This window comes from Humulus lupulus, chromosome 8, assembly GCF_963169125.1.
Source record: "Humulus lupulus chromosome 8, drHumLupu1.1, whole genome shotgun sequence".
Lineage (NCBI taxonomy): Eukaryota > Viridiplantae > Streptophyta > Magnoliopsida > Rosales > Cannabaceae > Humulus > Humulus lupulus.
The window spans coordinates 25,998,818-26,070,640 of NC_084800.1; the positions used below are offsets into that span (position 1 = coordinate 25,998,818).

General features: G+C 41.0%; 4 protein-coding genes and 1 non-coding gene across 8 annotated transcripts; 2 read left to right on the forward strand and 3 right to left on the reverse strand.

The window, feature by feature from the left end:
- Positions 1 to 5,614: 5,614 nt before the first annotated feature.
- Positions 5,615 to 13,925, forward strand: LOC133795166 (uncharacterized). Its single transcript, XM_062232617.1, has 3 exons — positions 5,615 to 7,379; positions 7,424 to 7,593; positions 13,728 to 13,925. Exons 1-3 carry the CDS (start codon positions 5,615 to 5,617, stop codon positions 13,923 to 13,925), a joined length of 2,133 nt encoding a protein of 710 aa, XP_062088601.1.
- Positions 5,954 to 6,060, reverse strand: LOC133799027 (small nucleolar RNA R71). The gene has a single exon (XR_009876235.1). It is a non-coding gene; the product is annotated as a small nucleolar RNA R71 (small nucleolar RNA).
- A 9,081-nt stretch (positions 13,926 to 23,006) lies between the features above and the next one.
- On the reverse strand, positions 23,007 to 23,963 carry LOC133795167 (uncharacterized mitochondrial protein AtMg00810-like). The gene has a single exon (XM_062232619.1). It carries the CDS (start codon positions 23,961 to 23,963, stop codon positions 23,007 to 23,009), a length of 957 nt encoding a protein of 318 aa, XP_062088603.1.
- Positions 23,964 to 23,975: 12 nt separating this feature from the next.
- LOC133795168 (uncharacterized) lies at positions 23,976 to 24,546 on the reverse strand. Its single transcript, XM_062232620.1, has 3 exons — positions 24,448 to 24,546; positions 24,158 to 24,358; positions 23,976 to 24,068 (listed from the first exon to the last, which is right to left on the reverse strand). The coding sequence occupies exons 1-3, from the start codon at positions 24,544 to 24,546 to the stop codon at positions 23,976 to 23,978; spliced, it is 393 nt and encodes a 130-aa protein (XP_062088604.1).
- Positions 24,547 to 61,187: 36,641 nt separating this feature from the next.
- On the forward strand, positions 61,188 to 65,422 carry LOC133796465 (factor of DNA methylation 1-like). 4 transcript variants are annotated; one of them, XM_062233992.1, is made up of 7 exons: positions 61,188 to 61,327; positions 62,104 to 63,007; positions 63,351 to 63,532; positions 63,751 to 63,840; positions 63,929 to 64,216; positions 64,496 to 64,708; positions 64,999 to 65,422. In XM_062233992.1, exons 2-7 carry the CDS (start codon positions 62,104 to 62,106, stop codon positions 65,230 to 65,232), a joined length of 1,911 nt encoding a protein of 636 aa, XP_062089976.1. In that variant the 5' UTR covers positions 61,188 to 61,327; the 3' UTR covers positions 65,233 to 65,422. The 4 variants fall into 4 exon arrangements, with proteins under 4 accessions (XP_062089976.1, XP_062089977.1, XP_062089974.1 ...); XM_062233993.1 differs by lacking the exon at positions 64,999 to 65,422 and adding an exon at positions 64,293 to 64,379 and having other exon boundaries at positions 61,264 to 61,417; positions 62,100 to 63,007; positions 64,496 to 64,630; XM_062233990.1 differs by having other exon boundaries at positions 61,265 to 61,417; positions 62,100 to 63,007.
- The last annotated feature ends 6,401 nt before the right edge of the window (positions 65,423 to 71,823 follow it).

A 71,823-nucleotide genomic window follows, 5' to 3' on the forward strand; every position in this document is an offset into this window, starting at 1 on the left:
GGTGGCCTGGTGGCGGAGAGCCTGAGAGATGAACAGAACGTTCGGGTTGGCTATCGTGGCGTACCTCTTCAGCTGAAGGTTGGACATAGTACTCCCAACCTGATCCAGCAAATCAGCAACCATGGGGGCGATGTCCTGGCCCATCTTGGGGCGGAAGCCCGCCTCGGTAGCTAGCCGGTCCACGATCGGCTGGGGAGCGCTGAACTCGGCAGGACGGTCCGAGAACTCGACCTGACGACGGATTGTCAGGGCCTTGTAAGCGTCATCCCTCCAGCACCGGCCATTTTCCCAAGTCCGGTTGATCAGCCGGGACTGTTCGTCCCTCAGGGCGGACTCCCCCTCCTCGAGGAGAGTTGGGCGGAGGGGAAGGGCCGGCGCAGCCGGGATCTCTTTCGCGGTTAGTCGACTCTCCCCGTGAGACTCCTCAGTTGTTTCTGACCGCATCATCCGGGGCCTCTTCCCGAGGTTGCCTTCCCCGGCGTCGACTTCCGGGCCCCTCTTGCCTGAGCTCCGGCTTACGGCTTCGCCCGCTTCCAAATCAATGACCGGGGGCTGGTCCGACGGGACGCTTGCGACTGGCTCCACGGCCTGGAAGGGAACCACGGCCAGAGCCTCGCCTGGACCGGGCGCTATCCCGGGTGTTTCACTGGCGGGGAGGGGCTCCGTGCCTGCCACAACGTTTGGCCTCCTGGCCGCCTTCTTGGCCGACCTCTCCGCGATGAGCCTCCTCATCTTGTTGGTCAGGTTAGACATATCGGAATCCTCTGGAAAAGTACAGGAGAAAGGAGTAAGTATGCTAAGCCAGACAGGAAAACGCATCAGAAAAAAAGAACAGCCCGGGACGAACCCTCATCTAAGCCCCGGGCGAGACTCAATTCCCTTAAAGCGAATGAGTGTATCCGGTATCCTACGTCATTCGGGGTTAGAAACCCCCCATACTGGAGGAACCCGGACAGGAACATTAGGATCCCTGATCCTACAGGGACGGGAGATGAAGGCCTCATCTCCCATCAGCCCCAAACGCGGGGCCCGTCGGCTCTAGCCTATCCCTAGCTAAGTCCCCGACTTGAGGAGCATAAGTTAAGATTAAAAGGGAGTTACCTCGCCCCGATACACTAGCCCCGGGAGTCCCGGCGTTTGGTAGGGCGTCTTCGAAAAGCTCCTCCAGCTCTTCCGAGGTGGCCTCTTCCTCCAGAAGCTGATTCTTCTTACGCTGGGCTGCGGTGGCCCGCGCCGCTCTCACCACCTCGGCGATGTGGTCGAGGGCCAGCTGCTCCCGGACCTCGGCGTCCTTCTCGCACGGGATGCCCCGGAAGCTCGGGACGACAATGGTTTGGGTGGCCGCAAGTAACCCTATTAGCCGGAGGTTGCCATCATTGACATAGCCCCCAACGTCCAGCTCCTCCGCGGTCAGCTTGGCATAGAACCTCCTCCTTTCCAGGAGAAACTCGGTAAGGGGGGTTTGAATGAAGGGACCTGCGACCTTGAAGATACGATAAGAGGTGGAAGCAAAAGATGAATAAAAGAGAGGGTTCGGAGGAATACTTACCCACTCGCTGGAAGTCCAGCATCAGTGTGGGGTTCTTGTCAATAAGGAACCCGGATATCATGAACCAGTAATGCTGGACATCCGGGGGGTGCTTCCAGGTGCTGGTGGGAGCAGGGTAGCCACTCCGCGGCTGCAGCCTGTAAAAGCCGTCCAAGCTCTTGTCCTTAACATTGACTTCCGGAACCAACTTGTAGAAGTACAAGACTTCCGCCGGAGTAGGCTCCGCGATCTCCTTCGCGACACAGAACACCTTCCACCCAGCAAGTAGGCGGTATGCTTGCGGCAGCAGTTGGAAATGTGCGATCCCCACATATGTCAGGAATCGCACGAAGTAGTCATGAAGCGGGAGCGTAGCTCCTGCACTAATATGTCTGGCGCTCCAAGCCCCGAATCCATCCACGGACGTATGCGCCCGTTCCTCTAGCCTAGCCATGCGATTGTGGAAGAGGCCCGGAGTCGATTCGATGCCCAGCTTCGTCTCCAGGAGTAGCATCATCCGGTAGTTCTGGAATGAGTTGGCCGTTACGTCCATTTCCCACCTGTTGCCTGTGGGCGTCTTGGATCCGGGAGCGACTACAGGGGCCCTATTGACCTCTTCTTCGGAATGGAGTGTAACGCCCGTGGCCATAACTGACGATTTGGGAACAAAGAAAGAAAAAACCAAGCAGTCAGTACCTAAACCCAAAAGAGTCGGTCAAGGTACAGGGAGTATCCTAAGGACTGCTTGGAGTCCCGTCGGATCAGGCCCGGGACCCCGACGAGCCCCGAGACCCTGATCGAGAGAAAAAACTACTAAGGTCCGTCCCTTGCCTGGGAAGCATCCGAGTATGGTGCAACCCAAACTAGGCAGCCTTCCTAGCGAATTCTAACGCACAGAGCCTAGACGCATGCATCTAGAGAGCATAAATTCATAAAGTTGGTAACAGAGATAAAAAAAGAGAGACTTACTGTGTGGTGTCGACCGCTGAGGCTGGTGGCTGTCCGACCGTAAGGATGGCAGAACCTCGTTCTTGAAGTGGCACAGCCGGTGCAGTAGTTCTTCGACAGGACAAACTCGAGAAGCGCCGTCAGGTTGAAGGACGAAGGCTAAGGCTCTGGGAAACAGGCAGTGGCGCAGAACTAGCAAGCGGCAGAGTATTTCGTCAGCGAGGTCGGACATGCAAAGCTCTAACAAGCGTTCGGGTTTTCTCTTAAGCTGGTTCGAAAATTGAAAAGTGCCGAATGTTGTTCTCTGGGAGTCTTTATATCAGCCCCCAAATTCGGGCCCACGATCCAACGGTCAGGTGCCTCTTCATCCGACGATAAAGAATCACGCAAGGGGCATTTATGAGCCCTTTTGGTCTGGATCCTCGACGTCTAAAATCCGACGGCCCAGGAGTGGCGGATGCCAAAGGACGCCCCATCCTACGGTCCACCTCGTTCCAGGGACATTAATGATGACTCCCCCTGTGCGGAAGTGACGCTTCGTGACGTGCGCTGACACCCTAGTCTAGGCCTAGCGACCTTTGGGAGGCCTAGGCAACTCTTCGAGGCCCTTACAGCAATTGCATGGCGACACGTGTGTCGTTTTTCTTAAAGCGGGCCAAGGGTAAACAATTCGGGCTAAGCAACCTACCACTGCCACGCCCTTTCGGCCAAGCCTCCTAGCTCGAGCAGGAACTGGGGAGGCAACTTGGCGAACGCCGCGAGGGTGGTGCAACCCTCCTCCCTGCAAGCCCGGGTGAAAGCTTGAGGGGTAAATGTTATCCCCATTTCCTGGAAGGGCTTTGGGCCTTCGCCCTGGCCCACGGTCAGAGGACCGACACAGCATTTGGGTCTGGCCCAAGGTCCCTTGGTTTGAATATCACCCAAGGGGACTGGTACGGACAGGGACTCTAGACTGGGCCCGCTCGGAGGGGTTCGGGACGTCCCTCCGGATTCATCTTCAGCTTGAACTGTCCCGGCGATGTCCAGAGCGCCCGGACCGTCGCGGCCTACACATTTCTGTCCCGGACCCTGGTATGGTTGGGGCCCGAGGTAAATGGAGCGGGCCAAAGGTAAACAGACCTGGGTCACCTCCTCCCCAATTGAAGGGCCAGACGTCTAGGATCCTGAAACCGCCTCATTTCGCGTGGGCATTGTCCCCCACTTTTCGCCTGCAGAAAAGGTCGCCTCGGGATTGCCCACTGGTGTGTCAGGACTGCGCAGCCAAGTACTCTGACCGGTCTTGTCTCCTGAATCAGCCTCGTGACTCGAAGTGGTGATAACTCTAGGATTTAGAGTTATTTTCACATCTTTGAACTTAATTTTCAAGCCAAAGCAAAAGAGTAATGAGTTGTAAGTAGTGTAATTGTGTCCATTTAGTGTATATTTGTATCAAGGGCCTGTGTATCTGTATTATCATATTTTTCTTAGTGATTTATGTAGTTTCGTGTTTATGTTAATCAGGAAAGGAGACTAAAACAGGTGATTGGGAACTTTGGATCATGAAGAGGAAAATTCTGGAAAGAGCATGTTGCTGTACTCTTAATGCTGTAGCAAACCTACCGTAGCAATTGGCAGAGCCCAGGAAGAAAACGTGACAAATGCCAGTTGGACTTAATGAGACATAAGTGGCGCTGAGGTGGCGAGAATATTGTACAATTAAGTCAGCTGGATGGTGTGGCAAAGGACAGGGGGGCAAGATTGACTTTGACTTGCTAATTAGGGTAAACCAAGTACCCTTAAAGAGAGCCCAGCCGAAATATGGAAAGGGGGGGATCATTTTTGGAGGATTCTGAATATTTTTCACTAAGCAAAGTACAGAGAGAAGCAGAAAGAAAGAAGAAGAAGGGAGTACGAAATAGGAGAGAAAAAGAAGACAGACGCCTAAGGGGGACTAGAGCACATCACTCAATTCTCTCTAATCTCTATCTCTCTTTAATTTTGTATTATTTTCTCATCTCAATTTCTGCTCAAACTCCATGGAAATATTCTGTACTGGTTTTATGTTTATAATTTCAGCCATGAACTAACACTCTAAAGATTTGGGTGGTTATGAACCCTTATGTATGAGCTAAATTTCTAAATGCATGGTGAAGTTGTTTATGTCAAAGTTCAATTGAATGTGCTGTAATGTTAATTGAATGTTAATCACTGGCCATATTTAGCATTTATTAAGTTAGATCTAACTTGGAAAAGGGAAGTCTAGTTGAACCCATTCAATTGATGCAAGAGATTCATCTATTTTTAGGTGATTTTTAGTAGTGGAATAGGACTATTTTGCTGCCTTGCATAACCTAAAGATTTGGTGTTTGATGGATTGTTTATAGTTTGTTTTAATACAGGAATGTATTGAGGGAGGTTATAAACAACAGATAGTAAGTTTTGGGAAAAACTTACTGGGTTTTACGAAATCTGTTAACTGTGACATAAATTGCTGACCCATTGCTGAGCCATTGCTGTAGCAACTGGAACGTACCGAGGGGAAATAACCACCTAAATCTATTTTTCTCATATCTGAAATCCACCCAGAATTCTTTCATTTTAATCTCTGATTTTTAGTTGAATTAATTTGCTCATTTACATTTATTTTCAGAACTAATTACACAACCTTTCTCTTGATTTGGTTACTGTATTATAAACTGTTTTTGGTTGATTTTACATTAATTTAGTTGAAAAGTCCCTGTGGAGACGAACTTTGATACATTATCACTGTATTACTTGTTGTCGATTGTGTATACTTGCGCATATTTTAATCGTTAGAAAATTCACAACAAGTTTTTGGCGCCGTTGCCGGGGACTTTTAAAATTAAATTCTGTTTTATCAACTATTTTACAGTTTATTTTCATTGTTTTTAACCTTGTTGGTTCGGGTTGTGAAATCTCAGGTACCTACAGTGTATGAACCAGCAAGAGGACAGTGAACTTGCTCCTATTGACCCCGAGATCGAACGAACTTTCAGAAAAAGGAGAAAGGATCAAAAGGCTAAAAGCCGAGGCACTATGGCTGAGCGTGTTGATGATGAGGGGGATGGCCAGCAAGTTACTAATCCCATTGTTTTGGCGGATGACAGAGCCAGAGCAATACGGGAATACGCTGCCCCCATGTTTAATGAGCTAAATCCAGGCATTGTGAGGCCAGAAATCCAAGCAGCTCAATTCGAGCTCAAGCTAGTGATGTTTCAAATGCTCCAAACTGTGGGGCAGTTCAGCGGGATGCCAACGGAGGATCCTCATCTCCATCTTCGTTCATTCTTGGAGGTGAGTGATTCCTTTAAGCTTCAAGGAGTGAGTGAAGAAGCATTAAGGCTGAAGCTATTTCCATTCTCATTAAGAGACCGAGCTAGATCATGGCTCAACACTTTGCCTCCCGATTCCGTTACAAATTGGAATGACTTGGCTGAGAAATTTCTGAGAAAATACTTCCCTCCCACCAGAAATGCAAAGTTTAGAAGTGAGATTATGTCATTTCAGCAGCTGGAAGATGAGTCCACTAGTGACGCGTGGGAAAGATTCAAAGAGCTTTTAAGAAAATGTCCACACCACGGTATCCCACATTGTATACAGATGGAGACCTTCTATAATGGCCTCAATGCAGCTTCTAGAATGGTATTGGACGCTTCAGCCAATGGAGCCATTCTTTCCAAGTCTTACAACGAAGCATTTGAGATTTTGGAAAGGATCGCAAGTAATAACTATCAATGGTCAAACACTAGAGCTCCTACAAGTAGAAAGGTGGCGGGAGTTCTTGAGGTAGATGCACTAACGGCTCTAACAGCTCAAATGGCCTCAATGACCAACATCTTGAAGAATATGAGTTTGGGAGGAAGTATTCAGCCAGCTGCTGCCATTCAAAGTGCAGAAGTGTCATGCGTGTATTGTGGGGACGGGCATACTTTTGAGAATTGCCCTTCAAATCCAGCCTCAGTTTGTTATGTGGGAAATCAGAATTTCAACCGCAACAACAACCCATATTCGAACACTTACAATCCAGCATGGAAGAATCATCCTAATCTGTCATGGGGGGGTCAAGGAGCAAGTTCAAGCACAGCACCAGCACAAGGAAGACAAGCATATCCACCAGGTTTTTCACAACAGCCAAGACCTTCACAACATGTTCAAAACTCCCAGCCGAACTCTTTGGAGAATCTAATGAGGGAGTATATGGCTAAGAATGATGCAGTAATACAGAGCCAAGCAGCTTCTCTTCGTAATCTTGAGATGCAGCTCGGCCAGCTAGCCAATGAAATGAAAACTAGGCCGCAAGGATCTTTGCCTAGTGATACAGAAAATCCAAGGAGAGATGGGAAAGAACACTGTAAAGCTATTCAGCTGCGGAATGGTAAAAATCTGGGAAATTTTGAGGAGATACAGGGTAGTGGAGAGCCCACTTCAATCCAAAGTGAAGGAGAAACAAGTAACAAAACTGCCCAGGAAATTGCTGAAACTGGCCCAGTTGCTACAGCAAAGGGTCAGCAAACTGCTCCAGTAAATTCTGGTCCTAAACCGCCCCTTCCATTTCCGCAGCGATTTCGCAAACAACAACAGGATGGTCAGTTCAGAAAGTTTTTGGATGTACTGAAACAGCTGCATATTAATATCCCCTTGGTCGAAGCATTGGAGCAAATGCCGAATTATGTTAAGTTTTTAAAAGATATTTTGACGAAGAAAAGGCGTTTGGGGGAGTTTGAAACTGTAGCACTTACAGAAGGATGCAGCGCAATGTTGAAAAGTAAAATATCCCCTAAATTAAAAGATCCTGGCAGTTTTACAATTCCGTGCTCAATTGGGGGTAGAGATGTGGGAAGAGCATTATGCGATTTAGGCGCTAGTATCAACCTTATGCCTATGTCAATTTTCAAGAAGCTGGGTATTGGTGAGGCACGACCACTACTGTTACTTTACAACTTGCAGACAGATCTATGGCTCATCCCGAGGGCAAGATTGAAGATGTGTTAGTTCAAGTGGATAAATTTATATTCCCGGCGGATTTCATCATTTTAGACTATGAAGCGGATAGAGAGGTACCTATAATCTTGGGTAGGCCTTTTCTTGCTACAGGGCGTATGATCGACCCAAAACGGGTATGTTTTAAATATTTATATATCGCAAGCGCACGAATCGTCCATATAGAATAGTGATCGTAAGCAAGGATGTCGAACCCAAAGGAGTTGTCTAAAATCGAAAATGAAACTATTTTAAATCAAAAGTAATAAATTCTAACCTAGTTCCAAAGATTGATGGGATTTTTGTAACAATAAAAATAAAATAAAATATAATAATAAATAAATTAAAGACAATATATATAACATAAATTAATAATAGAAATGAAGATGGTAAAATAAGATTAGTAAGGATTAGAATTCACAAAATATAAGTTCAATAATATTTATAAGTACATTAATTCCCAAGTTTTAGTGATAGTTAAAATAAATCAAACTATCATTTTCTAAATAGATTTATAACTTTAAGCACAAATTATTTATAAAAAAGATAGGATTTTTCTTCACTTTTCAAAATTATAATTTCAAAGCATTTAGTGTAAATCAATCTAATGAAATAACAAATAAATCAATGAACATTATTTATAAGGCAAAACATAATATTTTTGTTCTAAGCATGGATGTGTACAATTTAATGACACATCTTACACAAAGAATATCATGTTTTAGCACTAATGAAGAACAAAGTGTAAATATGTTCTAACAATCTAAAATACAAGATATTTAAGATGAAAGAAATATATGAAGAAGAAAATTCCATAAACTTTGTTGCACAAAATGGGAAATCAAGATACAAAATAAACACTATCTAGTTACACATTGTTTCATCATCACCTTAATAATCTTAAAAAGATTAGAAACACATAACTAGAATAACAAATACAAACTAAAAATTACAAACATAAATAAGAAAATTTGGAGGAGAAACCCCCAAATTTTTCCTCTAAAAATACATAGAAAAAAAATAAAAAGAAGAAGAAGATGAAGAGAATTGAGAGGTTTTGAATGTGTAGAAACTTTGTGTAGAGTAACCTCCCCTTAAATTGGACACCAAACTCCCTTATTTATAGCCAAAAAGTGGTATTAAAATAATCAATTCAAATTAATTAAATTGATTAAATTAATTGAATTAATTATAATATGGCAAATAGGGATAAATTATAGGGTGTAATAATTATGTTTTGGGGTAAAAAGTGTAGAAAGTGGAGTAAAAATGTGGTATTTTTGGAGAAAATGAGACAAGGGAACATTGATATTTATGGGCTCAATGCAAAATAAAGAGGTTTGGAGCTGCTTTATGGCAGGCGTGGAGTCACACACGTGGCTGAATGGAGGCTGGCGTGTTGGAGGAAATGGCTGAATTGATCTTTGGCTGGAGAGAATTGGTCATATGCTGAAGAGTGTGATGTCCTCAACGTGGTGATGATGCTAGGAATTGTTGGGCTTGGGCCCAAATGAGGCTAAATGCCAACTTTTCCTATATTTTCTCCCAAAAATACTACTTTTCTCTCATTTTTCATTGTTTTTCAAGAGCATAAATTCCCTACAAAATAAATATAAAATAAATCATAATACAATATTTTCAATTATAAAATAAATCAATTTAATTCTTTGAAAATATTAATTATAACTTAATTATATTTTACATTTAAGTTCAATAATACAACATTTTTTTACCACTAACTTAACAATAATAATTCAAATAATTAACTACAATATTTTACAACAAAATAATTATAAAAACACACAAAAGTATATAAAATCATGATAAGACTAATAAATTCAAATTTACTTAAAATCTTAATAAATTATTTAAAAACTCAAGAATTAAGCAACAATTAGCACATAAAAAGTGGTAAAATAACTCTATTTTGTAGAGTTATCACACCCCCATACTTAATATTTTGCTAGTCCTCGAGCAAAAGAAAAATTAAAAACACACTTTTTTTTTTAATTGGTGATATCAAATGTTTAACTCAAAAATTACATAATGGAAATAGTTCAAAGAAAATTATAAATAAAAGTAAAGCTTATGTAATTAATTAAAAAGTTAAAATTGTTTTCAAAATAAACATTTAACAAAACACATTAAATCATCATGTGAACATTTAGACAAGCTTATGCAAACAAAAATAAATTAAATCTTAATAGATAATCAAGCAAATTCTAGGATTTTTCAAAAAAAAAAAAATTTTATTTTAGAGATTTAAAGAATTTAATGTTCAAATAAACTATATCCAAATATCATAAATTCGAATAGAATAGAAAAGTGACATATTATGAAAAATATATATTTAAATAAAACTAACTTAAAAATTAAAAGTAAAGCTTAATAATTATTTATATTTTTCTAAGAACTAAGAACAATTTCAATTATAATTCTTATGACAATCACCAATATTTTTTTTTTTCAAACAAAACAAAGAAAATAATTTTTTTTTAACATTATATAATAAATGAAAATCACATAAAAACAAAAAGAAAAACAAATAACGAATTTTTTTTTTTTGAATTTTACAACAAATAAAAAAACACATGCATAAACACATAGAAAACACTCATAAACACTAAGAAAACACACATACGCACTACCCCCAAACTTAAATGAAACATTGTCCTCAATGTTTAATAAAATAAAAATAATTAAGAACTACTCCCTTTGATGAATGCTTCCTTGATTTGGCTCATTTGTTTTCTTCTCTTCTTTTCTTTTTGGGCAAGAAGTTTCCTTCAAGCTTTTTGGAAATTGAAAAACATGAAACAAAAAACACACAACAACAAGTGAAATATAAAAGAAAACATTAAAGTATGGGCTGCCTCCCACAAAGCGCTTTAGTTTATAGTCTTTAGCTTGACTATACATTTTTTTTTTTAACCTACACCCAATCGATGGTGTAAAATTTCATTAGTAGGGTGAGTTATGATTTTGATGCAAATTCCATAAATAATAATTGATAACATCACACCTACAAGAAAATTAGAAACATGCAATTTTAAGGGAATATAACTAAAATACGAAAATTGCATATATATATGAGACTCCTTTTTATTTTGAGTAAATAAACAAATTTGTTCAATTATGGGCTCTTGAAATATAATTATATCTTTTTCATTTTCCTCATGAGCCTCGAAAATTATTTCATCCAACTCTTTTGTTTCATTAGGGGGTTGGATGCAAATTACAAGTTCTTCAACAACTTCATTCTCATTTTCATTTTGAATTTGACTATTAGGATTGGGAATGGGTTGGTTGGGGTAAACTTGTTTTTCCGACTCTATAACAGTTGCAAGTTGTCCTACTATTGTTTCAATTTTTGAGATTGAATGAGACTGGGCTATTAAGATTTGGTAGGTTGATTGCATGAACTGTTGTAGGGTATCCTCTAAAGATGGGCTCGTTTCTTGTTCAATGGGATATGATAGGTCAGATTGGGCATGACTTTGATTATGCATGTTGAATTCATGCCCTATTGGAGATTGGGTATGACTCCATGAAAAATTTGGATTATAGGTAGGGGCAAATGGGATATCAAATGATTCATGCATATCATACATGTTATTAGTTTCTCCATAATTTAAATTTGATTGCTCATAATAGTTGTACTCAGAATTCCAACTATAGTTAAAATGATCCATATGGTAAAAACTAAATGACAAACTAATTTTTTTTTTTTAAAGATGACAATTAAGGGAAAAAAAAAAGAACAAGAAAATAAAAATTAAGAGAACAAAAAACAATGTTAAGAAATGAAAACAAGAACTAGGACAAAGATTTAAGTTCTTTTTTTTTTTTCTTTTCAAGAATATAAATATATATTTTTTTTCAAGTATATATTTTTTTTTCACAATAAAATGATAAAAGGATAAAGAGAAATAAGACAAAATTAAATAAGACTATCCAAATTTAAGCAAGAGTAGGGAGGCATAGCATGCCATCAACCATAACAAAAATAAGGTAAAAATTAGGAGGCACAAGTGTCATCAACTAAAACATAAAATAAAAGACTAGGAGGCAAAATTGCCATCAACTAGTAACTTGCAAAAATAAAAAATATATAAATAACAACAAGATAAATTACAACAAAATTATAATAAAATTAGGAGGCACAAGTGCCATCAACTATAAAAATTAAAAGGATAGATAGGAGGCACAAGTGCCGTCAACTATATAAAAAAAAATCACAATAAATATAAATATATATAAGTAAGTTTTTTTTTATGGGTGGTAGAACCGTCCCAAATTTTCTTTTTATCTTTTTTGTTTTAGATTTTATAGATATATATTTTTTTAGTTTTTTTTTTTTTAGTGCAAAAATTAAAATAACTAGTAGAAGAATTTACTAACCTTGAGATAATTTTCGTTTCTTTTCTTTACAACTCCCCGGCAACGGCGCCAAAAACTTGATCGACCCAAAACGGGTATGTTTTAAATATTTATATATCGCAAGCGCACGAATCGTCCATATAGAATAGTGATCGTAAGCAAGGATGTCGAACCCAAAGGAGTTGTCTAAAATCGAAAATGAAACTATTTTAAATCAAAAGTAATAAATTCTAACCTAGTTCCAAAGATTGATGGGATTTTTGTAACAATAAAAATAAAATAAAATATAATAATAAATAAATTAAAGACAATATATATAACATAAATTAATAATAGAAATGAAGATGGTAAAATAAGATTAGTAAGGATTAGAATCCACAAAATATAAGTTCAATAATATTTATAAGTACATTAATTCCCAAGTTTTAGTGATAGTTAAAATAAATCAAACTATCATTTTCTAAATAGATTTATAACTTTAAGCACAAATTATTTATAAAAAAGATAGGATTTTTCTTCACTTTTCAAAATTATAATTTCAAAGCATTTAGTGTAAATCAATCTAATGAAATAACAAATAAATCAATGAACATTATTTATAAGGCAAAACATAATATTTTTGTTCTAAGCATGGATGTGTACAATTTAATGACACATCTTACACAAAGAATATCATGTTTTAGCACTAATGAAGAACAAAGTGTAAATATGTTCTAACAATCTAAAATACAAGATATTTAAGATGAAAGAAATATATGAAGAAGAAAATTCCATAAACTTTGTTGCACAAAATGGGAAATCAAGATACAAAATAAACACTATCTAGTTACACATTGTTTCATCATCACCTTAATAATCTTAAAAAGATTAGAAACACATAACTAGAATAACAAATACAAACTAAAAATTACAAACATAAATAAGAAAATTTGGAGGAGAAACCCCCAAATTTTTCCTCTAAAAATACATAGAAAAAAAATAAAAAGAAGAAGAAGATGAAGAGAATTGAGAGGTTTTGAATGTGTAGAAACTTTGTGTAGAGTAACCTCCCCTTAAATTGGACACCAAACTCCCTTATTTATAGCCAAAAAGTGGTATTAAAATAATCAATTCAAATTAATTAAATTGATTAAATTAATTGAATTAATTATAATATGGCAAATAGGGATAAATTATAGGGTGTAATAATTATGTTTTGGGGTAAAAAGTGTAGAAAGTGGAGTAAAAATGTGGTATTTTTGGAGAAAATGAGACAAGGGAACATTGATATTTATGGGCTCAATGCAAAATAAAGAGGTTTGGAGCTGCTTTATGGCAGGCGTGGAGTCACACACGTGGCTGAATGGAGGCTGGCGTGTTGGAGGAAATGGCTGAATTGATCTTTGGCTGGAGAGAATTGGTCATATGCTGAAGAGTGTGATGTCCTCAACGTGGTGATGATGCTAGGAATTGTTGGGCTTGGGCCCAAATGAGGCTAAATGCCAACTTTTCCTATATTTTCTCCCAAAAATACTACTTTTCTCTCATTTTTCATTGTTTTTCAAGAGCATAAATTCCCTACAAAATAAATATAAAATAAATCATAATACAATATTTTCAATTATAAAATAAATCAATTTAATTCTTTGAAAATATTAATTATAACTTAATTATATTTTACATTTAAGTTCAATAATACAACATTTTTTTACCACTAACTTAACAATAATAATTCAAATAATTAACTACAATATTTTACAACAAAATAATTATAAAAACACACAAAAGTATATAAAATCATGATAAGACTAATAAATTCAAATTTACTTAAAATCTTAATAAATTATTTAAAAACTCAAGAATTAAGCAACAATTAGCACATAAAAAGTGGTAAAATAACTCTATTTTGTAGAGTTATCAGCGTACTCTTATTGACGTGCAAAATGGTGAACTTACCATGAGGGTGAATGACCAACAAATCACCTTTAGTGTGTTTAAAGCTATGAAATTCCCGGATGAAGTGGAAGAATGCTCTAGAGTTGACGTTGTTGATACTTTGGTAGCTGAGAAGTTCAATAACAGGGTGGAAAAAGCTGCTATGGGAACCTAGATTTTTGGAGATGAGGAGGAATATAGCAGTGAAGATGAGGAGATGATTACATGGGTAGATTCTTGCCAACCAACCAAGAAATTTAGTAAGGTGTTTGAAGCTCTAAATCTGCCAGAAAAGCACTTTCAGGCCCCTAAACCATCTGTTGAAGAACTACCCCAGCTGGAGTTAAAGCCACTGCCAAGTCATTTAAAGTATGTGTACTTGGGCGACAATGATACTTTACCTGTGATAATATCTAGCTGTCTGGAGTCTGTTGCTGAAGAGGCATTGCTGAAACTGCTGAAGCAGCATAAAAGGGCGATTGGATGGACAATGGCTGATATTCAAGGGATTAGTCCAGCGCTTTGTATGCATAAAATCTTGCTGGAATCTGATTGTACTAGTTCTGTGGAGCAGCAAAGGCGTTTGAATCCAGTAATGAAAGATGTAGTTCGAAAAGAGGTCATTAAGTGGCTTGACTATGGGATTATTTATCCAATTTCTGACAGCAAGTGGGTGAGTCCTGTCCAATGTGTTCCGAAGAAAGGGGGCGTTACAGTAGTTACTAATGACAACAATGAGCTTATTCCCACTCGTACAGTCACCGGATGGCGGGTTTGCATGGATTACAGAAAACTCAACAAGGCCACTAGAAAGGATCATTTCCCTTTGCCCTTCATCGACCAAATGTTGGACCGCTTGGCGGGAAAGGAGTTCTTCTGTTTTCTTGACGGGTATTCTGGGTATAATTAGATTTCTATAGCGCCGGAGGACCAAGAGAAGACCACTTTCACCTGTCCATACGGCACATTCACTTTTAGAAGAATGCCCTTCGGTTTGTGCAATGCACCGGCCACATTTCAGCGGTGCATGATGGCGATTTTTTCAGATATGGCTGAGAGTATTTTGGAGATATTCATGGACAATTTCTCTGTCTATGGGGATTCATTTGAAGGTTGCTTGGAGAATTTAGAAAAAGTCTTAAAGAGGTGTGAAGAAACTCATCTAGTGTTGAACTGGGAAAAATGCCATTTCATGGTGCAAGAAGGCATTGTGTTGGGGCATAAAGTGTCTAGCAAGGGGATAGAGGTTGACAAGGCTAAACTGGAAGTTATTGAGAAACTACCAGCCCCTACCACAGTAAAAGGCATTAGAAGTTTCCTCGGTCATGCTGGCTTTTACAGGCGTTTTATCAAGGATTTTTCGAAGGTGTCCAAACCTTTATGCAGCTTGCTGGAGCAAAATAGGCCTTTTGATTTTACTGATGAATGTCAAGAGGCATTTCTGAGATTGAAGTCAGCCCTTGTTACAGCACCAGTGATCACAGCTCCTGACTGGTCTCTACCTTTTGAACTTATGTGCGATGCTAGCGACTTCGCTATTGGGGCTGTTCTTGGGCAGCGGAAGAACAAAATTTTTCATTCTATTTACTATGCAAGCAAAACATTGGTGGATGCCCAGATTAATTACACTACAACAGAAAAAGAGCTGCTGGCCGTGATCTTTGCCTTTGAAAAATTTCGCTCCTATCTTGTGGGGACTAAAGTTATTGTGTACACGGACCACTCCGCTATCAAGTATTTGATAGCCAAAAAGGATTCTAAACCGAGGCTTATACGTTGGGTTCTCTTGCTGCAAGAATTCGATTTAGAAATCCGAGATAGGAAAGGCACTGAAAATCAAGTAGCGGACCATTTATCAAGGCTGGAATCAAGCACTTACAGCAGCAATTCAGAGGAAAAATTGCATATTCAAGACACCTTTCCTGATGAGGAATTGCTGGCTGTGGAACAAGAGGAAGTACCATGGTATGCGGACATCGTGAACTTTTTAGTTGGGGGCATGTATCCACCAGATTTTACCAAACAGCAGCTCAAAAAGTTCCTACATGATGTCAGATTTTACTGTTGGGATGAACCTTACTTATATAAACAGTGCCCAGATCGAATAATGCGAAGATGTGTCCCAGAAAGTGAAGTTTCCAGCATCCTAGAGAGCTGCCATTCAGCCCCTTATGGTGGTCATTTTGGTGGGCAACGAACTGCTGCCAAAATATTTCAGTCAGGATACTATTGGCCTTCTATTTTCAAGGATGCCCATAATTTTGTTCAACATTGTGATCGCTGCCAGCGAGTGGGCAATATCTCCGCTAGGAATGAAATGCCTCTTAATTGCATTTTGGAGGTGGAATTGTTTGACGTGTGGGGTATCGACTTTATGGGTCCCTTCCCGCAATCTTTTGGGAATCTCTACATTCTAGTGGCGGTGGATTATGTATCGAAATGGGTAGAGGCAATTGCTAGTCCGACAAATGATGCTAGAGTGGTTATGAAGTTCCTTCATAAACATGTGTTTACAAGGTTTGGGACACCTAGAGCCTTAATTAGCGATGAGGGAACACACTTTGTGAACAAAGTATTGGCTGCTCTCTTGGCAAAGTACAGTGTTAAACATAAAATTGCCACTGCCTATCACCCACAGACCAACGGGCAAGCTGAAATATCAAATCGAGAAATTAAAGGCATTTTGGAGAAAGTTGTAAATCCAAGCAGAAAGGATTGGTCCCAGCACCTAGACGATGCACTTTGGGCTTACCGGACAGCTTATAAAACTCCACTAGGCATGTCCCCTTATCGCCTAGTTTATGGGAAGGCATGTCATCTTCCTGTAGAATTAGAGCATAAGGCGTTTTGGGCGTTGAAGAAGTTAAATTTGGATCTTGTAGTGGCTGGAGAAGCAAGAAAGTTGCAACTGAATGAATTAGATGAGATGCGGCTGTTTGCTTATGAAAACGCCAAGCTATATAAAGAGAAAACGAAGAGGTGGCATGATCAAAGAATTAAGGAGCGGGTGTTTGAAAAGAACCAGAAGGTTTTGTTGTTTAATTCCAGGTTGAAACTGTTTCCTGGCAAGCTAAAATGCCGTTGGTCGGGCCCCTTCACAGTGACTAAAGTCTACCCCTTTGGAGCTGTTTTAATTCGCGAAGATCAGTCTGGGAGGGAGTTCACAGTTAACGGACAGCGGCTGAAACATTATTTTGGTGGGGAGGTTGACAGAGAAAAGACCTCCGTCCATCTGAAGGATGCTTGAAGGAGAAAGGCTATGGGTTGCCATGCATTTCTTGTGGCACATTTGGGCAACCCATGAGTGAAAGAGACAGTTGTACATAAATAATGGATGTAATGAAGTTTGGGGTGTATTACCCTTTGAAAAAAAAAAAAAAAATAGAGCATCAAGAAGCAGGTCCGCCAGGAGTTGGTAACACTGGGACTAGGCTGAGCATAGAAATCTGGGCAGAGGAACTAAGTTTGGGGTGGAAAGTGTTGCCCAGTTGCTATAGCAACCACTCAGCAATGCTGGGCAGCAACTCAATGAGTCTGGGTCCAAAATAGAAGTATCGGGATTTCATCGAGGCTGGGTGGTCCGTAAAGTGTGAAACTGGCACGTGCTGAAAAAAGGATTAAATGATTAAGGAATTAAAGGTGCAATCATTGGGTGCATTTCAATTGTTTTTGGACCAAAGAGCTGTCAAAATTTTGGATTTTTGTGGACCCAGCAGCCCGTGGACTTTATACAAAGAAATAAAGAAAGGGTCCATTTGACCCTATAGTATATTGGGCTCCCAAGAATTAGTCAACTGGGCCCCTTGCAACAGACCCTTTTCGTATTAGTTATTTTGGATGTACTGAATATATATATATATATATTTATCTAAAAGAAACGAAAAAAAAAAAAACATATCAGTTACTTTCCCTTTTATTATATATATTCGTATTTCATTTTTTTTATATATTACTTTTCTTATATATTACTTTTATTAAATACATTAGTTTATTACCTTTAATATATATATATATATACATACTCAGTACATCCTCTCCACATTCTCAGCAACCCTCGTTGACCGCCACCCCTGAAACCCCAACCAAAGAAATCCCTCAGCCGACCACTCGCCCAAGCCACCCAGCTCCGCCTCTCACCACTCCGAGCCATCCCATCCGCCCATCTCATCACACCGCCGAACCCATAGGACCCATCCCAACAGCCACCGAGCCATCCCATCGCCTGTTCCATCTCACTTAACCACGACTCCGCCCCTTCGACCCATCTCGTCAACCTCACGAAAACCCACGACATTTACCCCACCACGACCCTACGGCGACCCCAGACCGAGAACCACCTCACAACACCAGCTACGACCCCTTCGTGAGCCTTTCCAGTGATCCCGAGAGTCCCTGCCTCCATTGTGGTCCGACGAGACCCACGCCTACGGCACCCCTGCTCCGTGAGTCCCAGTTGAGCATCATTTCTCTCCAGCCCAAGAATCTCGGCAACAACCCAGACCGTGCCTGCCTCTTCTCCGCCAAGGACATCTCGGCTCAGTGACACCATTTGGGGTAATAGTCCTGTGTTCAGAATATACACTTGTGGCTGTGTTTCTCTTATTGGGGGTTTTTAGTTGTCTCTATTGGTGTTCTGTTCTGTGCTGCCTCCCTTTTGCTGTCGTCCATTTGGGCACTCTCCCGATTTCAATCATGCCAAGAACTAAGAGAGTGGCACATAAAGTGAAGAAGAAGCCCTTCCATGAAGTAAAGAAATTCTATTGTCCAACAGCCGAAGCAAAATACAACAACCAAGTGGTTAGTCGGGATCTGTACATTGAGAGAGGTTTGGTGGCTGACAGAGCTGGAATAGAGGAGTTACCTGAGTGGTTACATACCACAATCAGTGAGAGGCGTTGGGAGAATTTTGTGGTGCCGCCCGAACCCGCCGTAACCGAGATTGTCCGAGAGTTCTATGCGAACTTTCTGTCTCAAGAGTGGCCCACTACAGTCATTGTGCGAGAAGTTGAGGTGCCTTTCAATGCTGAAGCAATTAATTATTTGTTTGAACTAGAATCAGTTCAGTGCTCTTTTACCCCATGCCGAGGGGAGGTGACAGGGGACGCACTAATAGAAGTTATGGAAACAATCGCTCAGCATGATTCTACTTGGGATGTGGATGAGCACGACAACTTACGTTTTCGGAGGACGGAATTGGAGCATGATCTTAAATGTCTGTACTCATTTGTTCAGACCACTCTCTGCCCTACTTCGCATGATTCTACGGTGAGCAAGGCTCGCACCTTCATGCTCTATTGCCTGCAAAAGGGATTCCAAGTAGATGTCGGGACAGTGTTAGCTCAAGAGATCTTCGAGTGTTCCCAACGCGGAAAAGGGAAATTGTTTCTGCCCGCCACCATCACCGCTCTTTGCCGTGAAGCTGGAGTCCCTGTTTTGCCCGAGGAAGGTTTGTTACATCCCAGAGCAGCTGTAAGTTTTGGCCCACCCCGAGCCGCCAAGAACCCCCGCAACTCTGCCTCTTCATCGGCACCTGCTGCCCCGGTCGACGATGCCCTTTTGGAGCGGTTCACTCAGTTTGAAGTGATGCAACAACAAATGCATCGCAGGCAGGAAGAGCTTTGTGGCCGTATGCACTCTTTTTGGCAATATGAGCAGCAGCGTGATGGCATCATGGAGCGGACCTTCAAAAAGCTCACTCCGCGAGTTGTTCCCCAATTCCCACCATTCCCGCAGCAGATTCTTGACCCATGGACTACACATTCAGCACCTGCGCCTACTCCGGATGCTCCTAACGAGGACTCCGAGTGAAGGGGGTTTCCTTATCCTATTCACTATTTTAATTCCTGTTCTGTGCTTGTGTTCTTATGTTAGTTTTTTTTTTTATATATGTTTTAGACTATATTTTTCGTATTCTGTGTCTGTAGTGTCTTGTACTGTTTTGTTTGTGTTAGTGTGTGTTGAGAGATTTAAAGTATTTTCCTGTGGCCTAGTGTTCCGCTCGATGATGATATTTTTCCATTCGCTCCATTTCTGTGACTGCCTGGCTTTATATGCTGTCTCTGACTATTTCATTGCTGGATATTATGAATGTGTCTTTTTAGTCTCTTTTCAATACAGTATAATTTTGTTTTCCCACCAGACTTTGCATTTTTTTTACTGATTGCTAAGTATATGCTGTAGCATCTAGAATTGATTAGTGCATTTCCTTGAGGCGAAATCCTAGCTCGACTTGTCCCTAAGATATGATTTAGGCCATCCTTGGACGCTTGTGCCTTTCTAGCCTTCCTAATAAACATATTGTTCCCTTAGTCACCCAATTTTGAGCCAATGAGCCTATTCTTTTTTTAACCCGATCATGCATCCCATCTTCCCCTATATTACATTTTCCATATGTTTCCCAACTTAATTGCTATCACTTGTCAAAAAATTGTTTCTCATATTAAGTTTGGGGTGAGTGTGGTGAGTGTAGCTTGTGGCGAGCTAATTCTTGATCATTATTTTAGCCACATTGGGGACAATGTTGGGTTGTAAGTTTGGGGTGGGGAATTAGCTCACAAGGCATATCATTATATAATATCAAGCATATTCTCTTGCTATTTATCATATAGTTTTCTCTTTTTGTTGAGAATTTGTGTAGTTCTAAAAAAAAAAAAAAGAAAAAAACAAAAATATAAATATATATATATAATGGTAGTAAATGAAATATCAGGAAAAAAAAAAACAGAAAAGAAAAGCAAAAGAAAAAAAAAAAAAGGAGATCAGAAGAAAACATAGCAAGAGAATTACAGTACAATAACATGTCCTTGTGAGTAAAAATAATTATAGGGAAGTGAATCAAGAATGATAAATCATGAGGGAGAGGCTAGATTTTTGACAAGTGAGGTGGTTAGGTTTAAGCTAGTAAAAAAATATCATTTATCATACCCTAGCCTAAGCCTTACATTACAAGCTTAGTAAAGTCCTATTGATCAAGGGGATAAGTTGAGACTACATTAGTGGAGAGGAGTGCACTAATTCAACTTATGGAGCTATTATGAATGAAAAATCAAAGGGTAATTGTAGAGAAATTCAAAGTTCGGTGGGATGCAATTTTATACATTATTGATTAGAGGACTCTAGAGAGATGTTAGTGATATCCAGTGAGAAAAATTTGAAAGGGCAGCATATACGGTTAAGGCAGAAACATTTCTTTATTCCACTTAATTCCATTTTTCTGAGAGCATCAATGTTCACTAGGCCATTTTGAATTCTTTTGAATCTCTCATCGGTTGTGCGTGTGTTGTGTGTGTTTATTGTTGTGTTTACTGTGGTGTCATCATTACTCGAGGACGAGCAATAGGCTAAGTTTGGGGTGTTGATAACTCTAGGATTTAGAGTTATTTTCACATCTTTGAACTTAATTTTCAAGCCAAAACAAAAGAGTAATGAGTTGTAAGTAGTGTAATTGTGTCCATTTAGTGTATATTTGTATCAAGGGCCTGTGTATCTGTATTATCATATTTTTCTTAGTGATTTATGTAGTTTCGTGTTTATGTTAATCAGGAAAGGAGACTAAAACAGGTGATTGGGAACTTTGGATCATGAAGAGGAAAATTCTGGAAAGAGCATGTTGCTGTACTCTTAATGCTGTAGCAAACCTACCGTAGCAATTGGCAGAGCCCAGGAAGAAAACGTGACAAATGCCAGTTGGACTTAATGAGACATAAGTGGCGCTGAGGTGGCGAGAATATTGTACAATTAAGTCAGCTGGATGGTGTGGCAAAGGACGGGGGGGCAAGATTGACTTTGACTTGCTAATTAGGGTAAACCAAGTACCCTTAAAGAGAGCCCAGCCGAAATATGGAAAGGGGGGGATCATTTTTGGAGGATTCTGAATATTTTTCACTAAGCAAAGTACAGAGAGAAGCAGAAAGAAAGAAGAAGAAGGGAGTACGAAATAGGAGAGAAAAAGAAGACAGACGCCTAAGGGGGACTAGAGCACATCACTCAATTCTCTCTAATCTCTATCTCTCTTTAATTTTGTATTATTTTCTCATCTCAATTTCTGCTCAAACTCCATGGAAATATTCTGTACTGGTTTTATGTTTATAATTTCAGCCATGAACTAACACTCTAAAGATTTGGGTGGTTATGAACCCTAATGTATGAGCTAAATTTCTAAATGCATGGTGAAGTTGTTTATGTCAAAGTTCAATTGAATGTGCTGTAATGTTAATTGAATGTTAATCACTGGCCATATTTAGCATTTATTAAGTTAGATCTAACTTGGAAAAGGGAAGTCTAGTTGAACCCATTCAATTGATGCAAGAGATTCATCTATTTTTAGGTGATTTTTAGTAGTGGAATAGGACTATTTTGCTGCCTTGCATAACCTAAAGATTTGGTGTTTGATGGATTGTTTATAGTTTGTTTTAATACAGGAATGTATTGAGGGAGGTTATAAACAACAGATAGTAAGTTTTGGGAAAAACTTACTGGGTTTTACGAAATCTGTTAACTGTGACATAAATTGCTGACCCATTGCTGAGCCATTGCTGTAGCAACTGGAACGTACCGAGGGGAAATAACCACCTAAATCTATTTTTCTCATATCTGAAATCCACCCAGAATTCTTTCATTTTAATCTCTGATTTTTAGTTGAATTAATTTGCTCATTTACATTTATTTTCAGAACTAATTACACAACCTTTCTCTTGATTTGGTTACTGTATTATAAACTGTTTTTGGTTGATTTTACATTAATTTAGTTGAAAAGTCCCTGTGGAGACGAACTTTGATACATTATCACTGTATTACTTGTTGTCGATTGTGTATACTTGCGCATATTTTAATCGTTAGAAAATTCACAACAAGTGGTCAGAGCCAAAGCGCCGTTTTGTCGAGCGTAGGCTTGTGTCTCAGGTCAACCAATTGGGCCTTAGCTGGTCTGAATTTTGTGCATTGTATACCTTTTTGTATTCGGCCTCCACTAGAAAGGCCCCTTGTACCCATTTCTCTGATGGGCCCGGGTCGGATCCGGCCCAGACCCGAGGTTCCCCTCAGCTTATAAATATAAGCTGTAGAACAACATACCAAAAGAGGGAGAAAAAAAAGGGTAGAAACTCTGTTCAGATACAGTTAGAAAACTCCATTGTAAAGGCTTCTTATAGCTCTAATATACAGACTCGTGGACTAAGGCTAGTTAACGCCCCAACCACGTAAAAGCCTCGTGTCGATCTTCAACTTTCATTATTAGTATCAGTAAGTATATTGTTCATTAATATAGTTGCCGAAAATCTCGGTTAACACCTTTGAGCCACTTCAGTTCACAAGTGATGGCCGCCATAGAACGATATTTCACCTCAGCTGAAGACTTGGAGACGGTGTGTTGCTTTTTCGTTTTCCATGAAATAGGTGATTGTCCGAGAAAGACGAGCCAACCTGTCAATGACCGACGTGTGAGAGGACATGCGGCCCAGTCCGAATCGCACCACCCTTGTAACGATAAGTCACTGTCTGCTCGCAATGAAATGCCTTGACCCGGAGTGCCTTTTAAATATCTCACAACGCGGAGAGCTGCCTCCCAGTGCTCGCATCTAGGATCTTGCATAAATTGAGATAAAATATGAACCGAATAAGCCAAGTTAGGGCGCACGAAAGACAAGTATACAAGACGGCCTACAAGATGTCGATACGGTTCCGGATCAGAAAGTTTAGCACCTGTAGCGAGGCCGAGCTTATGATTCTGCTCAATAGGAAAATCTGCCGGTTTGGCTCCTAAAAGGCCAGCCTCCGTAATGATGTCAAGAGTATACTTGCGTTGACACAGAAGAAAACCAAATGAACTGCGAGCGACCTCGATACCAAGGAAGTACTTAAGCGTACCAAGATCTTTCATACAAAACCAATCACTCAAGTAGGCCTTAAAAGCTTGTAACGCAGCGGAATTGTTGCCGGAAACAATCAAATCATCAACATACACCAACACATTAAGTTGCACTCCATCCTTGGTGTAAGTAAGCAAGGAATAATCAAAATAAGATTGAAGAAAATCATACCCTTTCAAAGTCGTAACTAGCTTTGCAAACCAACAACGAGGTGCTTGTTTCAACCCATATAAAGATTTTCTAAGTCGACAAACCAAATTAGGATCCGAACACTCGAACCCGGGGGGCAATTTCATGTAAACCTCCTCATCAAGATCACCATGAAGGAATGCATTGTGTACATCCATTTGGTGAACTTCCTAATTTTTTGAAGCAGCAACAGCGAGAAAAGCACGAACCGTTGTCATCTTTGCAACCGGAGCAAACGTCTCATTGTAATCCAAACCTTCAATCTGATGATTACCAAAAACAACGAGTCGAGCTTTTAATCGCTCAAGATCACCATTGGAGTGATATTTTCTTTTATAAAACCATTGGTTACCCAAAGCTCGTTTTCCGAACACTCGAACCCGGGGGGAAATTTCATGTAAACCTCCTCATCAAGATCACCATGAAGGAATGCATTGTGTAAATCCATTTGGTGAACTTCCCAATTTTTTGAAGCAGCAACGGCGAGAAAAGCACGAAGTGTTGCCATCTTTACAACCGGAGCAAACGTCTCATTGTAATCCAAACCTTTAATCTGATGATTACCAAAAACAACGAGTCAAGCTTTTAATCGCTCAAGATCACTATTGGAGTGATATTTTCTTTTATAAATCCATTGGTTACCCAAAGCTCATTTTTCAGGAGGAAGATGTTCAAGAGTCCAAGTGTCATTATCTTCCAATGCTTTGATCTCTTCTTGCATATCCTGCTTCCACCCTTCATCCGTCATGGCCTCTTTAAAAGACCGGGGTTCATCTCGGCAATAATAGCTGCAAGAAACTTTTGATATGTCATAGAAAAGTTGTCACAATTTATATAATGTGCTATAGGAAAAGGAGTACCTGAGGTATTCTATGGAGGGGAAGTAGCAATGGTAGATTGACTCTCTTTGACAATATTGTGAGTGACATAATCTCGTAGTAGCACCGAAGGAATTTTAGTTCTCATGCCACGACCTAGAACTTCCTCTGAACCATTGTCAACTAAATCAATAGTAGCAGGGGTATTTCTATTAGAGCCAGAGACCTCATCCGAAACAGAAGGAGTCATGTTTGCTATGGTTTCGAATGCTTCCTGATCTGCATTTGCTGGACCAGCTACAGTGGGCTCAACCACAGGGAGTTTGGTAGTGATGGGCTTAACACTAGTGGGCTTGGCAGTCGGTTGGGCTACAATAGTGTCTTCGTTGTCAGGGACTACATATTGAAATTCCACAAAATTTGAATCAACATCCACATCCAACTCGAAATTATTACGAGCCTCCGTATCACTAAAAGTAAAAGTATCTTCAAAATTTTTTACGTCTCGTGATACAAAAAAGTCATTCTTGTCAAGATCATAAAGTCTCCAACCCTTCTTGCCAATCAGATACCCAACAAAGATACACTTGCGACTATGACTTTCAAATTTATCTCCCTTAGAGTGTTGATTGTGAGCAAAACATAAGGAACCAAACACACGAATTGCATCATAAGACGGAGTGTGACCAATTTTTTTTTCAAAGGGAGTTAAGTTATCAAGAATGGCAGATGGGGTTCTATTTATTAAGTGTGCGGCTGCCAAAATACTCTCTCCCCAAAAGTAAATTGGAAATTTTGCTTGAAATCTTAAAGCACGTGCAACGTTTAAGAGGTGTTTGTGTTTTCTCTCGACTCTTCCATTTTGTTGAGGAGTTCTGACACATGAAGTTTGAAATAGAATGCCAGAAGCAGAAAAATAATCAAGCAAACAATTAAATTTCGTTTCGTTATCACTCCGTACTATTTTGACAGTTTGATAAAATTTTCGTTCAACCATGGCGACAAAGGATAAAAACATTCGAAAAACCTCTGTTTTATCAATCATCAAATAAACCTACACAGATCTAGAAAAATCATCCACAATAGTTAAAAAATATCGAGCACCACAAAAGGATTTATGTCTATAAGAACCCCACAAATCAACATGAATTAATTAAAAAATGCGACTAGCTTTATTTTCACTCAAAGGAAATATATCTCTAGGATGTTTGGCACAAAAACACACTTCACATGCTTTATTCAAACTACCCCTAAAATTACGAATGGGAGGAAGCAATTTTACTACTTTCTCAGAAGGATGCCCCATTCTATTATGCCAGAGTGCCAAAGAAGAGGTCTCTTCATCAACTGTGATTGCCTGAATTGAGCTTGGTTCCTTGAAGTAGTAGAGTCCATCATGCTTACTTCCCGTTCCAATCAACTCCCTCGTTTGGTCCTGTATAGCACACATATAAGAGTCAAATATGACAACACTGTTCAAATCGTCACACAATTACGACACGGCAATTAAGTTGCAATATAATTGAGGGGCATAAAGAACATGTTTAAGAGTTATAGCAGACGACAATCTTACTGAACCCTCCTTGGTTGCTACAACCTTCTTGCCGTCAGGAAGGCCGACGGGACACAAGATATTTTTCACATCAAACAAGAGAGAAATATTGCCAGTTATATGATTCGATGAACCGGTGTCAACAATCCACAAATCACCATAAAATTTACCACTCAAACGATCATTAGAAACAATCATATTACCGAATACACTTGCAAGTGCCTTCCATTGATTCGCAGAAAACACTTGAGAAGAAGGTGCGCCAAGAGTTTCAGTGGCTGTTGCATTAGCACGAACGCCGCTGCCCCCCCTCGACCACGACTAGCCAGAACCAAGGAAGATGACGATTTCCGTCGGCTTACCCCACCATCATTCTTCGTATGATCCTCCCACCAATCGAGATAGCCAATTTTCTCGAAGCAAGTGGTCACTTCATGACCAATTTTCTCAGATCTACCCTGTCCTCGCCCAACGAGACGAATAGAAAAACCGACTGCTTCCATCTTCTCATCAGGTACATTCGATGCCGTTCGAACCCATTCATCTTGAATCGCTAATTGGTAAGCACGATTAAGAGAAGACAGCGGATCTTGAGCAAGAATACTCGATCGCAATCTACCATAATACTCGTTGTATAATCCCATCAAAAATTAATGAAGCATATCTTTTTTACAGCAGATTTCATGGTCTCGACCAGCGGTACATCGTGTACAACAAGAGCAAGTAATCAAAGGTTCGTGGGTATGCAATTCTTCCCACAAAGCGGTCAGTTTTCCGTAATAGGTGTCAATCGTCATAGCTTTAGTTTGTCGGCAGCTACCAAGGGCAGTTTTTAATTCTTGAATACGCCGACCATTAACAAGAGCAAATCTCTCTCTGAGCATATCCCACAAACGTTTCGCATCTTTGTATTTTGAGAGAGTACTTTTTCCCTCGGGAGCAATGGTGTTCATAATCCATGAAACGAGCATAGCATGAATAGTAATCCAATCAGCTTGCGTACAAGGAGGCTCCAGTGAGGTGATTGTGCCATCAAGAAAACCAAATTTACGTCGCGCTTGAAGAGCGGTTTCGATTTCTCCTGCCCAATCGTCATAATTCTCACCGGTAAAGCGGGCGGGGGTGATGAAGTCGCCAGGACGATCTTGAGGACCAAGGAAAAAAAGGGAATTTATTTTGATTTTATTGATTTTAGGTGGTGGTGGTTGTGACGGCGTTTCAGCGGCGGCCGTTGATATGGTCTGTGAGAGTGGCATGTCATTGTCAGCCATTGTTGTGGATCAGCATGTAGCTCTGATACCATGAAAAGATTAAGCCAAAAAATGGTTGCCTTGTATTGATGATATACGTTGTATATATACAACCTACAAAAGAATCATTCAACGATTCATATCTTCTAAATAAGGAAACTCTCCTGTTTACCCAAAAATGGCTGCTTATGATGTGGCAGGTATTTCTCGCACATGGATGACACGGGGCAGAATTGAAATAAGGTGGTGCTGTCCGGTTATCGACCAGCTACAAATTGCTTCATCAAGCCTAACTATTAGGTACGACCAGGATGATCGTATGATTTGGTTTATTCCCTTATAAGATTGTGATCTTGTAATAATTACATTTATTATTACATCTTTATTACCTTGATACACGGATATTAAGGAGAGTTAAGGCCATATGGCCCATGTAACCCCCCTTGAGCCTATAAATATGCATGAAATAGCTCAAGGAGGGGACTTTTGATCTTTGAATCTTTTTCCTGAATATTGAGAGAGAGAGCCTATAGTGCGATTATCCATCATCTTGTTGTAATTCTCCCAAGGTTTGTGAAACTCAAAGAACCTTAGTTCTTTGATCACAATATTGGAACTAAATATTAATAATAGCACTAAGTGGACATAGGTCATTACCATTCATTGGGGCCGAACCACTATAAATTGTTGGTGTTTCTTCTTTACCATTAGATTAAACTCTTAATTGTCATTTCTTTTCCTGTCGTATTTTTGACTCCGTGTCGTTGGCCAAATCGATGGTCAACATTCTGGTGCTTTCATTGAGAGATTGATAAAAAAAATTGTAAGAAAATCTAATGGCGAAGACATCCAAGAGAGCTAGACAGACCGCTGGCGCTGCATCATCCCAACCTCCTCCCCCAAATGTGGCTGAGAATGAACCACATCTAGATTCTGAAGAGGAGGAGTTAGATTCAGAAACGTTGAGGGCAACACTGGGGGTGTTGCAGGACGAGTTGGCTAATCTGAGGGCCAATCAGGAGAATGCTGCAGAGACAATGGCGCTGCAGCAGAGAGAAATAGAACGCAAGCGCCAAGAGCTAAGTGAGCGGCAAGCGAACATGGACCGTCGGCAGAGGGATGCCATGGTCGCTCTCGAAGCAACCATCCAATTGGTTCGGAATCAGGCTGTGCCAGCCTCTCAGCCGCCGAGTGTGTCACCTCAGAGAGCTCCCAATTCTAGTCCTCCGCTCCAGCCAACAAGCTCGCAAAGGCCGGAGTAGCCACCTGTGGCTCAGGATGAAGTCCCAGCTAGGGATCCTGAGCAGCAGCCTCCATCTCAGGCTGGTCGAGGCAATCCCCAGCGCCCGAGGCAGAATAGGGCCGGGCAGCTGCCCCGCAGCCCTAGACGCCCAGGGGACGAAGAGCCAAATCCACCGAGCAGGGGACAGCGTCCTTCTGCCAACAGAAGGAACATCGAGTCAGGCTCTGCGGTCAGGGGCCCCCCACGACATAACAATGCACGGGGACCCAACGACCAGCGCAGGCCTCCCCTTGACGCTTGGGAAATTCCACCCCGAGGAGGAAATGGCATGAACAATCGGTCACGCCATAGGTGACCCCAATTTAGAGACAGCTACGATTATAATGAAGCTGACTCTGGCAGAGGAAATGCTGGTCGGAGGAATGAGAAAAGAGGCGGAGGATGAAGCCCCCCACCTAGAGAAAATAGGCCAGCTAGCCATAATGCTGGGGGGCAACCCAGGCAGCAGAACGTCTTTGATCGGCTTGAGTTAGCGAGCAGAGACGCAGGGATGATGATTTAAGGGACGTACTCAACGACCGTCGTGAAAGGCATGATGAGTACACTCCCCCGGCATCAGTCAGCCCGGTGATCCCAGAAGCAGTTCAGGCTCAGATTGATGCTCTGAACCAGGCAGTACAACAACTGGTCGAGGGACAAACGTCCCACATAGAGTACAATAGGAGGAGGGGCACTCCCTTTGTATAAAGGATTGCAACAGCTGAAACCCCCAGTAAATTCAAGATGCCGACACTGCCAAACTTTGATGGGTACGGAGACCCAATATCTCACGTTAACAAGTTTGAGATACAAATGGATATACAGAAAGTGTCGGAAGATGCCCGCTGCAGGATCTTCCCCGCAACACTATTTGACACCGCCCAGGAGTGGTTCTTTAAGTTCCCTCCTGCTAGTATAGTATCTTGGGAGATGTTCATGAAGGAATTTTATGGACAATTCTACGTGGGTCGCGTACACCCCATTGAGGCCAACTAGCTGGTCGAGATACGCAAGAAGGAGGGGGAGCCCTTAAAGGAATATGTCTAGCGTTTCATGAGAGTAGCAGCTGAAGCCAAGACAATGGGTGATGAAGGCAAGATGATGGCCCTAACTGCTGGGGTTAGGCGCCATTCACCCCTCTGGAGTAGCCTAAGAAAGAATAGGGTAAGAAGTACCCAAGAGTTTTTGGATCGGGCTGATCTATATATCAAGCTTGAGGACGCAATTGCCAATGAGGGGAAATCGCCAACGAAAGACAAGGGGCCAAAGGAAGAGCCCGCCAAGGCTATCAACGGGTCGGAGAAACCCAATGGCAACGATAGGAATGGTGGAAAGCAGGCAAGCAATGAGCCCTCAGCTTCTGAGAATAAACACCCCAAAGGCAATCGATACGAGCCGAGATTCACCAACTACACGGCACTTGTCGAAATTCAAGCGGAAGTCTACTAGGCGGCCAGCTCAAACGTGCCTTATAAATGACCCGCACCTATAAGGAAAGATATCTCCAAGAGAGATACAACGAAGTTCTATCGTTTTCACAACGACTACGGGCACGACACCAACGAATGCAACCAGCTGAAAGACGAAATTGAGTTCCTGATTAGGCAGGGACACTAAGAAGGTATGTGCGAGCCGCAGGAGGATCTCAGTGAGAGGCTCAAGGTGGCAACGAGCAGGCGCCTGCACGCCAATGCTCGCCACCTTTATAGCCAGCTCCTGTGGCAGGCACTCTACTCACCATCTGCGGTGGCCCACACCTTTCAGGGGACAGTGGGAAGGCAAGGGAACGATACGCTCAAAACCCACTCCACGACCAGGACATTGAGATGATGAGTGTGGAGGATCGAGCACCAAAGAAGGCTCAAACAGAGGAGGAGTTGATAACCTTCTCTGAAGACGATGCCCAGCACGTACGATTCCTATACTCTGATCCGCTAGTCGTAGACGTGCAAATTGCCAACATGATGGTGAAGAGGGGTTGACACAGGAAGTTCGGTCAACATCCTATACAAGTCTTCACTGGAGAGAATGAAGCTGTCCGTCAAGGACCTGGAGCCATGCAACCAAACCATCTATGGTTTTTCCGGAGAAGGGCTTGCCCCAACTGCGTCGATTAGGCTTCCAATTATAGCAGGTACTGCACCTGCTAACAGGACATTACTCACTACTTTCATAGTAGTTGATTGTCCTTCAACATATAATTTTGTAATTGGGAGGCCAATTCTGGTCAACCTATGAGCTATCACTTCAATATGGCACATTGCCATGAAATTCCCAACAGACGCAGGGGTAGGATGCGTATTGGGAAATCAGCGGGAAGCAAGGGAATGCTACAACGCCTCAATAACCAAAGTAAAGAAAGGTATGTTGAGAGATGTTCCCGGAAAAGGGTTGCAAATGGCAGTTGATGTTCAGGCCCAGTCAGGTGATAATGTCACCAAATAAGGCATTGCCCAAAGTGAGGAAAGAGACTTGGATCCTCGCTTTGGGGATTTTGAGGAAGAAATAGGACCCATCAAGGACCTTGAAGAGGTCCAACTCGATGAAGAAAATCCGACCAGGGTTGTGAAAGTCGGTAAAAACTTAGAGACAACAACAAAACAAGCACTGGTAGAGTTTTTGAGGAAGAACCAGGAAGTCTTTGCCTGGTCGCACAAAGATATGGTAGGAATAGACCCTACAATCATCAGCCATGTCCTGAACATCGACAAGAGTTTTCCACCGATGCAACAAAAAAGAAGGCTACTCGACAAAGATAGATCAAAGGCCCTAAAAGAATAAGTCGAGAAATTGAAGGAGAATGGGTTCATCAGGGTGGCGTTTTATCCATCATGGGTCTCTAATCCCGTACTAGTTCCCAAGCCAAATGGCAAATGGCGAACATGTGTGGATTTCACAGACCTTAATAAAGCCTGCCCTAAAGATTGTTTCTCACTCCCTATAATCGACCAATTGGTCGATGCCACCGCAGGGCACGAGATTCTCTCATTCATGGATGCATACTCCGGATATAATCAGATTAGTATGCACCCACCTGATGAGGATCACACTAGCTTTCGGACTGACATCGTGCTTTACTGTTACAAAGTAATGCCCTTCGGTTTGAAAAATGCTGGTGCGACTTACCAGCGACTGGTCAACCACATGTTTAGGGAGCTGATCAGCCCAAACATGGAGGTCTATGTCGACGATATGCTGGTTAAGTCAAAGAAGGCAGAAGGGCATATAGAGGATTTGCAAGAGTGCTTCAACGTCTTGAACAAATATCAGATGAAGCTGAATCCCCTCAAATGCTCCTTCGGGGTAGGATTAGGGAAGTTCTTGAGATTTATAGTTAACTCGAGAGGGATTGAAGCCAATCTCGAGAATATCAAAGCCCTGATCGATATGAAATCGCCAGCAAAGATTAAGGATGTTCAAAGTTTGACCGGAAGAATTGCCGCTCTCAATAGATTTATTTTGAAATCAACGAACAAGTGCGTTCCATTTTTTAATCTACTTAGAGGCAACAAGAAATTTGAATGGACGGAGGAGTGCGAGCAAGCTTTCCAAGCATTGAAGAATCACATGGCGCAACTACCCATTCTATCGAAGTCGGTCGATGAGGAAACTTTGTTTGTCTACTTGGCGATTACAGAATATGCTGCTAGTGTTGTCTTAGTAAGAGAAGAAGAAGGCGTCTAGAAGGTTGTTTATTATGTAAGCAAAAGGCTAATTGGAGCGAAGCTGCGGTACCCACCTATTGAAAAGTTAGCCTATTGCTTAATTTTGGCCTCTAGGAAGTTGCGACCTTACTTTCAAGCTCACCCAATCACGGTTTTGACCGACCAACCTCTACGACAAGTTCTGCAAAAGCCAGAGGCTGCGGGCAGATTGTTGAAATGGGCGGTCGAACTTGGGCAGTTCGATATCTCTTACTTGCCGCGAGCAGCGATAAAAGGGCAAGCCCTGGTTGACTTCATTACAGAGTTCACTGAACTTCCAGATAGCGAGCAAACTGAAGAGCCTGAGGAGCCTGAGTCTCAAAACTAACCTCCCTCATGGAAGTTATTTATAGACGACTCCTCCAATGAGCATCACGCAGGTGCGGGGGTGATCCTGATTACGCCTGAAGGGCATCAATTTCGTTGCGCAATCAGGTTTGACTTCACTGCTTCCAACAACGAGGCTGAGTATAAAGCGTTGCTCACTAGGTTACGATTAGCCAGGGACATGAATATAAAGGTACTTGACATCTACAGTGACTCTCAGCTGGTGGTAAATCAAGTCATGGGAGAGTACCAGGCCCGAGGTTTAAAGATGGTTGCTTATTTAAAAAAATAAAGGATCTATTGGCGCAATTTGACAAGTACACCCTACAGCAAGTACCTCGTGACCAGAATTCAAACGCTGATGCTTTGGCCAAATTAGCAAAAGCGAAGGATGCTGATACTCTGAACATAGTGCCAGTTGAACGGCTATCTGTGCCAAGCATCCAAGCAGAGGAGACCACTCTGGTGATCCAGGTGGCGGATACATGGATGGTACCATACATAGAGTATCTGCCGCAAGGCGTGTTACCAACGGACAGAAACAAAGCTAGGACCCTTCAGCGGCAGACTGTTAGGTATATCCTGGTCGATGGAATCTTGTACCGATGGGGATACTCAATGCCACTCCTCAGATGTATTTCAAAAGAGAAGGCCAAGGAATTGATGAAAGAGGTACACGAAGGCTTTTACGAGGACCACGCCGGGGGTAAAGCTTGTCAAAAAAGATCCTGAGGCAAAGGTATTTCTGGCCAACAATGAATGAAGACTCAATGGAATTTGTACGGAGGTGCGACAAGTGCCAGAGGTTCTCCAAAATCCCGTGAGCAACCCCTAATGAACTGAAACAGATGCAAAGTCTGTGGCCAATTGCAGTGTGGGGTATAGATTTAATCGGATCTTTGCCCACAGGAAAGGGCGGCGTCAAGTATGCTGTGGTTGTCGTTGATTACTTCACTAAATAGGCTAAAGCTGAACCATTCGCAACCATAACGACCAAGAAGGTGCTAGATTTTGTGGTTAAAAACAACGTTTGCCGCTATGGATTGCCAAGGAAAATCGTCTCAGATAACGGCACGCAGTTTGATAGTGATTTATTCACGAACTTTTGCGAACGACATGGGATTATCAAGAGCTTTTCTTCAATCACTCATCCCCAAGAAAATGGACAAGTCGAAGCAGTCAATAAAATGCTAAAGGATACTCTGAAGAAAATACTAGAAGAAGCTAAGGCAGCATGGCCAGAACAATTGCCTGAAGTCCTTTGGTCGTACAGAACTTCCCATCGAACAGCAACAGGCCATACTCCATTTTCTTTGGCTTAAGGGTATGAGGCTATGTTGCCTGTTGAGTTAGATCCACCCTCGCATCGCAGAATAACGTACGATCAAGGCTCTAACAGCCAACTATTGATGGAATCCCTGGACTTGATCGATGAGAAGCATGAGCAAGCCCAACTCCGAGTAGCTACGTACCAACAAAAAGTCGCCCGGTATTTCAATTCTAAAGTGCGTGAAATAAATTCAACTTCGGAGATCTAATACTTCGAAGAGTTTTCCTAAACACCCGCGACCAGGCTGCTGGAGTACTCGGACCTAATTGGGAAGGGCCTTGCCAGATTGAAGAAGTCCTCCATCCAGGCACCTACAAACTTGCTCGCTTAAATGGAGATCTTGTTCCTCGCTATTGGAATGGAGAGCACCTGCGCAAGTACTTTCAATGAACAATTCTTCTTAAAGAATTGGCTTGTATTAATTTTACTTTTTACAAGTTACGAAAAAGGGTTTGTTATTTTATGTGACTAATCGTTTATAAGTGTAAGATCTCATTGATCACTCGTACAGACACATTTTTTCCATTTATTACGAGAAATATAAGTGACTGTGTGCAACCAGTCATTCTTGCCAATTATTGTATTTATTACAAGTATTTGCTCATTACGTGTGTTGTTTTGCTATATTATCGTTTTAATTCCTTTACTCCGAGCAGTAATCTTCGAACAGGTTTTGGTCAAGGCAAGTGACTAAGGACCTAAAGCTTCTCAATCATTTAGGGGGCACATAAGACATCTAGTAAGCAAGGCCTATCGAAAGGTATGTAAACACATGAGCAAAATAAGTGAAAGCATGCTACGGTACTTAGAGTATTTTTCAAAAATTTGTATTTTGTTAAATCAAACCAAAGTACTATGCTAAGTTCGGTCATGCGAACATATGTTATAATAAAATGCAAATATTATAATATCTTAAGGAAACCTTTTACACCGCGAGCAGTTATGTAACGCCCTGGATAGCCAAGACTGCTACACTGTGTACTTATAAAAGTGCAGGACTTGCTAATCAAGTCATTTAGTGAAAAACGTGATATAGAAACCACTAATGAACTAGGGTCAAAAGGTTTTGGTCTCAAAATGGTACATTTCATATAACTAAACATTTTTACACATGGGATCCCAAAAAGGAACAGCGTTCAAAAGTCAGTTTACAAAATTTCCAAAGTTTAAACAACCATTAGCCACTCTAAGGCAAAAAGAACGTTTCTGGTTCTCCTGTTCCTGTCTCCCTCTCAACCGTGGCGGCTGAGTAGCTGATCATGTACATTCTGCTCTCAGAGCTCTCCGAATCAGGGTTGATCAAGTTTACCCTTGCCTTTACCTGCACCACGAAGCACCCGTGAGCCAAGGCCCAGCAAGAAAACATATCATATTACATAACAAGCAATAATAACATTTGGATAACCCTTTAAGCATGTTCATACACTTAACATACCACAGTAATCACAAAGCATGAAGATTCAACCAAAGAATCAGCTAATCATCACCCAGCTATACAGCATAACAATCCACCAATCAATAATAACAAACAAATCACATAATAATCAGGGTCGACACCTTAGGTCGCACCCTCTGTTTACCCCACTGACTCCGACCCGCTTAAACTGAGCTCAGTGCATAATAAGCTGTCCTCAGCTACCAGTGGCCGAGCCGCGCCCTGTGCACTAGTGTAAACTTCGGTACTCTTAGGCCATTGGTTTACTGTTTACATGGCATAATACCATCCTTTACAAGCATAAAAAATAGGGAACCCTTAGTCCCATTATAAATCCACAACCGGGTGCAGATTTCTTACCTTTAGTTCCCAAGTGAACTGACTACGAGCGATGCCTCTTGAGCACGATCCGATCCCCAAGCCCTAGCTTAGTACCTAGTCACAACCAAGATAAAGGATACCATCAATAATCGTAAAAGGGCTTCTAGATAAAGTTCTAGTCTCCGGAACATTGAATTCCACCAAACACGGTAGTAGACTCAATCTCGAGCACCCTAGGTAAAATTCCCATGCTTAAAGTCCCAAAATCCCTTAAGGGTCGCGGCTCAAGCTACCCATGCTGCGGCATAGCCCCCAAACAGAGCCCATCTAGGCTTAGAATCAGACACGGGCCGCGGCCCTACTCAGACCATGCCGCGACCCGCCCTCCATCTCCAGCATCCATCAGCTTCAGAGGGCCACGACTCACCAAGAACTATGCCGCGACCCGAACCCTTCGAACCTAGAAAAACCACAATTTTTTACTCCTAAACCTCACTCAAAACCACCCAAAACTATCCCAATTCCACAACTCAATTATCCAAAACTTCTCACATGACTCCAGCAACACAACCTAGCTGAAACCTAGTCTAGAAACTCATTAAAACTCACTTCAATCTCAGAAACTCACATACTAAAAAACATCAAAACCAGTCATGCAAACTCATAATTTAAACTCTAAATTACGAATTGAAGCTTACCTTATTTGATGAACCAACTTCCTTAACAATTTATGAGCTAAAGCCCAAGCTTTCAAGCCTTAATTCTGCCCTTCAACACCAAAGTTCATAAACACTTCAAGACCCAGCTATAACATAGAATTTTAATCACCATGCTTCAAGCTTATATCTTACCTTAGTTCTTGACTGAGTCCCTAGCTGAACACTGGACTAATCCTTCCAAACTCCAGCCCAATCCACTTAATTTCCCAGCTAAAATCCTCAAGTTCTACTAGTTTTCCTTTGAGAGAGAAAGGGAGGAAGAGGGAGGGTCGATTCCCTATGTTCTACGGTGTAATGAGTCTTTTTACTTAGTCTATCCTTAGATAATTAAGTTAATCCCAAGGCTTGGGGTACTGGAAATGTAATGCCCCGAAATCCCTAATGCGGTTTAATGGCTGGATTAGTAGGTCGGGAAGGCCATAACTGGTTAATTATGCCATTAAATGATAATATGCACGTTTATGTGAATTATATTATAATATGATGTTATATGCATGCATGTGGGTCCACATTTGAATATTAGGGTGCTTCGGTAATTTGGCCTGTTGAGGGAATATTTGTGTATTTTGGTGCATATTGTGATTTGTGAATGAGATCCCATTATTATGAAGATATATTCGAGCTATTCGGCATGAGATGGTCTTATATTATAAATTAGCGGTTTTGTCATAACGGGGGTCTTTTATTGGGATATTGAGTTATGAGAATGTTATTTGATGATAAATTGGGAGTTATTGAGATCAAGAGGAAATTCTAGAAGTTTTGACTATAATGCCCCCGGGAGTGTTTTTGGGACCCCAAGTATTAGGTTTTATTTGAGGTTACTTAAGCTTGAAGTAGCTTGTCAGATAGAACCGTATGTTAGAAAACCTCTCGTTCTTTCCCGTTAGTTCATTTTACCGTTCGAAGTATTTTCGAAGAAATCTCGAGTTTTAGGAGTCGGAATCAAGCGAGGATCGAGGCATAGCGATCCTAGGAAAGATTAGAAGCTTCTTGACCGAAGGATTTGACGAGAAACAACCCAATCAAAGGTAATCTAAGTTTTAAGTTTTGAGTTTTTAAGCTTAGAATTGGCTTTTGTGAATCGTTGAGTTTTTGGTTCATTTGAGCCTCGGGATTTGATGGTTTTGGATCATTGGGAAGCTTGTGAACTTTGATTTGATGATTTGGAAGTGTTTAGGTATGTTTTTGGAGGGTTAGGGATGAAGGAAAACAAGTTTGGGGGATGGTTCTAGGTTGGGGGTCGCGACCCTATTCTTGGGCGCCGTGGTCCTAGCTCGAAGAAGCTGGTGGAGCAAGTTTGGCCTTACTGGGCGCCGCGGCCCTAGGTGTAGGGCGCCACAGCCCCTGCTCCTAGAGTGGCTGGGGGCCGCGGCCCAAGGTGTTAGGGTCGCAGCCCTTGGTCAGGTTTAAGCCCGTTTGAGTGTTTTGGCCCCCGAGAACTTGGTTTTAGGCCTCGAGATTGTTCCTACTACCTGGATTAGTGGGGATTGATGTCCCGGAGGCTAGATCTTGGTTTAGGAACCTTTGTTAATCATTTTATTGATGGTGTCCCATATTTGGTTATGACTAGGTGATCGCTAAAGGACTAAAAGTCAGATTATTCTCAAGGGTCATTCTTTTATTCATTCTCGCTCGAATCAGAGGTAAGAAAGTTGCACCCTGTGTATATGACATGCATGATTGTTGTTGAGGCACGTTGATTGATAAATGTGGAAATGAATTGCATATTAAATGCTAGCGAAATTGTTTACTTGTGTATGGCGCTGATTAGTCAGGGACGGCACTGGTCGTGTATCACTGACCTAAGAGTCAGAAACGGCATAAGCGTCCTGAACGCAGGGCCGAATGAAGATTAGATCTAATCGATATCAACGTTGAATGACTCTAAGGCATTAATGCTGGACCGAGCCTAAGGTCAATGAAACTTATAAGCGCTTGGCTAGTCTAAGACTAGTTACTCAGAGCCAGGGCCTAAGTCCTAGGTGACTGCTTGTCACATGGCTAGGGAACAGTGTTCCATAGTTATGACTCTAGAGTCATGAGGAAGGTTATGTTGGTGACTAGTCATCATGCACCAATCTTGTTTAAGCTCATGAAAGATTCACTTATCTGTTAAGCCTCGGTGACCCTATCGTCATATGGCTAAAGGGAGATGTACCCACCTTAGTGACTTTTGCGACTGTGACTCCTCTATTTTGGACTGATAGTCCTGAATGATTATTATGATCGTTGTTGATATTATATCATGTTATATTGTGTTTTCTTGCTGGGCCTTGGCTCATGAGTGCTATGTGGTGCAAGTAAAGGGAAAGAAAAGCTCACCCAGCCTTGAGTGGAGAGCTTAGGTGGTGATGTGTACATATGCGGCCGCTTGACCACCACGGCCAAGGAGTTCTCAGAGGAATTAGGGGGTTTACCCTATTTTTGCTGCTTAGGTCGGCGGGTTTGTAAATTTGAAATAGTAATGACCATTTTGAGTTGTAAATAACTTGTAAAAGATTTTATGGGCCCATGAACAATTTTATGTATTTAATAAAATATATTATTTCCTTTTGATTGGTTTTCCACCTTAGCCTGTTAATAATACTTAGATGCACGTTTTCAACCAAATGACTCGGGTAGCGAGTCAAATTTCCGGTTCACCGTTCACTATAATTGTTCTGGGGTAACCAGGGCATTACAACTTGGTATCAGAGTGTGCCAAGGTTAGGGTTCCTGTGGAATGGCTGGGCATGTACACACATCACTGAAGTCAAGCTCGACTCATGGTTTGGTAACTATTTATGAAGTTATATGTATAACTGCTTAAATATAGTATATATGCTTTACCTGTATGCATGAGACACCATGTTAAACCTGTGTTCTGAAATATTATAACCTCAGCAAATGTGTAATGCCCCGAATCCCTAATGCGGTTTAGTGGCTGGATTAGTAGGTCGGGAAGGCCATAACTATTTAATTATGCCATTAAATAAATATATGCATGTTAATGTGAATTATAGTATAATATGATATTATATGCATGCATGTGGGTCCACATTTGAATATTATGATGTTTTGATAATTTGTCCCATTAAGGGTAAATTTGTGTATTTGGGTGCATAGTGTGATTTGTGAATGAGATTCCATTATTATGGAGATATATTCGAGCTATTTGGCATGAGATGGTCCTATTTAGTGGATTAGCGGTTTTGTCATAACGGGGTCAATTATTGGGCAGTAAGAATGTTTATTTGATGATAAATTGGGAGTTATTGAGATCAGGATGAAATTCTGGAAGTTTTGACTATAATACCCCCATGAGTGTTTTTGGGACCCTGAGCACTAGGTTTTATTTGAGGTTACTTAAGCTTGAAGTAGCTTGTCAGATAGAACGTACATTAGAAAACCTCTCGTTCTTTCCCGTTAGTTCATTTTCACCGTTCGAAGCGTTTTCGAAGATATCTTGAGTTCTAAGAGTCGGAATCAAGCGAGGATTGAGGCATAGCGATCCTAGGAAAGATTAGAAGCTTCTTGACTGAATGATTTGTTGAGAAACAACCCAATCTAAGGTAATCTAAGTTTAAAGTTTTGAGTTTTTAGAGTTTCTAAGCTTTGAATTGGACTTTGTGAATCGTTGAGTTTTTTGTTCGATTGAACCTTGGGTTTTGATGGTTTTTGACCATTGGGAAGCTTGGGAACTTTGATTTGATGATTTGGTAATGTTTAGGCATGATTTTTGAGGCTTTGGAATGATGAAAAACGTGTTTGGGGATGGCTCTGGGTTGGGGGCCGCGACCTTGTTCTTGGGCGCCGCGGCCCTAGCTCGAAGAAGCAGGTGGGAGGAAATTGCCTTTGCTGGGCGCCGCGGCCCTTGATGTTGGGCGTTGCGGCCCTTGCTTTAGTGGTGGCTGGGGGCCGTGGCCCAAGATGCCAAAGCCGCAGCCCTTGAGCAGGGTTGAGCCCGTTTGAGTGTTTTGGCCCCGGGAACATGGTTTTAGGCCTCGGGATCGTTCCTACTACCCGGATTAGTAGGGATTGATGTCCAGAAGGCTAGATCTTGGTTTGGGAACCCTTGATTATCATGTTATTGATGGTGTCCCATATTTGGTTATGATTAGGTGACCGCTAAAGGACTAAAAGCTAGACCGTACTCAAGGGTCATTCTTCTATTCATTCTAGCTCGAATCAGAGGTAAGAAAACTGCACCCCATATGTGACATGCATGGTTATTCTTAAGGCATGTTGATTGTGTAAATGTGGACATGGATTGATTATTGAATGCTTAGCAAATCTTGCTCACTTGTGCATGGTACTGACTCATTAGTCAGATTTGGCAAAGGTGTCAGTATCAACTGTGAAGTTGTGATTCATTAGTCAGGTTCGGCAGTGGTACTGGGCACTGGTCACACAGTGCTGACTCATAAGTCAGGACGGCCTTAGTGTGTTCAACGCAAGCCAATAAAGATTAGATCTAACTGACATTCTGCATTGGATGACTCAAAGAGCATTAATGCCGAACCGACCTCAAGTTCGATGAATATTATAAGCGCTTGTGTGACTTACCCATCAGTCACTCATCTGTTAAGTTAGAGACTTACCTATAAGTCTCTCATCTGTTTAAGGCTAGTGGCTTACCTAGCAGCCACTCTTCTGTTTAAATTAGTGACTTGCTTGTCAGTCACTCAGTATGGTTTTCTAGAACCTCAAGTGATATTCACTCATCTGTTTAAGAGCTATAAGCTCTGTGTGATTATAATGATAATCATTTGATAATGTTTATATGCAATACTGTGTTTTCTTGCTGGGCTTTGGCTCATGGGTGATATGTGGTGTAGGTAAAGGGAAAGAAAAGCTCACCCAACCTTGAGTGGAGAGCTTAGGTGGTGATGTGTACATATGCGGCCGCTTGACCACCACGACCAAGGAGTTCTCAGAGGAACTAGGGGGTTTACCCTATTTTTGCCGCTTAGGTCGGTGGGTTTGTAATTTTGAAACAGTAATGACCTTTTTGAGTTGTAAATAACTTGTAAATGTTCTTGTGGGCCCATGAACAATTTTATGTATTAAATAAAACATATCCTTTCCTTTTTGTTGTTTTACACCTTAGCTTGTTAATAACACTTAGAACACGTTTTTAACCAAAGGACTCGAGTAGTGGGTCAAATTTCTGGTTCACCATAACGGTTCTAGGGTAACCAGGGCGTTACAATAAGTATCCATTGCCAAGGATAGATGATCTGTTTGATCAATTGCAAGGTAAGAATGTATTCTCAAAGATCGACCTTTGTTCTGGTTATCATCAGTTGAGGGTCAAGAAAGTAGATATACCGAAGACTGTTTTTCGTACCAGATATGGGCATTATGAGTTTTTAGTCATGTCATTTGGATTGACTAATGCCCCTACTGCTTTTATGGATCTGATGAATAGAGTGTTCAAGGATTATCTGGACCAGTTTGTGATCGTCTTCATCGATGATATTCTGGTATATTCTCAGTCTGAGTCAGAGCATGAGCAGCATCTGAGGTTGGTTCTACAGAGACTGAAGGAACACAGACTGTTTTCTAAATTCAAGAAATGTGAGTTCTGGTTATCTTAGGTATCCTTTCTTGGGCACATTATTAGTAAGGAGGGGATTAAAGTAGATCCAGCAAAGATTGAGGCAGTCAGAGATTGGCCAAGGCCAAAGAATGCTTCTAAGGTTAGAAGTTTCCTTGGATTGGCAGGTTATTATAGGCGTTTCGTGGAAGGGTTCTCAAAGATTGCTACTGCATTGACTGAGCTGACACGCAAGAGTCAGAAATTTATGTGGTCAGATAAGTGTGAGAACAGCTTCCAGGAATTGAAGCAGAGATTGATTACAACTCCGATTCTAAGTCTTCCGACTGATCAGGAGAAGTTTGTGATTTATTGTGATGCTTCTCATCAGGGTTTGGGCTGTGTTTTGATGCAGTCAGAGAAGGTAATTGCTTATGCTTCTCGTAAGTTGAAGGAGTATGAAAAGAGATATCCCACTCATGTGGTTCTCACAATTAAAGCACATAATCACATTTATATTCATATAACCTAACTAGAATGCTTATCATATAATCATACATTAAGTTAATAAATTCATACATAAACCAATTATGCCCTCCCGGCACACTAATAAAGGCCTTTAAGCCTTATTAGTGATTTTGGGTCGTTACAACTATCCCCTCCTACTGGGAATTTCATCCTCGAAATTTACCTGAATAGCTCGGGATACTGATCCCGCATCGCTGTCTCTAACTCCCAGGTCGCTTCCTCGACCTTGTTATTTCTCCACAACACTTTAACTAACAGAATCATCTTATTTCGTAGAACTTTGTCCTTCTGATCCAAAATCTGAACTGATCACTCTTCATGGGACAAATCTGTCTGTAACTCTAAGTCTTCATACTTTAGTACATGCGTCGAGTCTGAGACATACTTCCGCAACATAGAGACATGGAATACATCATGAACTCCTGACAGCGACGGTGGCAAGGCCAATCTGTAAGCCACCTGTCTAATCCTTTCTAGAATCTCGAAAGGTCCAACAAACCGAGGGCTCAATTTGCCCTTTACTCCGAATCTTCTCATCCCTCGCAGAAACACGTGGTCCCCAACTTGGAACTCCACGTTTCTATGCTTAGGATCAGCGTAGCTTTTCTGCCTGCTCTGTGAAGCAAGCATCCTGACTCGAATCTTCTCAATAGCTTCACCTGTCTTCTGAACCATGTCTGGCCCCAAATACTTTCTTTCACCCATTTCGTCCCAATGAATGGGCGACCTACACTTTCTTCCATACAGCAACTCATAAGTAGCCATTCCAATCGTGGACTGATAACATTTGTTATACAAAAACTCAATCAACGGGAGATACTTACTCCAAGATCCCTCGAAATTAATCACACATGCCCTAAGCATATCCTCCAACACCTGAATCGTCCTCTCAAACTGTCCATCAGTCTAAGGATCAAAAGTTGTGCTGAACTTCAACTGAGTCCCCATGGCTCTCTACAGAGCTCCCCAGAACCTAGAGGTAAAGATAGGGTCTCGATCAGATACAATAGTTTTGGGAACCCCATGGAGACGAACTATCTCTCTCACATACAACTCTACATATTGTTCCACCGTATAAGTCGACTTTACTGGCAGAAAATGAGCTGATTTGGTGTATCTGTCCACTATCACCCACACCAAGTCACAAAGTCCCACTGTCCTGGAAAGACTTCCCACAAAATCCATCGTAATGTCTTCCCACTTCCACTCAGGAATACCCAAAGGCTGAAGCAATCCTGCTGGTCGTTGATGCTCAGCCTTCACCTGCTGACATGTCAAACATCTGGCCACATACTCTACCACATCCTTCTTCATCCCAGGCCACCAATATAATGTCCGTAGATCTTGATACATCTTCGTGGTACCCGGATGAAGCGAGTATGGCGTAGTGTGAGACTCATCTAGTATCTCTCGTCTGATCCCCCCATCTGTCGGAACACAAATCCGTCCCTGATATCGAAGTACACCAGCCTCATAAACAAATAGTCCTTAGCTATCCCTACTAAGACATTCTGCCTAACTTCCTGTAACTGTGCATCTACCAACTACCCCTCCTTGATCTGCTCTAGCAGGGTCGACTGCAAGGTAATATTGGCTAACTGTCCCACCACCAGCTCTATCTTTGCCCTGGCCATCTCATCAGCTAATTCTCTCGAGATCTAGGTGTAACTATACAACTGACCTGGGCCCCCCCGGCTCAACACATCCGCCACTACATTAGCTTTCCCCGGATGATAAAGAATATCACAATCATAATCTTTAACCAGCTCCAACCAATGCCTTTGCCTCATGTTCAGATCCTTCTAGGTGAAGAAATACTTCAAACTCTTATGGTCAGTGTATTTCTCGCACTTCTCCCCATAACGGTAATGCCACCAAACCTTCAGTGCGTATACCACCACCGCCAATTCCAAGTCATGAGTAGGATACCGCTGCTCATACTCCTTCACTTGCTGCGATGCATAAGCTATAACTTTCTCATTATGCATCAACACACAGCCTAAACCCATCCTCGATGCATCATAGTATACTGCAAACTTTCCTTCATCAGAAGGAAGACTCAGTACAGGTACAGTAATAAGTCGTCGCTTCAGCTCTTGGAAACTGTTCTCACACTTCTCTGACCAAACAAACTTCTGATTCTTCCATGTCAACTCTGTCATTGGTGAGGCAATCTTTGAGAACCCTTCTACAAACCGCTTGTAATAGCCTGCTAACCTGAGGGAACTCCGCACCTCCGAGGCGTTCCTTGGCCTCGGCCAATCTCTCACTGCTTCCACCTTGGATGGATCCACCTTAATCCCCTTTGCACCAACTATATACCCAAAAAAGGTCACCTCCGGCAACCAAAACTCACACTTCTTAAACTTGGCGTATAACTGATGCTCCCTTAACCTCTGTAAAATCTGTCGAAGATGCTGCTCGTGCTCTGCCTCTGAACTGGAGTATACCAAGATGTCGTTGATGAAGACAATGACAAACTGATCCAAGAAGTCCTTGAACACCCTATTCATTAGATCCAAAAAAGTTACCGGGGCGTTGGTCAAACCAAAAGACATAACCAAGAACTCATAATGCCCATACCGTGTTCGGAAGGCCGTCTTCGGTATGTCCTCGTCCTTGATCCTTAGCTGGTGATAACCAGATCGAATATCAATCTTTGAGAACACCGTCTTTCCTTGCAGCTGATCGAACAAGTAATCAATCTTTGGTAGAGGGTACTTATTCTTAATGGTCAACTTGTTCAACTCCCTGTAGTCTATACACATTCTCAGACTCCCATCTTTCTTCTTAACAAACAACACTGGAGTGCCCCATGGAGAGAAACTAGGCCTGATGAATCCCAAATCCAAAAGTCTTGTAGCTATATCTTTAATTCCTTCAACTTTGTTGGTGCCATCCTATATGGTGCTCTTGATATTGGTTCTGTCCCCGGTGCTAACTCAATAACAAATTGGATCTCCCTGGGTGGCGGCAACCCTGGTAACTCCTCAGGGAATACGTCTAAAAACTCACAAACCACCCTGGTCTCTCCTGGCCCCACTAGCAACACCCTGGTAGTGTCCACCACACTAGCCAGAAAACCTATACATCCACCCTGTAACAAGTCTCTGGCTCTCAATGCTGAAATCATGGGTATGCGGGGTCCACACACCGCACCCACGAAGACAAAAAGATCCTCACCCTCAGGCTCAAAAGTCACCATCTTCTTCCTGCAGTTAATAGTAGCCCCATACTTGACCAACCAATCCATTCCTAAGATCATATCAAAGTCCTCCATGTCTAACTCAATCAGATCATCCGAAAGCTCCCTACTATCAACCATCACTGGCAGTGCCCTAATCCACCTCTTAGAAACTATCAGTTCCCCAGTAGGCAATAAAGTCCCAAACCCTGTAGTCTGATACTCACTAGGTCTATACAGTCTATCAATCACTTTACTAGAAACAAAGGAATGTGTAGCACCAGAATTAATCAATACAGTAAAAGGGGAGCCAGCGCTAGAAAGCTGACCTGTCACAATCGAGGGAATAGCATTGGCCTCTGCCTGTGTCAAGGTGAATACTCGAGTTAGAGTCAAGCTATCCACCTTTCCTGCTTCCACTTTCTTCACTGTTAGGCATTCCTTCTTGAGATGCCCCACCGTTCCACACACGTAGCAAGCCTTGGGTCGACATTCACCCTGATGGCGTCTTCTACATCTCGGGCACTCTGGATAGGTCCGCCACGCCTCACCGCCGCCCTGACGGCCACCCTGACCACCCCGACCCCTCCTATCAGGACCAGCAGCGGTCAAAGTGTCATGAGTCTTTCTCTTGAAATCACTGGGGCCTCCACCCCTACCTGACCCAAAATAAGGAGGCACCACTCTGCGGCCCTCCTGCCTTACTGCACTTTCCCTCCAGATCTTATTCTCCACTTCCTCAGCGGTAAGAGCTTTCTCCACTGCTTGGGCATAAGTTGTCCCCCTAGGAACTGTCGTAATCCTCACATCTCAGGCTATCATAGCATTAAGCCCTCTGATAAATCTGTCCTGCCTAGCTGCATCTGTAGGCACAAGGTCTGGTGCGAATTTCATAAGTCTATCAAATTTCAGGGCATACTTAGTAACGGTCATATTGCCCTGCACCAAACCCACAAACTCATTAACTTTTTCTGCCCTGATGGCAACATTATAGTATTTCTGGCTGAACAAGTCTCTAAATCCTTCCCAACTCAAAGCAGTGACGTCCCTGGTCTGTGAAGCCACTTCCCACCAGATGCGGGCATCCTCTATCAACATATATGTGGCACAGGCCACTCTATCATGCCCCTTTACCCTCATAAAATCCAGAATAGTAGTAATCATAGTCAGCCATTGCTCGACTTTCAATGGGATGGTCCATTCTCAAAGATTGGGGGTTGCTGCTTCCTGAACCGCTCATATAACGGCTCCCACCTGTTCCCATCCCCTCCTGTTTGTACGATTGGTACCACTGTAGGTGGTACGATAGGGGCAGCACTCCCTGATGGAGCCTGCTGTCACAGAATATGGATCTGCTCATCCTGGCTCTGCAGCCGCGCTTGCATATCTGCCATGAGTTGCTGCCAGTTCTCAGGGACTGATGGAGGAGTCTGGCCCTGGTCATCACTTCCGCTCCCAGACCTAGTGCCGGCTAGTTGTGTAGATTTTCTTGGATGCATAGCTATCCAAGTCAATCTGCAATCAATGACTCGGTAATCAGACCATGATGACAGGGTAAAAGCTTCTCCACAATCCACCAAAGGAACATAACCAATCACAAAAAATCAAGATATAGGCATCTATCCACATGCACTGACATTGCTAATAAGCATGCCCCAACATTACCACACAACAGCTAAGATAAAAACATTCATCCATACACAATATGCAGTTAATCATCCAAATTTTCATTTACATGCACAGCGATGCTAATAAGCATGCCTTAATATTTTCATACAACAGTCAAGGGCCAGGCCCTATCAGTATCTCATGCTTCCTATTAATCCAATAAATAACAACATTCATAACTCATTCCAAGCATTCAAGCATATAAGCATATATACACATTACTAAACCCTAAATCGAGCTTGTCTCTGGCAGCGAATGTACATGTCCAACCGGTCTTCAGGAACCCTTAAACCTAGGATGTTTGATACCAAGTTGTAATGCCCTGAATAGCCAAGATCGTTACACTGTGTACTTATAAAGGTGCAGGACTTGCTAATCAAGTCATTTAGTGAAAAACGTGATATAGAAACCACTAATGAACTAGGGTCAAAAGGTTTTGGTCTCAAAAGGGTACATTTCATATAACTAAACGTTTTTACACATGGGATCTGTAACGCCCTGGCTACCCCAGAACAGTTACGGTGAACGGTGGACCGGAAATTTGACTCATTGCCTGAGTCCTTTGGTCAAAACGTGCTCTAGGTGTAATTAACGGGTTAAGGCATAAAACCAATGAAAAGGAAATGGAGATTTTATTACAAACTGCTCTGCAGAGCTAAACAAAACATTTACAAGTGGTTCTCAGTACAAAATGGTCATTACAGTTTTAAATTTACAATCCCGCCGACCTAAGCGGCAAAAATAGGGTAAACCCCCTAGTTCCTCTGAGAACACCATGACCGTGGCGGTCAAGCGGCTGCATATGTACACACCATCACATCAGCTCTCCACTCAAGGCTAGGTGAGCTTCTCTTTCCCTTTACCTGCACCACATAGCACCCATGAGCCAAGGCCCAGCAAGAAAACATAACACTTTACATAAACATTATCAAATGATTATCGTTATAATCACACTGAACATAAAGCTTTCAACAAGCAAATAAACATCACATGATTTTAGCGGGAGAGTGGCTGCTGAGTAAGCCACTAGCCTCCAAGCTCTGTTTGTTCATCGACCCTCAGGGTCGGTCAGGCATTAATGCTCCTTGAGTCATTCAATGCTAATAATCGATTGGATCCAATCTTACTGACTTGCGTGACACACGCCAAAGCCGTCCTGACTAATAAGTCAGCTCATCGTGACCAATGCCCAATACCACTGCCGAACCTGACTAATAAGTCACAGCTTCACAGTGATACTAGCACTCTTGTCAAACCTGACTAATAAGTCAGTGCCATGCACAAATGAGCAACATATGCTAAGCATTCCATATATAATCCATGTCCATATTCTCACATTCAACATGCCTCAGGAATATCCACGCATGTCACACTTGGGGTGCAGTTTTCTTACCTCTGGTCCGAGCAAGAACAAATAAAAGAATGACCCTGAGAACGATCAACCTTTTGGTCCTTTAGTGGTTACCTGGTCATAACCAAATCATGGGATTCCATCAATAAAATGAATAATAAAAGGTTCCCAAACCAAAACCTAACCTCCGGGACCTCAAACACTACTCAACCGGGTAGTAGGTTCAATCCCGAGGCCTTAGGCTTGCATCCCCCAACCAAAACACTCTCTTTGGCCAAAAATTCCTTAAGGGCCGCGGCCCTCCTTGGCCATGCCGCGGCCCGCCCCTCAAACAGAGGCGGCTAAACCCAGCAGCTCCCAAGGGCCGCGGCACACCCAGGCCATGCCGCGGCGCAACGCCCATTTCAGCCAAAACCCCTGTTTTTCTTCCTCTACGATTTCACTTAGAACCAACCCTTCAAACCCAACTTAAACACCACCCAAACCTCTCTCAAACACCCATTAACACCCCTAAACAACACTCAAAACTCTCCCTCATCATAACCCAAGTAAAACACCTCAAGAACTCCCTTTAATTCCAATTTTCCACACCTAACTCAAGAGCTGAAAACCATGATTGAAAACAGAGCAAAACCAGTAAAAATAAAGATCAAAGCTTACCTCAAACTTAGTATTGAACCCTCTCCAATAGCTGAACCAAAACCACAACCTTAGCCCCTTGATTTCCTAGCTTAGCTCCACACTTAAGCTCAAAATTCCAAAGAAGAAGAAGAGAGAAATGAACCTACGGGAAGGAGAAGAAGCAAAACTCTGTTTTCCCAGCCATCCATACATCATATATATCCTAAACACAAATGACCATTATACCCCTAGGTATAATAAAGCTTCTAAAACCTCTCAAGGGCAATTTTGACATTTTCCACCTACACCGTTAATGATAATTAACGCTTCCCAATTCCCGCTAATCTCAAAATTCTCAAACACCAATATTTCACATCCCGTTACCCTTTAATGCCCGGTAACACTCTAATCATTAAAACACCCCGAGACTTACCCCGAGCCCCGAGCTTAAGCCTGTTATGACCAAACCGACATTTAACATTTCCTTGATCGTCTCATGCCAAATGGCTCGAACAAACCCACATCATAATGTGGTCTCAATTTATATCACCAACATGCGTTCAAATAACCAATTTACCCTCAACGGGCCAAATTACTATCACACCCCTGTATAAAGAAATATGGACTCACATGTATGCATTTCACATCATATCATAATATAATCAATACATACATGCATTTTATCAACTAATAACATAATTTAGCAAGTACGGCCCTCCCGGCCTACTGTTCACACCGTTAAACACAACGGAGAATTCGGGGCATTACAGGATCCCAAAAAGGAACAACGTTCAAAAGTCAGTTTACAAAATTTCCAAAGTTTAAACAACCATTAGCCACTCTAAGGCAAAAAGAACGTTTCTGGTTCTCCTGTTCCTGTCTCCCTCTCAACCGTGGCGGCTGAGTAGCTGATCATGTACATTCTGCTCTCAGAGCTCTCCGAATCAGGGTTGATCAAGTTTACCCTTGCCTTTACCTGCACCACGAAGCACCCGTGAGCCAAGGCCCAGCAAGAAAACATATCATATTACATAACAAGCAATAATAACATTTGGATAACCCTTTAAGCATGTTCATACACTTAACATACCACAGTAATCACAAAGCATGAAGATTCAAGCAAAGAATCAGCTAATCATCACCCAGCTATACAGCATAACAATCCACCAATCAATAATAACAATCAAATCACATAATAATCAGGGTCGACACCTTAGGTCGCACCCTCTGTTTACCCCACTGACTCCGGCCCGCTTAAACCGAGCTCAGTGCATAATAAGTTGTCCTCAACTACCAGTGGTCAAGCCGCGCCCTGTGCGCTAGTGTAAACTTCGGTACTCTTAGGCCGTTGGTTTACTGTTTACATGGCATAATACCATCCTTTACAAGCATACAAAATATGGAACCCTTAGTCCCATTATAAATCCACAACCGGGTGCAGTTTTCTTACCTTTAGTTCCTAAGTGAACTGACTACGAGCCTCTTGAGCACGATAGGATCCCCGAGCCCTAGCTTAGTACCTAGTCACAACCAAGATAAGGGATACCATCAATAATCGTAAAAGGGCTTATAGATAAAGTTCTAGTCTCCGGAACATTGAATTCCACCAAACATGGTAGTAGACTCAATCCCAAGCACCCTAGGTAAAATTCCCATGCTTAAAGTCCCAAAATCCCTTAAGGGTCACGGCTCAAGCTACCCATGCCGCGACATAGCCCCCAAACAGAGTCCATCTAGGCTCAGAACCAGACATGGGTCGTGGCCCTACTCAGACCATGCCGCGGCCCGCCCTTCATCTCCAGCATCCATCAGCTTCAGAGGGCCGCAGCTCACCAAGAACTACGCCGCGGCCCGACCCCTTCTAACCTAGAAAAACCACCATTTTTTACTCCTAAACCTCACTCAAAACCACCCAAAACGGTAACGCCTTACTTCCTTAGAGTCGTTACTAAGTGAGTTTTAAACGTGCTTTTAACTCGCTAATCGAGGTTTTAAGGAAAACGTGTAACCAAACCATAAACAGAGTCTTAAACTTTGAAAATAATTCCATTTACTGAAAATCACGAAATGTTTAACATTTGGGATCCCAAAATACTGTTTATAAATATTTACAACTCAAAATATATTAAAAGTCGACTAAACGACAAAATAGGGTTCTTTACAAAAAATTCCCAAAAATACCCCTGGCCGTGGCAGCCAGGTAGACCAGACATGTACGCTTCGCCTCACGCTCTCCATACTCATGGTCGATTGACTTTCTCCTTGCCCTTACCTGCACCACAGAGCACCCATGAGCCGAAGCCCAGCAAGAAAACTCCACATAAATAGATAACATACGCATATGAACCATTTAGCATATAACCAACTTGTTCATAAACTAAACACATACGATCATGCTGTCTCAGATGCTTTACTAGGCCCTGAATTGCGGTCTATACCGTAAGGATATCCCAGGTATCCTTTAGGGTCCTACCCTGGCAACTCGCACACCGTGTGTTAAACGTTGCTCCCAGCCCCTTGCCATTCTCGGCCTTCGCCGTTCCCGGCCTTTGCCGTTCCCGGCCCTTGCCGTTCCCGGCCTTTGCCGTTCCCGGCCTTCGGTGTTCCCGGCCTTCATCGTTCCCAGCCCTAGCCGATCATTCACATCTATGCATACACAACATAATTTAAACATAACTTAAACACATACTAACATATTCAATGGGCTACACCCAACACATAATCATATAGGGTCGTGCCCTGCAACACAACTATGGGGCCTCGCCTTGCTCTATGGGTACATCAATTTTCTTACCTGTGTCCCGAGCCTCTTGAGCACTGAACCCTCGAGCACAGTCCTCTAGTCTGAACCTCTCTGAGAACCTAGTCACAACACACAAATATCATCCCCATTACTAACCAATTCAAAAGCATCTCCCGGAACCAAACCCGAGCCCTCGGGACCTCCCGGAACCCCACACAAAGTGGCGGAAGCATCCCCCGAGCCCCCTGGGAAAAAGCCTAAAAACCACAATTTTCCCCTGCCCAGAAATGGCCTAGCACCGCGGCGCCACCCTATGAGGGCCGCGGTGCCCAGAATGGCCCTCGTCCCTTGCTGCAGCCTAGCGCCGCGGCGCAAAAGAACAGGGCTGCGACGCCCCTTCGCAAACCCAGATTTCTGGGTTTTTCCCTAACATTTTCCCGAGCCAAAACACTCCCAAATCAATACCAAGGCATACTTAAGTCTCAAATTCAATCCAAAACCCCATATAAACTATCTATCAACTTAGAAACATCAACAACAAGCCTTAACACACAATCAAATCCCCAATTCACAAATTGGTTTAAAACTTTATAAAACTTAAACCAATAAACCAGAAACTTAAACCACATCAGCTAATACATATCAGAGATGCATAAAACCCTTACCTCAAGTAGAAATTCGCCCCTGAGCCTTCTCCAAATCCAACTCCAAGCAAATCCCTCTTATTCCTAAACTGAACCTAGGCAAGCTTCATTCCCAAGAATCCACCAAATAGCCACACATATCAGCTCTTAACCTTAATATTTCTCTGCTGAATTCAATCAAGATACTGAATAAAACTTACCTTTGAGCCTGGGTCAATCTCCCAATTCCTAGCCTTGAATCCCTTGAACTCTAGCCTAGAATCCTTCAAAACCAGTCACCTTAGAGAGGGAGAAAGAGAGCATCGATAGAGAGAGGCAGAGAGATTAGGTTCCCTTTTTGTTCTTCTGTCTTCTTTTGCTAGCTGATTCTAGAGTCCCAGCCCCCAAATTGAGCATATCCATCTGCCTAAAATGACCTCAATACCCTTTAAGCTAACTTAAGTTCTAAAACCTTTCCAAGGGTAATTTTGTCTTTTGACACACCCCGCTAAATCCTCAAGTGTACCTAAAAATCCCCATTTAATCCCAACATGTCTAAACTATTGCTATTGCTAATCGATATTCAATAATTCCCGATCACCTAATAATATTCCCAAAATACCCCTAGGCTCCTCCCGAGCCAGGTATTTGACCTTGTTGTGACTTTCTAGTTAAACGGCTCCCTAGGACCGTCTCGGAATGTGCATCACAGATATATTACCATTATATCACATATATATCACATTTATGCCCTCAACCGGCTAAAATTACCAATTTGCCCCTAACAATCAAATGGGGCCCACCTGCATATTTTAATCGCCTAAACATGCACTCTAATCACATATTCATTAAATTCACATAAATTAACACAGTATAACAATTATCGCCCTCCAGGCACACTAATCAAGGCTCCAAGCCTTATTAGCAAATTTGGGTCGCTACAAAAACTATCCCAATTCCACAACTCAATTATCCCAAAACTTCTCACATGACTCCAGCAACACAACCCAGCTGAAACCTAGTCTAGAAACTCATTAAAACTCACTTCAATCTCATAAACTCACATACTCAAAAACATCAAAACCAGTCATGCAAACTCAAAATTTAAACTCTAAATTATGAATTAAAGCTTACCTTCTTTGATGAACCAACTTCCTTAACAATTTCTGAGCTAAAACCCAAGCTTTCAAGCCTCAATTCCGCCCTTCAACACCAAAGTTCATAAACACTTCAAAACCTAGCTATAACATAGAATTTTAATCACCATGCTTCAAGCTTATATCTTACCTTAGTTTTTGACTGAGTCCCTAGCTGAACACTGGACTAATCCTTCCAAACTCCACCCCAATCCACTGAATTTCCCAGCTAAAATCCTCAAGTTCTAGTAGTTTTCCTTTGGGAGAGAAAGGGAGGAAGAGGGAGGGTCGGTTCCCTATGTTCTACTGTGTTCTGAGTCTTTTTACTTAGTCTATTCTTAGATAATTAAGTTAATCCCAAGGCTCGGGGTACTGGAAACCTCCCCGAGGGCAAAATGGTAAAATTCCCCAGTATTCCCACCTAGACTTCCTAACCTCAAATATATCTCCAATTATTTATTTCCATAACCCGATAACCTAAATAACCATCCAATACTTAAAATACCCCTTGACTTACCCAAAGTCAAGTATTAAGCCCCGTTGTGACTTTCCCGCTAACTAGCTCCCTAGAATCGCCTCAAGTCGCTTGCTGCAGATTTACCCACATAATAATGTGGTTCTCACAATTAAAGCACACAATCACATTTATATTCATATAACCTTACTAGTGTGCTTATCATATAATCATGCATTAAGTTAATAAATTCACACGTAAACCAATTATGCCCTCCCGACACACTAATCAAGGCCCTTAAGCCTTATTAGTGATTTTGGGTCGTTACAAGTTACTGCTCAGATGTAATTGTTCAATTAAAAGTAAAAGCTGCCCATGCAGCAATAAAATTTTAACTAGAAAATTAAAATGTCTTTACATCACGACCTGTAAGTCGTGTAGTCAAAAGATTAAAAGATAGAAAGGAAGAAGACTAAAAGGCTGGAGGGTCTTGAGGAGCATCTTGGTCAACAGCTGCGCTAGCTTCATTGTCTGCACCATCTATCCTCGTTGCCAGGGAGATCTTTGGGGAAGCAGGAACTTTAGCCCTCTCTTCTTCCTCCAGGCGAATGGCACACTGGGACATTAGAGTCTGCCTCAAGCGATCTGACAGGTAGCTGAAGTCAGCCTTCCGATTGTGCTTCCAAAACTCATAGAAGCAAAGATGGGTGGCTTCCTTGTACTTCTTTAAGTTCTTAGCTTCAAGTTCCTCAAGCTCCTTCACGCGCTTTTCTAGCTCCTTCGTCTCCTGCCTGCTCGCAATCAAATCGAGCTCGAGCTGTTTGGATCGTTGGTAGTTGAGTTTGGCACTTTCCCTAAATTTTTCTTTGTCTTCATTGGATTTCTTCAGGGCGTCCCGACTCTCCAGTAGCTCCTCGGTCAAAGTGGCTTTTTGCTCGAGCATTTCCTTATTCTGCTTGGACAGCTCCAAACTTTTCTCAAGTAGTTCATCGTTCTGCTTGGTCAGCTCATTGTTCTTCTCGAGCAGGTCGGCATTTTTCCCTTCAAGTGCTTTCATAGCCTCAGCAAGCCTAGTGTCAGAGTTTTTGGTCTGGGACACCATTGCACCCGCACGGCGCCAACCAACAGTCATGGTCAGCAATCCCTGCAATCATATGAAAAGGGTAAGGCAATGGCAGAAAATCAAAAGCAAATTATTTAGCATCAGAAAGTAACTTACGCTGACTATCTCATTCAGCCCTCGATTGAGTATCTGGTCAGTCTCCATGGAGATGGTGCCGTCAATGGCCTCTTGACTGCGTTTGTGTTTGGAGAGCTTGTATATTCTCTCCCTGGCTGAGCTGACCATGGAGATGGACATGGAGCCTTCGAGCTGGGTGGGCTGAGTGTGGTGTGTTCGGCTGGTAGGGTCCTGAGGAGTAGAGTGTTGGTCGACAGGTGTTGGAGGAGTGGAATTCTGGTCGACTGGAGGTGTTGAGGCCGGCTGCTCAAGTGGAGATGGAGGTGGCGTGTTTTCCTTCGAAGGAACAGTGGCTTGAGGGTCCTCAGTTCGGGCCTTCTTTGAGGTGATTTTACTGCTCTCCCCCCGAGTCCTCTTGCTGTCTTTCTTCCGGCCTGAGGAAGCAGCGGCAACCTTGTAATGTTCGAACACGTCTTTAGATGACATATCTGCACGAAAAGAAACAATACGAGTAGTGAGACAAGATATATAGATGGAACTAAAAATGAAAGTAAATAGATTATAAGTAAAGTACCCATGCTACAACTACTGGTCGCTACATTACTTACTGAACTACTTACTGCCTGGAAGAAATCTGAACTTAAGTTTGGAGTATACTTAAAGTTGTCGTCCCCGTCAAATAAGTGACAGGGAATTGGAAAACTATCTAAGAGCGAGAGATCAGTACCGTTCTTATCTGAAGACTCGTCGATGGGAGCGGGAGGTTCGGTGGCTTTCTTTTTTCCCTTTCCCAGTGGGGCAGGGGGAGCGGCAGCTCACGGGATGCTGGAGGGTTCCTTGATTGTCACTCCAGTCGTCCTCATCCTCTGAGGTTGTGACACGTTTGGGTGCTGCTCGAGAATCTCCTCGCCAGTGGCACTTCCCGCTGTTGACTCCCTCACATCCTGGTGAGGTGCCAAAAGCCCGACCAGCCTAAGGTTAGCCTCTGTGACCAAACGCTTAACGCTCTTCTCCACGTCAGTCATACTGGCCAAGAGGGCTGATCAGATTTCCATGTCTGGTGTGGGATCCGGTCGCAGCCATGGGCCTGAAAGGCGCTAAAAATCTAAGGGAAATGCAGGAAAAATAAAAAACCAGGGGTGTTAAAATATTACCTCATTGGGTGAAGGCCAGGTTGTTGGCAACCATGTCCGTAGTCAGGAAGTACTCAAGGTGGTATCTCCCCACATTGGAAATAAAGGTTGTGTCACTCAGGAAAGTACGAGAAGTTTCCTGGTGACAGAAGTGGAAGAACCCCGTGTTTTCCTGGTTAGGGTTGGATTTTAGGTCGAACAGATAGTTGACTTCATGTGGTGTGGGGACAGACCATTTCTTATGGCTATAAAGGATATAGAGTGCCGAAAGCATTCTATATCCATTAGGGGTTATTTGAAAAGGAGCGACCCCGAAATAGTTGGCCATTCCTTGGGAAAAAGGATGGAGAGGTAGGATCGCTCCTACCTCGATGTGATAACTCGCCCAGGCGCTGAAGGCGCCTCCAGGAAAATTCGCACGTTGGTCTTTGGTGGGTTGGACTAGGGTTACCCCAGAAAGTCCATATTTTTTAATATAATTCGCAATCATCCTAACCGTTACTCGGCTAGAAGGGGCAACGTACCATTCAACATCTGGTTAAATGGCGTTTCAAAGTTGAGCGTGGGTTTAGATGCTAAGGTCAGGGATATTTCTTTCTCGACCACTAGTCGAGGGAATTTCAGCCCAAGGAGCAGACTGATTTGAAGGATTGTAAGTTTTCTTTTTCTGGGCTTTAGTTTTTGCTCGACCCATATTTTGGAGGAGGGTCGAAGGAGTATTTGAAGTGGCACGAGAAAAAGGAATTTCAGGTATTAGTAATGACAGTTGCTCCTCGTCCTCGAGCAATTGGGCTAGCAAGTCGTCATCGATGGGTCTCTCACCTCCCCACGGATCTTGCATGAAAAGCTGCGAACAGAAAAATGAGGAGATGAGAACTTAAAGCCTAAAAGCTTTTGTTGAGAGTTGGAATAACGCTGCTCGCGTATAAAAGTCAAGCTTTTATATGGCCAGCAACATTCTAGCAAAAACACTAAGTCTCTTACGAGCAATTGGAGAAACAGATTAAAAAGCGGAAGTAAAAAGTTTTCTCCAAGAGGGCGGGAAAAACCCAGTTCTTCAACTAGCTTGAAAATCGAATTTTTACTTCGATTTTACGCCTTAAATCTACAGTCTCGACTACCAAACTGACTCCTAACTCCTATAAAACATTATTTCACTTCCCTATCAAGCATCGATTAATATGCACATTTACCCCAAAACAGTTGCAGCCAAGAACATTCAAAAGTTCAGAGATAAAAACGGGTATAAGATAGTTTTGCATGGCATCTCAAACAGCAGAAAGATTTTGGAAACTTACTTGGATGAAAGTTAGAGTATGAGCACGAATGTTTCGAGCGTCTGAGCAAAAATTCCTTAAATCAGCAGTGAACACTTCAAGGTTTTTTGAGTTTCCTGAGCTTTGAAGGTTGAGGTTCTTTAAGGTTCTTGAAGAAGAGAAGGCGAGTGAAAGGTAAAAAGTAAAAATGTGATCTGGGGGTATTTTTTATAGTGATCGTAGCGCCGTAAAAGAGGTAATCATGGAATTACTTTTTTCAAAGGATAGGGAAGTGCAATAGCCGTCAGACAATTTTTTGAGAAACCGAAAAGGCTTGATTGGACATGATTGATCACTTTTTTCGAGAAAGCATGAGCGGCTCTGACAGATTTGGTGGGGTAAGCGAATAGTTAGTTTCCTAAGTTTACTTTATGTTGATCGCAGTAAAGTAAACTTGGGGGTAAATGTTTACCCAAAAACGGCTGCTTATGATGTGGTAGGTATTTCTCGCACATGGATGACACGTGGCAGAATTTAAATAAGGCGGTGCTGTCCGGTTATCGACTAGCTACACATTGCTTCATCAAGCCTGACTATTAGATACGACCAGGCTGGTCGTATGATTCGGTTTATTCCCTTATAAGATTGTGATCTTGTAATAATTACATTTATTATTACATCCCAATGGCCCATGTAACCTCCTTAAGCCTATAAATATGCATGAAATAGCTCAAGGAGGAGACTTTTGATCTTTGAATCTTTTTCCTGAATATTAAGAGAGAGAGCCTATAGTGCGATTATCCATCGTCTTGTTGTAATTCTTCCAAGGTTTGTGAAACTCAAAGAACCCTAGTTCTTTGCAGGGCCGGCCTTGAAAAAAAGTGGGCCTAAGACGGTTTTAATAAATTTGAAAAAAATGGGCTCTTTTGTATATGTAATTTTTTTTATGTAATTTTAAATAAAATTAAACTAATATTTAGTAATATAAAATTAAACTAATTTTAAATAAAATGGGCCCTGGGTAGGGGTGGGCCCTAGGCACGGGCCTAGCCCGCCTATGCCCAGGGCTGGCCCTGGTTCTTTGATCACAACATTGGAACTCAATATTAATAATAACACTAAGTAGACGTAGGTTATTGCCATTTATTGGGGTCGAACCACTATAAATTGTTAGTATTTCTTATTTACCATTAGATTAAACTCTTAATTATTATTTTTTTTCTGTCGTATTTTTGACTCCGTGTCGTTGGCCAAATCGAGAGTTAACAACTCCTAATATATATCAAATTTGTATCCCAATTATATCCCACAAATCAATATTAGGTTCTCAAAGATATTATTGTAACAAAGTCAAACATCGTTATATCATCACATGTTGCCAAATCTAATTAAGGATGGCGGCAATATCGAGCCAGGTTACCACTTCATAATAAGCTCTGGTAAGAAAGGTCCCATGTGAGGTTCTCGATCTTTACAAACAAGGAGTAGTCTCCCTCCCATCCCTCCTATAATGATTTTCAACTGTAAAATATAAAATAGAGGACTATTTTGTTTAAAATCATATCCGTAGACTAGGTTATTTATTGGACCAAAAACCACTTTTAAAAAAATCTGTACAAGTACTCGTTAGTACATTTCATTTAATTATCTTTAATCACACTAGCATATATTTGTTGAGGGAAACCTCTCTCAAGACATATATATTATAATAACAAGTATTATAAATTGACATGCTAAAGATGCTTTTTTCATTTAAACATCTACCTATGTTGGAAAGTTTTGTAAATTGAGAGATAAAAAATAAATGTATTTATGTTTGACTAAAAGTTGACAAATTAATACATTATATTATAAAAGGGGGCTTCTTTAGTCCCTCACTTAGATGTGAAGGATTTAATCCTTCATGTATTTTTGAGCCATTGGATATAGAGTGGACGGTTGGATTATGGCTTTTGGATCAAACTATGCTAAAATACATATATACCCTTTGATACCCTTTTAGTTGAGAAATAAACCAACTACCGTTTTCTAAAAAAATATATATTGTTTATTTTTTACTAATTCCAAACACTCAAATATAGGCTCCAAAAATATATAACCTGATTTTAAAGTGATCTTATTAGAATAACTAGTTTAAGAAAAGTCATGGAGTTTTCAACTAAAACACCATGGTGGGACTAAGACTGGGATTGGGAACCCCAAAAATAAAAATGTATTTTGTTCTCATTCTACTCAGAGCTACTACTTCTTTCAACAATAGCAACAATGTCAGCAAAGTGATACTGAATCATTGCACTACTCTCAAACAACTCCATCAACTTCACGCTCACTCCATCGTCACTGGCCTCCTCTCTTCCTCTCATGCCCACTTATTGCTCACCACTTTCCTCTTCTCTGCAACTTCACTTTCTCACAACAATAACAATGGCGGATTGAGCTATGCCCTCTCTCTCTCTTCAACCTCATTCAAAACCCATCTACATATTCCTTCAACAACATCATGAGAGCCCACTCTTTTTTCTCCTCACTGCTACAGTTTCTCCTCCTCTTCTCCCGCATCCGCCGCCTCTCCCTCCCTCCTGACTTTCACACCTTCCCCTTCATCCTCAACGTCTGCGCTCAGCTAGGCCCTGGAAATACCGACGCCATTTCCATCGCCTGAGCTCTTCACTCCCAATTCCTCAAGTTTGGCTTCAACGTAGATTATTTTGTCTCCAACACCCTCATCCGCGTCTACCCCGTCAGCTGCTGCCTCACTGATGCGTATCAGGTATTCAATGAGGACCCTCAACACAGGCATAAAAAAATTATAACAACTTCAGTTTTTGTTACGTTATTTTATTATACATTTGTCTAAGTCAATTATAATAGTTACTTAGTAGCAGTCAAATAGTTACGTGTCCACAATCATAAATAAGTCTCAACACTTACCTATATTTACTATAAAACCCTCAACTGTACTATTTATTGGACCTAAAATTACCTTTCTACCCCCCACTTACTAAAACAGTGCCAACTAAAAAATCACAACCGGTTATACAACCGGTTATACCAAGTCATAATACTCAAAAGTCAACATTTTTATACTAATGTAACTTTGACACTTGGCAAATTTCTGAGCCCCACATAAAGGACTTAATCCTGTGAGGGACGCCAGAATCATCCATTATAAAATAGGTGTTTTTATGTGTAAAGAAAAAGTTATGGCATTCTAGGCAGTAAATATATCTAAATGGTTTTATTATTTGTTGTTTTATAAATTTGAGTAATATGGTGGATATTTTTTACCTTATTTTTTTTATTTAAGTGAAATGTAACAGATTTTTACACGTGTCAAGATGTAAAGTTGTGTCTGAATCAGAGTTAGGTCCTCAATCTGGAAAAGGGTTTGTCTTTCTTCTTCCTCTTAATTAGTCTCTCTCTCTCTCTAATTTTATATTCTCTGTAATTCCAGCGATATTGCGGTAATTATTGACGTAAGTTGTGAATCTTTAGTTTTCTGAACTTTTTTTTTCTCATTTTCTTTTATGCATAGATTTTCAATGCCCTTAAGTTGTTTTTTGGCAAATTTTGATTTGGAGTGTAAAGGATGATGTTTAAGAGAAATTTAAAGAATCTCAAAGCTGAAGATTGTATTTTGACCTAACTCAGTTGATGATTGAATGTGATGAAAAAGCCCCATTTTAATTCACGGGGTTTAGAGGAATGGATCTGAAACTAGTTTTGCATTTTTGTTACAAACTCTAGAAAATGAAGCCTGAAGGCTTTTTTTATTTCTTAAACAAACCCATGTCCAGATATTCAATGAATTTCCTGCTACGACTAGGGCATTATATGCGATATATTTATAAACACACACACATGTGCATATATGAAACTTGTGAAAAGACTTACACATTTAATCCCTAAAAGCAAACTTGTGGTGTTATGCATTGTGCATTTACTGGAGAAGATGCTGCATGTCTCTCTATGTTCATCCTCATTAGAATGTATTTTGGATATTTGTGTGATTTGGTGCTTGGTGATTTTAATTTTTGTCTTTTGGGTTAAATTGCTAAATCAAGTTATTGTCTTGCTGAAAGTATTCTTGTGAAGGTTGCTTTGATTCATTTTACTGATTAAAACAAGTGCATTCTTCCACTCTGTTTCATACCCAAGTCAGATGGACTATAGGTCGTATGACGAGTCTGATATTATCATCAATGACTATGATAACAAACTATACGAGCAATTGAGGGCCGGAAAGGGAAAGTACAAATTAAAGTGTCTGAATGGTACTCTTAAGTGCCCCTTTTGTGTTGGGAAGAAGAAGCAATTCAACAAGTTTAAAGACCTTCTACAGCATGCCTCTGGAGTTGCCAAAGTCGCAGCTAATAGAAGTGCACAAGAAAAGGCAAACCACCTTTCCTTGGCAAATTATTTGCAGGATGAGCTAGCAAATGAAGAAGATCTTATCCAACAACTTGTCTCAACGTCAGTTCCAGAACATGATAAAGAAGCTGAACTGTATGCGTGGCCTTGGACCGGCATTATTGTTAACATTGTCAGTAAGGGTAAGGGTGAATTAACCCTCCTTGATTCTGATTATTGGCTGGCAAAGTTTGCCAAATATAGACCTTCCAAAGCTCAAACTTTTTGGAATGGGAACAACCCTACTGCAGAGGTTATTATAGAGTTCAATGACGATTGGATTGGTTATAATAACGTGAATGAATTTGAGAAGAAGTTTGAGAAGGATGGTTTCAGTAAAAGACATTGGATAAATGCGTCGGAAATGCATCATGGCTCAAATATCTATGGCTGGTGTGCTCGTGCAGATGATTATAATTCTGAGGGGCCAATAGGGGAGTATCTTCGCAAGAATGGAGAGCTGAAAACTGTATCTGACATTGTCAACGAAGACGAAGCAACACAGAAGAAATTGAATGTTCTGGCACACCTAAGTAATGAAAATGATATGTTAACTGAGGACCTGGCTGAGCTAGAATACAAATGCAATGAAGCAGCCTTGTCCTTAAGTAGGGTAATTGATGAGATGAAGAAGGCTGAGCAAACTTTTTCTGAAGGTTTAATCTTGTCTCTGTCTCCATATTTGCATGCCTCTATCTGAATGTCTATAGCTATGTGATATTCGCATTTCTTGTTTCAATTTTATTCACATATATATTTGTTTATTTAGTTCAGATATGTCGTTTACACGGGATAAAACTGTAACATGTGTTTTCTATGTATCATGTTTGGTATATTTGCATAACATCACCTAGCTATTTAACAAATCACCAGATATGTCCATATGCAGTTTGTGGCATGCCAAAATAGAAGTTCATTGGGCTTAGCTGAAGTTATCGTATAATCATGAAATATATCCTGTGATACAATATTAGTACATAACTTTTTGTACTTGATCAGAAAGAAAGAAGTTGCAGGATTTTGCACGTCATCAATGCCAAAGAATTTTGGATGAAAAAGATAAAATGAGTAATGACTTGGATAGAATGAAAAAGGAACTTGATTCTTGGAGCAAAGAAATAAACAAGCGTGAAGCATTAACTGAACATGAAAGAAAAAAACATGAGGAGGAGAAAAAGAAGGTGGTGTATCTTATTGTCTTTACCAGTCTATCTTTTTACTTTAGTGCCCATCTAGTTGATTCTCGTTCTTTGAGCTTTAGTAATATTTGGGTAATTTTAGTTATAATTTGTCTTTTGTCAGCATGCCTGATTGAATGTAACATCAAAAGGAATGTCTGGCTATTTGTGATGATATACAGATGCTCATAATAACTGATTTATTTCATTTTCTTCTGTAGAATAAACTGAAAAACAATTCACTTGAGTTGGCTTCAATGGAGCTAAAAAAGCCTGATGAGAATGTCTACAGGCTGGTTGAAGAGCTAAAGGTATGATTCTTATTTACTCCCTAAAATTTAATTATTGCATTACTATCTATGTACCCTCACTTACAAGAGTTAAATTGAACACTTTCAGAGGGATGAAGAGGAAGCTTTGAATAAAATACTTCAGCTAGAAAAGGAGCTGGGTGCTAAGCAGAGATTGGAAGTCGAAATTAAAGAGTTGAGAGGGAAGTTAGAGATGATGAAGCATCTAGAAATTGAAGATGATGAATCGGTTCAGAAGAAGATGAAAGAAATGAATGATGAATTACATGAAAAAGTGGATGATTTGGATGGTTTGAAATCTTTAAATCAAACTCTTTTGACTAAAGAGCATGAGATCAATGATGAGTTACAAGAAGCTCGCAAAGCATTAATTGAGGTACATGATTTATATTTTATTGGGTGATAGAAAGTTTAATTCACTAGATCATTATATAATACTCGAGTGTTTATAGTATCGATGTGCGTTGTGCAGAAGAAAAAGAAATAAGTATAGCAGATTCTTATGGCCAGCCAAACTACATTACATTCCTTAATATTAGGTGATTGGTAGATCGTTTATGATCAGTTGTTTATTTTTGCTTTGTTCATGGAGCCAACATTGTTATTTTTGTTCATGGAATAGTGTGAGTGCTAAGTAAGACTGATTTTTTCGTAGGGGTTGCCTGATTTGTTGACTGGTCGAACTAACATTGAGATAAAAAGAATGGGAGATCTTGACATTAAGCCCTTCCTCGACATTTGCAAGCAACGATTTCCATTCGAGGAAGCTCAAGTGCAGGCCGCCACCCTTTGCTCCTTGTGGCAAGAAAATTTGAAAAATCCAAGTTGGCATCCATTCAAGGTGGTGACTAATAATGGGAATCATGAGGTACTCCCTTTCACTAACTTATATATTTCAAGTAGAATAATGATTAGGACACACTCATTTTACACACTCAAAATCAAAATCCACTGTGGCATGCATCTTAAACCATTCAATTTTTTCAGCAACTAGAATTAGTTACTTCTCAGTTCTTTTGTTTTATCATCACAGCTGTGGAGTGGGGATGACTTTGTGACAAAAGTAGTGGACATAACAAGGTTTCATATTTCTATCTTTTTTCTAGAAAGCCACTCTGAAGAACTTCTTTTTGGTTTCTACTGTGTAATACGTTGCAGGTAATTATAGACGAGGAAGATGAGAACCTAAGAAATCTCAAGGCGGAATGGGGAGAAGAGATATATGGGACAGTTGTTACGGCCTTGAAAGAAATTAATGAGTATAATCCTAGTGGAAGATATACTGTTCCTGAACTTTGGAATTTCAAAGAAGGAAGAAAAGCCACTGTTAAAGAAGTTATTACTTTTTCTCTCGTGAATATGACAAAACTTAAGCGGAAGAGAGCATGGTAAAGGTCAAGGCCTGTAGTTATAATTAATTATATTAATTTAAAGTTAAGTCATGTATAGTCAATAAAGTATTTATTCATTTACCAATTTAATATGTGTGGCTAACTATATGTTTTGAAGTTTCATTAAACTAATAATGTCTAATGTAACGTGTTTAACTTTATAGAATCTAATGTAAATTTACTTAGTTTTATTTATAAAATTTATTAATTATATATGTTAAACTTATATTATTGTCAAATAAATAAATAATATTATATATAAAAGAATAACATAAATATAATAAATAAAAATTTTAAAAAAATATTACTTATAATTTTTTTAAATATATATATATATAACATGATAATATTTTTAGATCATTTTAAAATTAAAATTAAGTATTATATATTATTATTATAATGATATTTTATAATATTTATTATAATAATAATATTTTATAATATTTAAATTCATATTAATATAATTAGTAAACAAATTAGAATTATATATTATTATCTTAATAATATTTTATAACATTTAAATTTATATTAGTATAATTATTAAATATCTTGTATTATATATTATTATAATAAGGATATTTTATAACATTTGAATTTGAATTAATATAATTATTATATATGTAGTTTTATATTAAATATTATTATAATAATGATATTTTATAATATTTGAATTTATATTAATATAATTGATAAATACTTTTTTTAAGTTAGTTTTAAAGGTATATTTCGTCAAATATTTAAAATATTATGTTAAAGTTAACAAAACAAACCGTTAAAACAAATAAATTTTGTTATCTACACACTTTTGATGTAGAAGAGATTTATGGATTTCTTGGGTAATTAATTACCCATATTACTATAAATATAAATTATCATGCAATCTAAAATTATGAAAAATGGTAAATATAAATTTATAAAAAGCTATATATTTTTAAAAAAAAAATTAATTTTATTAGATAATTATTATTAGCATTATTTGCGTTAAAAATATCAAATATTTCATAATAGTTGCATTTAAATACCAAATCTATTTTTTTTTACAGTAATTATACCAAATATTTGCTAACAATAGCACTTAAGTACCAAATCAATTTTTTTAAACAGCAAAAATATCAAATCTTTACTAACAATTGCACATAAATGTCAATTTAATTTGTTTTTTTATAGTAATAATACATTTAATAAGTATAATATTAGCATAGATTTGAAATTATTACTATATTAATCGAATAACAACCGACTGATCTAATTCAATTACATTTATATATGATTAATTTTTTATATCATTTTGAAATAATTAGTATTTCTATTTATATCCTTGTATTTTTTCTAAATACGCGATCAACCCCTGTATTTTGTTAAATGACAATTCAGACCATCTGTTTTACAAAATGAATCAAAATAGTACCCTATAAAAAAATATCAAATATAATATTTCATTCTTAGCTCATCGACCACTTTCTCCACTACTTCTCTGAACTCATCGCATCACTAAGACCATCTCCAATGCGAGATGTAAATAATGTGCTATATTTGGCACAAAAAATCAATATATTATATATTTAACACAATTTTTAGCACTATGGTTCAATGCACAATTGTAAAAACTAGTGTAAAATTTAGTATTTCATTAATGTTAATTTGATATTTATTGACAATATACAAAAAGTAATCATTTTTTTTATATTTGATTGGTTATAGTTGTTGACTGGTTTTTTGGTCAACTAGCGCGGAGTTAAAATAATTAATTAGAGAGTTTTCATTCAGATAATCAATAAACCATAAATAAGTCAAGAACCTAATAACTATGAGCAATGAATGATAAAAGACACCAAAAATTTTAGAGGTTCGGCCCTAAGAAACGGTAATGGCGTACTTCCTCTTTAATTTGTATTGATCTTTAAGGTTTACACAAGATGACCAGTGAAAACATGTACGGTTCTAAGTGTAAAAACAATACAGAATGGCAGAAATCACTGCTAAGTGTTCCTAACAGGTTGGTCAGTATATTCCTGGTGCTGTTAGGTAGGCTAAAAATCTGAACCTCTTCCACAGTGGTGGAAGACTTGTATTTATACTGTCCCCAATGCCCAGGAAGTTGCGCCTACACCGCCACTGCTGCAAAATATCCCTTCCTTTTCGCTGGTAGTTGTAGTCATACTCTTCAGGAGTTTGACCGAGTTTTCAGGTGAACTGTTAGGCGTGAGGAGGATGTAACTGACTTCATTCGACCAGGTTTACTGGGTTTCCTGGAGAACATACCGAGCAGCCTCTTTCCTAGTGAGCATATCGCGCAGCAATTGTTATTCATTTAGCAAGTGTGCTCTCTCCAACTTGTTTGACTGTCGGATGCCTATGCCACGTGTCAAGAATATGATGACACGTGCCCACAATATGATGCTACGTGTCCAACCTTCATGCCCTGTCAGCTGTGTATATCTTTTGGATAACATTCCCCCCCCCCCCCCCCCCCCCCCAAGTTTGCAATGGTGCTGAGCAGTATGTAAACGTTCCTTCTGGATACCACCCCATCTAGCTTGGTCAAGGGTATGTTCTCTTTGCTACGTAGCATCTTCATTTAATAGAGTTGAAGACCTTTGCACTTCTTTAAATTTCCAAGAAACGACTTTTCACTCTTTGGTACATCTATGATTTATGCGAAAATACTTCTGTTCTTTTTTTTTCTGTGGTTGTGGGTTTTGTTTTCGCCAAACCTTCAGATTTCTTGAATGAATGTTGTTTGAATCAGTAAATAAAAAATTGCTTTGAGTAGCTCTTGCAACGGGTAATCTGTTTTATTTTCTGATTTTACAAGGAAAACACTTTTTTACGGCCCATTTTGGTAGATTTATGTTCGGTGTTCTTGAAAAACACCAAGAACAACTCTTTGATAAATTTTTCGGAAAACCCTTCATTTTCTCGGTTTCCTTTACTTTTGATTTTGTCTTCTTGTTGCGCGGTATATTGTATCGTGTTTACTCCTGAGCTGGCCGTATACCTTACGACAATTATACCGACCGGTGTTGTTCGGTGCTATCACCTCATTTTCCCATTTTTCTTGTGTGCGTAGACTACTCGGGGGAGGTGATCACCAAACTCCATCACTGTGTCTTCCATTACAATGGCTCGTACCAAAAGACAACTCAAGGCTCAACTGAAGAAGATTCTCGCGTGGCACGGCGCGCTACTAGAAGGGATCCCAGAGAGGCATCACCCCCCGAGGAGCAGCCCAATGGCTCGAGGCAGGAAGAAGATTCTGAGACCGAGTATGCTACGTAGATTTATACTGAGGCATCCCTAAACCCGTTGGCTGAGAAGGAAGAGGGTCCTCTCTATTTGGCTCCTGCTAGTGCTATTTTCATTAAAAAAAATACATAACATGAATGAGCATTTTAAGTTGTAGGGTGTATCCATCTTCAAGCCTTCTACCTGTTAGATTGCCAATTACCTCGGGGGCCAATTTTGTGCCTGGAGCCGATTCCATATGACTGCTGGAGCCTCTCTCCCTCTTCAACCATACTTTCGGAGTGTGGCTGATTATTTTTGGATTTGCCCAACCCAGATTAGTCCCAAGGGCAGTAGGTTTCTTTCCGCCCTTTATGTATTGTACAAATCCTTAAATTGGCCAGTACCTTCTGCCCACGAAATTAATTACCTCTTTGACCTCAAATCTAGTCTCTGGCAAGGCTGCTCGGGGTATTTCTATTTCAGCCATAGGGATTCCAATATTTACCTGGCCAATACGGACAACATCTCCAAAGTTGGGGAGTATGCCAGCCAATACTTTCTTACTGAAAATATTGTTGCCACCCACCTATCTTTTCAATGCAACAGTCCCTTTATCTGTCCGGCCCCTACTCGAGAGATGGCTAAACGGGCTCGTAAGTTGGCTGCCATGAACCCCGACCTTAAAGACATGGTGGCTCTGACCACTGCAGAGAAATTAACCAATGCTAGGCTTTACCCCAATCCAGAGGCACAAGCCAAGGGTGCTACCCCTACTAGACAGTTGCCTAGGAAGCACCTACCCAGTACTAATTCGCCCAATTCTCTGCCATCTAAAAAACAAACCAGGCTATTTGTAGCTTCGTCCAAACCTTGCGTGGCCCACCAAACAAGAAGCTCGGTAGGGGTAGTCATCTAAGAACCTGTTGATCATAGTGCTCAAAAAGCTGGCCCTGCCCCCCAGTCTGGAAAGGGGAAGCAGATTGAAGTGGAGCATTTAAACTCAAGCTCCTCAGACAGTGATGAGGATGTACAGCCTGGAGTAGCCGGCTGCTCAACGGGGAACGAAGATGGTGATTTCACTCTCTTTATATAACTTTCTTTGCATTATTTTGTAATTATAATTTTCTGCTTGTTCTAATGCTGCTCGGCGCCTTACTAACCTTTTATGTTGATTTGCAGATATGTTGTCTGTGCTCTTTAAGAAATTTGCTTAGAAGCATGCCACCGATCCGAGCAAGGAGGCTCCCCTAGCCAAACGCCTCAAGACAGACTCTCCTGATGATCATGCCGAGCAGGTTGCTAGGACCCCCGAATAAACTCCTTCTCAGAAAAGGTCATAGTCGCAGACTTTGATTCGCAAATCTGCCAAAGGCAAGGGACCTCAGACTGAGGAGGTTATTCACTCATCCCCTACGCAAAGGTCTGGCCCCCCGGATAGAGTCCTAGAGGGTGCTGCTGAGGACCCTGCCGAGGAGTCTCATGGACCTTTAAAGAAGGCCTTAGCCATTCATCAAGGCCACACAAAATGGGTGTCCTATACTGTAATGCCCCAATTTTCTTAATAAGGTTTAGGACCTTGATTAGGAGGCTGGGAGGGCCATAATTGATTTATTATGCTATTTAATGATTATATGCATGTTTATGTGAATTATATTATTATATGATGGTAAATGCATGCATATGGGTTCATTTTAATTATAAGGGCATTTTTGTAATTTGGCCCGTTGAGGGCGTGATTGTGTATTTTCATGCATGTGGGTGAATTATAAATAATACCACATTATATGTGGATTGGTTCGAGCCATTCGGTCATGGAATGCAAATTTTCAGTCTAGTCATAACGGGATAAAGTTCGGGGCTCGGAGTGAGTCTCAGGATAATTTGGTGATTAGAACGTTGCCGGGAATTAGAGGGTAACGGGATATGAATTATTGGTATATTAGAATATCGAGAATAGCAGGAATTAGAGGGTGTTAATTATAATTAACGAGATAGGCAAGAAATGATGGTTTTGCCCTTGGTGGCTATTAAGGGTTTTAATTAGACTTAGGGGCAAAATGGTCTTTTCACCCCTAAGATATATATCAACTCATGGGCTGTGGAATTAGAGAAAAACAGAGCATCATTATCATCCTCATCTTTCCCTCCCGTACCTGTTCTTCTCTCCTTCTTCCTTTCAATTTTTGAGAGCCAATTTGAGGATCCAAGCTAGGAGAGCAAGGCTTGAGGGCTTAGGACCTTGGTTCAACCATTGAAGGGGGTCTAAATCAAGCTTGAGGTAAGATTACATCCATGAATTTAAGCTATACTCTGTTTTTTCAAGTAAGTTTTCAGTTGATAATTTGAGGTGTTAGTTGTGAGAATTCATAGAAGTTTTTGAGTTTGATTGCTTGGGTTTTGATGAGGGTGTGATGTAGATGAAGTCTAGGGATTGAATTTGATGTATGGGTGAAGTTTGGGATTGGTTTGGATGCTTGGTTTTCAAGGGGGATCGCAGGGGAGAAGACCAGAAAAGTTTCTGGTCTGCTGATGGCGCCATAGCGCTAGGCAGGGCAGGTTTTGGGCTTTTCTGACTTTGGGGCAGCGCCCCAGCGCTAGTGCAATTTCCAGCAAACATATTTTTGGGGTTTTGGATGATTTTGGGGGCTCGAGGGATGGTTCCACTACCCCGTTTGGGTGATTGAGAGTCCTGAGAGTGCGGGATGGATCCCGGGAGTGAGGTTTTAGATTATAAACCTTTTTATGGTTTATTTTATTGATGGGATTCCATATTTGGTTATGACTAGGTGACCGCTAAAGGATCAAAGGATTGATCGTACTCAAGGGTCGTTCTTTTACTAATTCTTGCTCAAACCCGAGGTAAGAAAAATGCACCATGTGTATATGTGACATGCATGGTTAGGGCATGCTATGAGTATTGAATATGAGATTGTTCGGAACTTGAGCCTCTGTGTTTATGCATGGTCCTAATTATGCTAGCAGTTGTTAAGTAAGCATGTTGAATGCCCTATATTTGAATATTTGACATATGATATATGTTTGGTAGCATTGCTTGCTTATATGTGTGTGGCACCAACTGTTCAGGATCGGCACTGGTCGCGTATTACTGACCTAAGAGTCAGAAACGGCATAAGCATCGAGGACCCAGGGCCGAATGAAGATTAGATCTAATCGATATCAACGTTGAATGACTCATATGGGGTATTAATGCTGGACTGACCCGAAGGTTGATGAAAATTATAAGCGCTTGTCTAGTCTAAGACTAGTTACTCAGAGCTAGGGCCAAAGGCCTAGGTGACAGTTTGTCACATGGCTAGGGAACAGTGTTCCATAGTTATGACTCTAGGGTCATGAGGAAGGTTAT

Bases quoted from the DNA above. Each gene is read 5' to 3' on its own strand.
- LOC133795166 (XM_062232617.1), top strand. From the start codon at position 5,615: ATGTTTAATGAGCTAAATCCAGGCATTGTGAGGCCAGAAATCCAAGCA. The intron at 7,380-7,423 runs GTATTGGTGAGG...TACAACTTGCAG, and splicing joins GTCAATTTTCAAGAAGCTGG to ACAGATCTATGGCTCATCCC. The intron at 7,594-13,727 runs GTATGTTTTAAA...TCTATTTTGTAG, and splicing joins GTATGATCGACCCAAAACGG to AGTTATCAGCGTACTCTTAT.
- LOC133795167 (XM_062232619.1), bottom strand. From the start codon at position 23,963: ATGGATGTACACAATGCATTCCTTCATGGTGATCTTGATGAGGAGGTT.
- LOC133795168 (XM_062232620.1), bottom strand. From the start codon at position 24,546: ATGAAGGGTGGAAGCAGGATATGCAAGAAGAGATCAAAGCATTGGAAG. The intron at 24,359-24,447 runs GTAACCAATGGA...GGTAATCATCAG, and splicing joins TCCTGAAAAATGAGCTTTGG to ATTAAAGGTTTGGATTACAA. The intron at 24,069-24,157 runs GTAACCAATGGT...GGTAATCATCAG, and splicing joins GTTCGGAAAACGAGCTTTGG to ATTGAAGGTTTGGATTACAA.
- LOC133796465 (XM_062233992.1), top strand. From the start codon at position 62,104: ATGGACTATAGGTCGTATGACGAGTCTGATATTATCATCAATGACTAT. The intron at 63,008-63,350 runs GTTTAATCTTGT...GTACTTGATCAG, and splicing joins TGAGCAAACTTTTTCTGAAG to AAAGAAAGAAGTTGCAGGAT. The intron at 63,533-63,750 runs GTGGTGTATCTT...TTTCTTCTGTAG, and splicing joins ATGAGGAGGAGAAAAAGAAG to AATAAACTGAAAAACAATTC.